The sequence below is a fragment of the Micromys minutus genome (genome assembly GCF_963924665.1).
Source record: "Micromys minutus genome assembly, chromosome: 10".
In the NCBI taxonomy this organism is placed as follows: Eukaryota; Metazoa; Chordata; class Mammalia; order Rodentia; family Muridae; genus Micromys; species Micromys minutus.
Window position 1 is genome coordinate 21,712,725 of NC_137979.1, and position 63,562 is coordinate 21,776,286.

Sequence of the window (63,562 nt, forward strand, 5' to 3'; positions counted from 1 at the left end):
TCTTCTTCCAATAAAGAGGGACATGAGATGGCAGACTCAAAATGGGGTGTGCTCTAAGCAAATTCTGAGATCTAGGAGGTCTTGTCATCTCAAAGCACTTTTAAAAGCATGCAGTAAGAGCCTAGACTTTGTGAGATACTAAATCATGATCATCATGAATTTGAGGCCACATACATCCTGCTAAAGTAAAAACTCCAAATACATGAGTCTTGAGAAGTGTATATTTTTTTTTAATGAGCTTTAGTTGTGTTGTCTGTATATAAGCATGTACACATGGGTGCAGTGCCTATCGAGACCAGACGCCATGGAGCTGGAGTTCTGAGTCTCCCAACGTTGCTGAAGACAGAGCTCAGGTCCTCTAGAAGAGCAGCATGCATTTTTAAAGGTTTATTTTTTAAAGAATATATATGTTTTGCCAACATATATAGACATATTTATACGTACATATATATATGCATACACACATATGTATATACTGTCCACCAAGGTCAGAAGAAGGCATTGGGTCACCTGCAACTGGGGTTACAGTTGTGCACTGCCATCTGTGGGCACTGTTAACTGAACACAGGTCCTCTGTCAGAGCAGCAAATGCTCTGAATTGCTGAGCCATCTTTTGACCCTCCTCTAAAAGTTTGTTTATGTGTGTGCGCTCACATAAAAGCCCTTACAAGAAGACAACTTTCAATAGTTCTCTCCACCTTTATGTGGAGATGTCAGGCTTGGCAACGAGTTCCTTTACCCAGTGAGCCATGTCACTCCCCCTATCCCCATCCTGTCCCCCTTCTCAACATGGTCAGGTCTGGAAAGGAGAAGAGCTAAATTCTGAATTTCTGGGACTACCTTAGATAAAATCCGCTCCCCCAAAAAAGTAGCTAGATTATGCCTGGCTTTTGGGGAGGCACTAACTACGCGGAGTAAAGTGTCGCCTGGTGACCCAGGGAAGGATGGAACCATGATCCGCTTGTGGACTTCAGTAGCTGCAGCTGCAAGTAGGGGGAAGGCAGCTCAACTTCCATCTTGGCGATTAGGATTAGGGAGATTAAACCAAGAGAAGAGCGATGTCCCAGAGACCAAGAGGTGAAAAACGGGTCTTTGCAGGGGAGATCTGGATCCCTGATGGGGGCCCAGGGGTGGTTCTTGCTGAACCTTTTTGTAGGGTTCAGAAAGAGAGGACAAAGGCTGGGAAACAGATGACTAAGTATGTAAGTGGCTTGGTCTCGAGACCCTTTGTCACTTGCTTTTTACCAGCTCCCAGGTCAGCCCTCTGGCTCCTGGCCCCCCCACTATTGCGGTGGGCACCTCCCCTCCTCACAGTGCTGCACAGTGACCTCTTCCAGGCCCTGCTGGGTGAGTAGTGCCAGTGTTCTGAGGGGCCACAGTGGAAAGGGCCGGCCTGGGATGTGGGGTCATCTGTTCCAGGTTCTAGGCTGGTTGGAAAGGCCCAGGGCACCTGGTCCAGGCTATCGGTCGTGGAGTCATCCCACTGCCCTCTCGGGAGCATCTATCCTAGCTAGAGAAGCTTCTCAACACACAGAAGCCATGGGTAGCAGGGGTGGACAGAGGGCCTGGGATTCGGGAGGGTGACTTAATTCTGTTCCTGTGACAGACATCCTGGACTATTATGAGGCTTGCATCTTAGAGAGTCAGGTAAGGTGATGGTGGTGGGTACCTGGCTTGCTCACTGGCAGGACTGGAGGGACAAGCACATTCTTGCTAATTTTAAACTGAGACTTAGGGGCCTTGGCAACAAAAGCTCTGGTACTGACTGAGGAGTCGGGGGCACTGACAGTGCTCTTGCTGTGGGCAGTCAGCCCTGTACCCTTTCTCCTCCCATTTCTTGGATTGCCCCAATTTCAGCATCAGAAAGTCCAGGTCGCAATTAATTACTTTTTTAGACTTCTTCCTATGACTCCTAGGGGAGAACTAGGTGCTCAAGATTCTCTACTGCCAGCCCCTCTCTCAGCCCCTTACCCCATGCTGTGGCCTTCCTCTAAGCACTCAACCAACCAGGGATGCTCTCATCCCAACTGAGAGCTTTTTCTCTCTAAGGAGTGAAATCCATCCTCCTTGTTGTTGCTGTCATCACCGAGGTCTCCATATTTGCCGTAGGGCCTCTTTGCTTGTGCTTCTATGGCCTTTCCCATTATCCGGGTTCCTGCCAGCAGTGAAGGAGTTAACACTGCCAAGGCACCCCCCCATTCTGGCTCCTAGCTCCCTCCCTCCCTCCCCCTGCTTCCTCTCTCCTCCTCTCTCCCCTTCCCTCCTCGGCTCCGCGGCTTCATCGGCCGCTGCCATCTCCAACCCCCCCCACCCCACTCCCCCGCCACGGCCCCTAGCCCCTGGCCGTTTGGCAAGACCCCCGCATACCCCGGGGCTTCCCGAAATCCAGTTCCCCTCCCCCACCCCAGCTCATGCCCCAGCCCCAGAACTCCGGGGCTGCCAGCCCCCTGTGCCCCTGCCCCTCCTGAGAATCGGGGTGTGCTCCTCAAGCCCCCTCCCCTCCACTGGGGAGCCCCTTTTAGGGTCACCCCTCCCTTTCACGCTCCCCTACCCTTCTCTTCTCCAACCTTCTCCTTCCCCTCTCACCCCTCCCCCCATCCTGGCCCCCCCTGCAAAAGTGGGGTGCGGAGGGGGGAGGGGTGAGAACCCACCAAGGGGAGGAACAAAACTCCAATGAAGTCAGAGCCCCCTACTCGCCGCCGCGGCCAGGCCCCCCAACATGGACTGTCTCTGTATAGTGACAACCAAGGTAAGCATGCTGGGGGGGGGAGCAGTGGGGAGGGGGAGTAGGTAATGAATTTGTGGAGAAGGGTTAGGTAGGCCTTATCTAGGGCTGCAGGCTCTGAAGTGAGAACATCTGAAGCAAGATGTATTAGAGGGGTCACAGTTTAGTTTTGGGGTTCACATCTGAGAAAACGATGGATTTGGCCACAGGTGCCTCCTGTAGTGATCATTTTGTACCTATAAAGAAATGGAGAATTTGGTGTTTGGGGTGTCTTGGTGGGCTTTGGTGTTCACCAGCAATGTTTTGAGGGCAATTTATTTAAGGAGAAGCCTGCCTGCCTCACATGGGAGTTCTGCTCATATATGTGGGAAGGTGGGCTATGTGAGTGTGTTGGGGGAGGGTTGTCTTCCTTTCTGGGCAAAAAAAACTCATTTTGAGATGCTGGCCAATTTCGGGGGGGATCTCTTGGCATAAGGGTAAAGGTTACTGGTTGTGTCTGTCTGTCTTGTCTGGCGGGTGCCAAACTAGTAGGTAAGGGTGGGCCTTCAGGTAATAGAACATCTTGTGCTAGGCATGTTTGGGATGCTCCTGATTTGAGGGAATTGTACATTTAGGGTTTAATTATGTGGAATAGAGTGACCCCGGGAGTTATCAGAGGCCTGAGGCCTGATACAGCCTTACCTGAGAGAATGGACCAGGTGGGATTAGGATTTGGGGTACTCCCATGAGAGCTTGAAGGTTGCAACAGCTGAGGTTGCCATTTCCTAAGAAGGATGAGAGGTTTGGGGTAGAAGGATTAAAAAGAATATAGTTGAGGAGGGGGACCATGTGGGTGGTACAAAATTTGGGGGTCGCCCAGGAAGGTTCCCAGTATTCCCATCTCTTACATTTTATTTAGCCCTGGTCAAGAGAACAGAGAAGCAGATGGGTAGGGGGCTGTTACTCTGACTCTTGGGAGGACACCTGGATCTAAGGGTCCTGAAGACTTGTAAGGTGAAGAGGCCACTGGGGTACAAAGGTGTAGGAAGAGGGCAGGGCTGGCGGAGCTGGGATCTCTGCAGGGTACAAGGGTGCCCCTGTGGTCAGAACCTGCAGAGTGGGAGATCTGGGCTGGAAGCCCAAGAAGCTTAGGTCGTTTGCTCCCAGACTCTGGGACTGGCAAGCTGATGCCTGGTGTGTGGAGGGAGGCTTGGGCGGGTGGCAGGCAGCTGGGGGTTGGGGGGTGGGACAGGAAGTGGGGGCCGGGGGAGGCGGGGTCCGGGTGAGTCACAGGCTGGGGAGGGGGTTATATTTAGTGGGAACTGCAGCTTCTTATGGGAGGAAGCTGAGGACACACATGTTCCTTGCCACAAACTCACACATGTGTATACACATGCATTGTGCACGTGTGAACATGATCAGAGACTGGGGACTGAAGACTTTAGGTCTGTATCCTTCACCCCCTCTATAGGGCTGCTTGTTTTTCGGCTTTCTTCCAGGTTGCTGCTTCTCTTATCCTCTGTAATTTTCAGTAGATTTTTGTGTTTCAGTTCTTCTAGCCCACTTTCAGTCGGTGTCTGCCTGTGCTCTTTGTTTCTTCTGTCCTTAGGCCTAATCCCTGGCCTTGGCGACCTAGCTGTCATCACCTTTGTTCAGATATATATATAGGAAGCCCATTGGAATATGTGGGTTCTCCTTCTAACACATGAACACATGAACTCCAGTAAGGGTGAGGGGCTTTGGCAGCACTGGTAACTATTCTGAGTGGATGCGTTTATTCATTTCTCTGCTCCAAATTCCTGTATGTTCGATGGAGCACATGATTGAACAACCATGAAGGTAGTACGCTTGCAGAGAGGATCATGCATTCAGGTCTTAATGAGGTTTGGAGACCCAGGTTTCCCACATTCATTGGCCAGAAAACTTGTCAGCTTCAGGATAGAGGGACTCCAACTCCCATAAGGCCTTGAGGTACAAGATCCTTCAATGATAAGAATGTGGTTGTCCATAGGACTGTTGGGAGTTGTGGTTCCCCTCTATCCAGGCCAGTGGAGGGTGGCCCAGGAGAAACCAGCAGGGGGCACATGGCTTCTGCCCTCCAAAAATACTGAGGAATGGGATTGGGAGTGCTCAGCCTTTGTAGTCACTGAGCTATCCTGGTCTGTTTGATAGCCCTCCCATTTTTCGTTGCCTATATTTATAAATTGCTGCAGTAATTTAAGGAACATTTTTGAATACTTAATATGTGCTCAGCTCTGTACTCTGTGGAAACTCTGCTTTATAGCTATCACTGAGTCTTATTCGGTACCTAAATCTCTGCCAGTATCTCTATCTCTGAGCAGCTTTCTCCCACTCCGCCCCCGTCCCTCCCCCTTCTCCCCGCGCTGCTGCCGCAGTTGCCATGGTAACCAACGACGACTGAAGTTGCGTGGCGGACTTGAGGGCAGGGCGAGGGTGGCGAAGGGCGGAGCAGAACAAATGGAGGTTGGGGGGGAAAGTAGAGAAAAAATAGGGGGTATTTGGCCAGGGCCCTGGAGGCGAAATGGTTAAGCCCTCTGGGTGGTCCTTATTGGGCAAAACTAATATGCTGGGGGTGGAGCAATGTGTCCAATGGTTTCATTCATTGGTCGGCAGGGGCGTGGCGGAAGGATAGTGTGGGCGAGGCCGGGGGAGCGAATGGGCGGGAAGCGGAGGTAGGCGTGGTTTCATAGAGCAAGTGGGCGGAGTCGGCTTACTCTATCCGAGGAGGCGGGGAACAATCCTCAGAAAGGGGAGGGACTAGGTTGCCAGACCAAAATGAGGGCGGGGCTGACCCAGGAGGGGCGGGGTGTTGTTCCTGTATGGAAAGGAGACCCGGTTCGTGTGTGGCCGTAGCCCCAGTAACTGCGGGATGAGGGGGTCTTTGGAAAGGAGAATCCGTGGGTTGGAGATATGACGTCTCAATTTTCCTAAGATGGAGGCCTGTTCAGATTTCATCAGAGTTACCCTCCTACCTCAGCTCTATGTTCCAGGGAGACAGTTGCTAGGCGACGGCAAAGTCCTTGATTGCTGCGTTGCCAGGCAACGGGGAAACGGAAAATGGAGGGAAAAAGGAAATGGGGGATGAAAGAGGGTCTTGATAGTCCACAGTGACTACTGGTGGAGAAGCAGGGCCTATTTCTAGACTAAAAAGAAAATTTGAGTTAAAGCCGGTTCTGCCTTGGTTCTTTCTGATGATCTATGCATTTTTATTTAGGTAGGAAACTAGGACATTAAGGGGGTTTTATCTTGGGGGGCTTACCTAACACAGGCCGATAAGGACCAGGAGGCCAAAAAGTGCAGGGTTGAGATTCCATAGAGACCGTTAACTCATTTTGTCTTGGGTGGGAATTTTATATTCTGTAGACAGCTGATTTGGGGAGAACCTTCATGAGAGGGGTGAACATTTGCTGAGAGGATCTCTGGGAGAGAGATTTGGGAAAGGATAGAAGACTGAGGTGATATGGGGGCGATTTAGGGTATTCTGAAAATTTTGTGGGTCATTGTAAATTGCACTCCAGATCATGTGAAGTTATTATTTTGAGACAGGGTCTCACTTCCTTTGATTAGGCTTGTCTAGAACTCACAGAGACCAGCCTGCCTTTGCCTCCCTGGTGCTAGTTAAAGACATTCAACACCATGTTTTGTGTGAAGCCTCATTTTACCCCTTTGGGTGTAGAGGGGAGCAAATCTTCCAGCAAAAAATGTAGCTCAGAATCACAGAATGTTGAAATGGGGTAGAGGGAGCAGCCAGAAAATAAGTAATTTCCAAATTAGAGGGGTAAAGAAAAAAATAGTAAATTCATGCCTGTAATTCCAGAATTTGGGAGGTGGAGGTGGGGAAGTAGAGGCAGGAGGATCAGGATTCTCAAAGTCACCCTCAGCTACATAATGAGTTTGGAGCCAGTCTATTTTACATTGAGACTCCAGCCTTCCTCAGAGAGAGAGAGAGAGACAGAGACAGAGACAGAGAGACTGGAGACAGAGAGAGACTGGAGCTGTCGAGATGTGGGTAAAGGCATTTACTATCTAGCCTGATAACTTTACTTGTATCTTTGTAACTCACGAAATAGAAGGAGAGAACCAACTCCCTAAAACTGTTCTCTGACCTCCCCATGCATACGACAGCACATACAGTTGTGTGCTCACACACACACAAACAAAGGTAATAAAAATGTGGTAAAAGAGAAAATGATTTTTAACATAGGGCAAGAGTTTGGGAATAATTTGAAGAAACTGCAATGGAATTCGGAAGGTTTGCTTTAAGGCAGATTAAATAATACTCAAAACTGGATTCTAGTGAAGTTTTGGGGGTTGGTATCTTAGAAGTATATGGTCCAGCAGATCATTCAATTTAGTGATTTGGGTGAGAAAACTCCAAACAAATTTGAAGAGGCTTTATTTGCATGTTTATGTTAGCCAAGGCCAATACATTATTAAGATCATTAGTAGCGGACTGGGGACAGATAAACCTTCTAAAGGAATGGTTTAAAGGGCATCTCGATTTGAGGACACATTGAAGATCTGTGGTTCCTTAAGCTCTTGAAGAAGCATTGCCTAGTTATGGGATGGGGCTGCATGGGCTGCAGAACTCTGCCAGAGATGCTTTGGAATCTTATGGGATGTTTGCAGTAAAAAGCCTTCAGGTGGGGGGTTGTAAGATCCCTAGTGATTCTCAGAAGTGATACAGAGAAATGTTGCTGCCTCCCCTGTAGATGGGGTACCCAATAGGGTTTTGCAATAGAAGCCCAGTGTTTTGGGGGTGGTGGAAAGTAGGTGAAATAGGGGTCCCTGAGAATCAGAGATAAGTTGCTAATTTTACAAGTGTCAGTATCTGTAGAGAGGTCGAAACAGGAGTATACCGGGGCAAATTGAAGACAGTAGAGAAATAGCTGGGATCGAAAGAAGCTGGTAGCCAAGAGGGTCTCCCCTCACCCTTCTTTCCCATCATGACGCTCTCTCGTACTGCGCAGGCGCCGCCCCCCCCTTTCCCTGGCCGCAGCCTCCTGTCGCCGCGGCCGCCGCAGCCCCCGCCCCCTCGGCCCCTCCCCCTCCCCAACCCAGCACCCTTGCTATCCCACCCATACCCTCCCCTTAGTCCCCCTCCCCTTCTCCATGTCGACTCGGAACAGATTCGCCTCCATGTGTCTCTGCGTGGTACGTGCCGCGGTACGGGATCCGGCCCGCTTCCCTCATCCCAGACCGCCCCCCCAACCCCCCAATCTCAGGATGCGAGCTTCAAGTGCTGTGGCTCTTCCCTCTGCTTTGCGTGGGGTCTCTGGGTTGCAACTTCTTGAAAACAGGCGCAGTGGGTTGTACCTCTTGCTATCCACTTTAACCCACACCCCTCTATTTTTGGGGTGCAAGTCCCAATTCCAGGTCATTCTGTGCAGCTGGGGCTTGGAAGATAGGGGGATGGAACAACAGGCCCATCATCTATGTCCAACTCTCAGGTCTTGTCCTTGTTTCAAGTCCTAATATATTGGGGGTGCATACTTGCCCCAGTAGCATAGAGTGCCAATCAGGGCCCTGCATTCCAGTGGGTTATAAATATGTCCTTTCTGTTTGCTTTCAGCTGCTTTGTAATCCAGGACTGAGAGGGTCGACCTCCCCAGCCCCATGTTTGCAATGTCAGAGTTATTCTCCTACCCTTCAGAGTTCGGGAGGACTGACCACAGGCCTTAACTCTTCCAGCTACATTTTGAGAACTCTGGTTCTTCATTCTGTGGTCCTCAGCTCCCACACATTGCCTCCCAGTTTCCAAAGCCTTTTCTTTAGAGTCAGACATTAAATCCTCCCCGCTATAAGGATGGAACAGGGAGATATAGGAACTCACCATGATAAACAACCCCCTTTGGTTCTTGTCTAGAATAAATGCTTGTCTCCCTTCATGTCTCCATTTTCTTTGGTGCGCCTGGCCGTTCCTTGGAACCTTCCTGTTGTTGAGTGGGGGTGACCATGAAGGGACATTGAACACGGGTTCTCCCAGTCTCCAAAACTTGGGAGGTGCAAGTTTTGCTCCTGCTTAATTTATCTTGCCAGGAATTCAGGGCAACTCCTATTAGCGTTTATTGTCTGGGTCATTACCCCTCAGCTTGTGGGGTGGTCAGGCTGTTGGCCCGCTCATTCCCTAGAGAAGGGTTATTATACCTGTATTCTCCTTACTTTCCTTCCTCTTTTTTTTTTTTTTTTGGTGGGGGAGGAGGGTTAAAATGGGGTCCTGGCTGGTCCTGAACTATGTAGCCGTGGTTGACCTTGAACATCTCAGTCCTCTGCTTCCCTTTCCAGAGTGCAGAGAAATTAATTTGTGCACATACTACCATGCCAGGTTTTCCTCTCTGTATTCTCCTTTCACAGTTTACTGACGTTCTCTAAATCTGTGACCCTCACTTGGTGAGCCCCATTTTCCTTCTTTAAGGCTCTTTAGACAGGTAGAGTGTTTTTCTTTGCTTATTTACTTACTGAGAGAGCATCTTGCTATGTAACCCTGCCTGGTCTGGAACTTTCTATAAGACCAGGCTGGCCTCGAATTTTCCGAGATCTGCTTGCCTCTGCCTCCCAAACACTGGGATTAAAGGCGTGCACGGTCTTACTCAGGGTGCTGTTAACTCTAGGCACCGCTGGGTCTGAGAGTCTTTCGTTGAGAGGACCATTTGCCTCCTCTAATTCTTTTACTCTATCCTTAATCTACAGTCAACCTGATTCCTCATCCTCAGAATTTTCAGAATCATAGCCAGCATCAGACATTGATGGTCCTTGATAAGCTTCTTCTTAGTCTTGCAGTGCAACCTTCCAAATGCTTTCTGCCCATGTGTACTAGCGGCTGCATTTTGTTTTCTCCTCTCCCCGAGGAGACCTGCATCTGGTACTCTCTCCCTTCTCTTGAGTCTGGAGTTTTGACAGTTCAGCTTCTGTGGGGGTCAACCCTGGAGGGGAGGGGCTTAGAATGGCTTAGTAGAGGCAGATGTGGAAGAAGGCCAGCTGATTTCCTGCCCTTCGCTGCTGCCTTTCTCTGACCCCCAGTTAATCTTATTTACTGATGTTACTATTAGGCTGGTGTAGGAGGTTCTTGTCCTGGCAGCTGGTTAATTGGGAGTCATGTTGTGAGTCCTTTACTTCCGAAAGTCAGGGGGAGACCAGAAATTCAGTTTGAGCATTGTGTTGTCTTCCTCCATCAGGGGGCCTGCCACTCATTTCTGCACCCCACTTTCCACCTGAGCCTTCCTGCCTCTGTCCCCCACTCCCTCCCCCATTCCATCCCTGTCTACTATATCCGGATTAGCTGGCTCCTGGGGCCCCTTTGCTGGGTAACTAGGAGGGAATGAGGCCACTGTTTAGCCTTGTCCTGCTTTAAAGGCTGCTGGTTACAAGTAATTTCTAGCCGAAGTACCTGACTTCGGTTCCTGTTTCAGGCATGGAAGGTGCTGGAGAGCCAGTTGCTTATCGGGGAGAGGCTGCAATGGGAAGGCAGGGGTGCTAAGGGTAGGATGGAGTATGGGAGTGGGAGATGATGGAACAAAGAACTTGGGGGTACATGAGGGTACAAGGGTCAGCTGCTAGAACTCTTTAAAAGGATGGAGTGGAAAATCAAGGCTTGCTTTGGAAAGGCATGAAGACAACGATGGGGGTGTGAGGTAGACTGCCTGAGCCGTAGGATATGAGTCGGAAGTTGGAGGATGGAGCCTGGACTTGGGTAGAGATGAGAGGTGCTGAGGCCTTGGCTGGAGAGGGGGCTGTCGGGAGGGTGGAGAGAGGGGAGCCAATGGGCTGGAGGAGAGGGAGGGGGAGGAGTTGGTCAGGCCCCAGGGCCATCCGCACTGCACTGCTCTGGGAAAAGGAGGCGGTCCTGGCGGGCGCCTGGAGCTAGAGGCTCTGGGCTGGCCCAGTGACGCTGCCTCGGTCCCCATCCCCAGAAATATCGCTACCAAGATGAAGACACGCCCCCTCTGGAACACAGCCCGGCCCACCTCCCCAACCAGGTAAACGCCCCCGAGCTGGTGCACGTGGCGGAGAGGAACTTGTCCCACCTCGAGGCCGTCCACGGGGTCGTGGGCCACGCCCACCTCTCCCCCCTCAAGGTAGGAGACCCTGGCGGCCCCCTCCCCAGTGCGGCCCTCGGAGCCTCGGAGCTGCAGCAATTTTCCAAGGGCCGGTAGGGCAAGAGCTATGGGGGAAAAGATTGGGGTGGTCTGGCATTGGGTCTTGGGCTCCTGGGGCGGGGGTGGGGGGGTTACTTCTGGATTGGGGGTGGGGATAGACACTGGAAACACTTTGGTCTCATAGAAGAGATATAGGCCAGGCAGGTGAGAATGGGCTTGGAACCTAAAGCTAGAATGTATGCCTTTGCGTATGTTTGGTGTATTGAGAGGATGGTTGGATCCCCCAAGAAGTGCCCCCAATGCCAGGGCGCTCTTCATTCCTGCACAACCCCAGTCCCTGCTTCAGATTTCTGTGTCCAGAGCTCTGTTCCAAGCTCCTGGTGCCCTCATTTGCCCCTGTCCCTTTCCCCACCTCCTCCCCCAACCTCCGCCTCTGGGCCTGGCTCTGCCTGTTCCCGAGTCTCCAGCTCTTTCCATCTGGCTGGACTGAGACTTCAAGTCTTGGTCCTTTCTGCCTCTTCCTGTGCCCCAGTCTTTGCTTCCCTCCTGTGCACCCCTCCCCTCGCTGGCTGGCTGGCTGGTTCTTGATGCTGTCTCTCTCTTCCTCCCACGCATGCATCTCCTTCCCCCTCTCGCTGATCCCCAGCTCAGCCCTCGGTGGCCTGATCAATCCTCCTGGTTTGAGCAGTCGGCCCTTCCTGTCCTCCAGCTGCCTATTCTTTTCCAGTTCCCCTGATTGTCTCTGTCTTTTTGCTGCCTCTGAGTCCAGCCTCCATCCACACCTTCACCCATCATCATCCCATCATCATCATCATTGTACATGCCCATCTGTTTGTTCCCCTTCCCTTCTTCCTTTGTGCTTTCGGTATGCTTTCCCCCCTCTAGTATGGAGGGGCCTTTTATTTCCCAGCTCACTCTCTCTCAGTCCCTTCTTTCAGGGACACAAGCTGTGAGACTGAGGAGGATACTGAGGGATGCTCTAGGAAGGGAGACCCCAGTTACTGACATTTCGCTGAAAAGATGGGGATGGGGCTTGTGAGCCAAGGCAGGGCAGTGGCTAAGGGAGGAGCTGGAGGAAGGTGGGAAGGGCCAGGGGCGGTGGCATTGGGACTGCTCTACAATCTTCTTGGGGAATATCTGTGTGCAACCCCCTGGCCTCAGGAAGTTAAAGAAGATTCCAGATGTCTTTTGCAGGATGGGGTCATTCTGTCTTGGGGGGGGGCGTGAGGTTCTTGAGGGGTAGTCATACTACAGTGCTGGGGAGTGGTGGTGACAGCTCAGGAAGGGAGTGGCTGGAAGAGTTCCAGGGGAGACCTCAGGTTAGGGCTTCAGCCAAGGGACAGGAGATGCCCAGAGAGCCACAGAAAATGGGGAGTGGGTTGAAAATGGAGAACTGATTGGGGGATAGACCCTAAAGGGGTTGAGGATGAGGTAAAGGAGAATAACGAGGCTCTGTCTGTCCTTTAAAGAGGTGGCAGGTGAGGATAGGAGGTGGTAGAGGAAGGAGCTGAAGGCTGGGGACAAGGATCTAGGGAGGGTGTGGGGTGAGAGTGGAGACAGAGAATAGTTAGGGAGGGACTGGTTGGGTGTGGAGAGGTTGTAGTACAAGGGAGGTCTGAGGCTGTGTGTCACGGAGGATGAAATTGTGGGTGACTTCAGCAGCCAGTGACTATTGGCTAGACAACAGCGTTTGCTCGGGGGAGAAAATGACAGTTGATTCATGGGTGTGGAATCTATTACAGGGTCTGAGATGGCTGGGAGTTTCTGGGCTTGAGAAACAGCAGTAAGAGAGAAGAGGGACCTTTATAGGCTAGGGAGAACTTAGGAAGGGGACTGGGAATCCTCATCCTTGGTCGGTTTCAAGAATTTCTCTAAGGAGGAAATAGATTGGGGACCCCCGGAAGGAATCTCTTGGCAGCCTCACCTCATTGCCATAGAGACGTGGTTTCGGTTGCCCTGGCAATTGGGGAAGCCCCTAGGACAGTTCTAAAGCTGGCCCCGCCCTGCAGTTTAGCTAGAGACCCGGCTGCGTTTAGGCCACTGACGTCAGGGACCAGGGCACGCCTCGCTTTAACCCTTTCCTTAGTGAAGTGGTGGCAGGGAGGAGGGGAGGCAGTAGAAGAACAGGCAAGGTTCTGGATGCTTTTTACAATTCCTCCTTCCTGATGCTTTTTGCACTTCATAGGGTGAGGGGCTCTAAGCAGAGAGGAAGGCAGGTTATTCAGGATGCACTGCGCCCACGAATAGAATCCTCCTGGCCTCTTGGGCTGGCTAGCGGTAGGCGGGTCTAGAGCCTGAGAGATGGGACTCATCAAGTCCTTTGCTTTAGGGAGTCTGTCGTACCCTAGGCCACGCCCCCACCCGTTGTCCTGACTACCAGGCCTCCTGGAGGTGGGTCTCCCCAGGTCTTGGTTGGTCTTAGATACTGTTGCTAGGCAACCTGGTCCCTGGAGGAAGGGGTGGATTGGATGGCGGGTGGGTGAGAGAGAGAGGGAGGGACCAGAAGCTGGGGAAACCCCGGATTCTCATGGCGCAAGATTTAGAGCAAATGTATGCCAAGGTGAGGGACAAATTTGGGGAAGGGTTATCAAGATCTGGATGATTGTGAATGAATAGAGACAGGAAAAGGGCCGCAAAGGGGAGAGCGGGACTAGTGGACCTGAATCCTGGGGTGTAATGCGTAGCACGTAATGCATGTAACACCCTGTAGTGTTACATCCGGTGAGAAGCATCCCCCCCCCCCAGCATTCCCCCCCTTTCCCACTCTTTACCATCTGCTGTTCCCCTTTCCGTCTGGCTGTCTCTCTCTTCCTTTTTCTCATACACCTCCTTAAACATACAGGGGCCTGGGGTGGGCAAAGTTGTGTGTGTGTGTGTGTGTGTGTGTGTGTGTACTCAGGTGTGCATGTTTGTGTAATGCAGACTGAGTTTGGGTCCTTGAGTTGCTCTGCAGGTGGTAGAGTGGGTTTGACTACATAGCTAAAAGGGGATCCAGCTTGGTAGGACCCACCTTTGGTTATGGACTCTCTCTGGAGCCCAGGCTAAGGCAGCTTTTGTCTTGTCTCCTCTCACAGGCCAATTCTCCCCCTGTGATTGTCAACACGGACACCCTAGAAGCCCCAGGATATGTGAGTTGTTTAGATTTTGGGACTAGGGTCTGAGAGAGAGATGGAGGGAGTGAATCCGTATCTGGGGAGGGATGGGTATGTTCTCTGGCCAGAATGTTTGTCTTACTGTTTTTATGTTTCTGCCCTGTGCTGGAGTTGCAGGTGAACGGAACAGAGGGGGAGATGGAGTATGAGGAGATCACATTGGAAAGGGTGAGTGCCAGCCCCCCCTCCCATCCCCAGCCAGGTCCCTTGGCCCAGGCTGGTGTTTCTTTTTCAGTTCCCGTGTTTCCTAGGTGTCCAGACTTAGTACTGTCCCTGTGTGTTCTAGCTGCACCTTTTCAACCCTGTTCTCTTCCCATTTATTTCCCTTGACGGAATTGGGCAGTAAGGGTAACTCTTTTTCTCCCAGGGTAACTCAGGTCTGGGCTTCAGCATCGCAGGTGGCACTGACAACCCGCACATTGGTGACGACCCATCCATTTTTATCACCAAGATCATTCCTGGTGGGGCTGCAGCCCAGGATGGCCGCCTCAGGTGAGGAGAGAAGACAGGGTTGAGAAAGCCAGCACCCTGGAAAGGGAAGCTCCTGACTCAGGCCCACATTGTTGTTCCCAGGGTCAACGACAGCATCCTGTTTGTAAATGAAGTGGATGTTCGGGAGGTGACCCATTCAGCTGCAGTGGAGGCCCTCAAAGAGGCAGGTTCCATCGTCCGACTCTATGTCATGCGCCGGAAACCCCCAGCTGAAAAGGTCATGGAGATCAAACTCATCAAAGGGCCTAAAGGTAGTCCTAGTAACCCATTTAGCTCCCACTCTTCCTGCTTCTCCCTCCCTCCGGGGCTCACTCCCCAGGCCCGTGACAGCCACTTCTCACCCTACCACCCAGGACTTGGCTTCAGCATTGCAGGGGGCGTTGGGAACCAGCACATCCCCGGAGATAATAGCATCTATGTAACAAAGATCATCGAAGGAGGTGCTGCCCACAAGGATGGAAGGTTGCAGATTGGAGACAAGATCCTGGCGGTGAGGACCTCAGACTCAAGTCTCCCCCGCAGGCCTGGGATCCTCGCTGCATGACCATGTCTGCCCTGGTTCATTTCTGGCTCTGTCTGAGCTTTGCTTCCCTTAACCCTAGGTCAACAGTGTGGGGCTAGAGGATGTCATGCATGAAGATGCCGTGGCAGCCCTGAAGAACACATATGATGTTGTGTACCTAAAGGTGGCCAAGCCCAGCAATGCCTACCTGAGTGACAGCTATGCTCCCCCAGACATCACAACCTGTGAGAGTCCCCCCCACCCTCAAAGCTTCTCCTGACCCACCCTCATAATTCCCAAGATATGCAGTCCCATGACAGCCCCTGTGGCCTGTTTCTATGGGATGACCCTTGTGGTTGGGGAGAAGGATCATTGATGTTCTCCCGACCTTGGGACACAGGCCCACTTGGTTTTATGGTTTTGATCAAATCCTCAAGTAACAGATAATTCTTACATTCTTTAAAAGTGTAATAATAGAACTGGTTGTAGTGGTACACACCTTTAACTCTAGCACTTGGGAGGCAGGCAGATCTCTTGAGTTTGAGACTAGACTGATCTATAGAACAAATTCCAGGACAGCCAGGGCTACATAGGGAAACCTTGTCTCTATACCTTTCCTCCCCAACCTCGACAATTGTAGGAAAAGAACCGGACATAATGGGACGTACCTGCTTTTTCAGCACTTGGAAGGTAGAGGCAGGAAGAGCGGGAGTTCAGGGCTATCCTGGGCTACATATCAAGTTTGAGGCCAGCCTGGGCTACTTGAGACTATGAAAAAATAGGGGAAAAGAGGAAAGGACAAAGGCTTCACACTTATAAGAATTTATAACATGGCTATAAAGACACTGTGAAAAAAGGGGTGTGGAGGCCCGCTGTCCTCTGGAATAGAGGACACCCCTCTATTATTAGAACACCCCAGTAGGTCCCCACACATGGCAGCGCATTAAGAGGAAAACACTGTCACAGAATAAGGTTTGTTTGAGAAAACCAAAGATGGCTTAATATTTGAGAACCTCTCAACGTGATTCAACATATTAAGAAGTGAGAAGGGCGGGTTGTGGCAGCACACCTCTGTAATCCCAGCATTCTGGAACCAGAGGCAGGAAGATTGGATGTTCCAGGCTAGCCTGGGCTACACAGTGAGAGGAGAACCTGTCAAAGAAAGAAGATGAAGTGTAGATGTGGAAGGCAGTTGATATTCAACATCTGTTTTCAGACGAAACCCTTCAGTGAGCCCAGGAGTAAGGGTTTCATGGCATTAGCCGCCAGCAACAGACCTCTCCCATGACTAACTCCAGCAGTGTGTCTGTTACTCCAGGAGATAGGCAAGGAAGCCTCTTCCCGTGGTTTCTCCCTCTGGCCTTACAGCACTTTCTCCATGTTGGTGCTGCTGTCTCCTACCAGCCGAAAATTATTCCTGGAACTTCCAATAATCAGAAAAAAATTACTCAGCCAGGCGGTGGTGGTGCACACCTTGAATCCCGCACTTGGGAGGCAGAGGACAGTGGATCCCCATCTACAGAGTGACCCAGGATAGCCAGGGACATACAGAGAAAAATAAAAACAGACAGACAAACAAAAATTACGTTTTTCTTGCAATGGTGATAGGGATGGACCCCAGGGCCTCATGCATGCTGAAAAATACTTGCCAGTGAGTTCCACCCACAGGCCTTACATCCCTGAATAATTTCTACCCTTAATCTTCTTCTCCTTTTCCTCTCCTTAGTAGAGTGAATATAGATTAATTAGGGAAAGTGAGAAAGAATTCCTCAGATGGCTCCATTTCCTCCCGGCCTCTTTTTTTTTTTTTTTTTTTGGGATAGGGCTTTCCTGTGTAGCCCCAGCTGTTCCCTGTGTAATGTAGGCCAGGCTGGCTTTGAACTTTCGCGAGTTCACTTGTTTCTGCCTCCTGAGTGCTGGGATTACAGGTGTGTGTCATCACACTTGGTTTTGGAAGATTTATTTATAGGTATCTTTTTGTTGTTTCGATGCTGGGTTTCTCTGTATAGCCCTGACTCTCCCCAATTTACTATGTAGATCAGGCTGGCTTCAAACTGAGCTTCCCAAGTGCTGGGATGAAAGATGTGTACCGTCATGCCTGGCCCCATTATACCAATTCTCTTTTTAAAATTAGAAAAAGAAAAGGGCTCATTTATTTGTTTGTGTGTACTTGTGTGGGTGTGAACGTGCCATTGTGTGCGTGCAGGTCAAAAACATCCGGTGAAGGTCTGTTCTCTCCTTCCATGGTGAGGGTTCTGGGGTTCAACCCAAGGTCATCAAAGTTGGTAGCAAGCACCTTAGCCTGCTCAGCTGTCTCACGCCGAGACTTGTCCTGTTTTGTTTTTCTCAAGACAAGGTCTCAAGAGATGGCTCTGGCTGTCCTGGAACTATGTAGACCAGGCTGGGCCTCAAACTCACAGAGATTCATCTGCCTCGGTCCCTCCCCCCTTCTGGTGCTGGGATCAAAAGTGTGCTGGGATTTCAGGCTGTGCTGCCTTACCCAGCCAACCTTCTTCCCTTTCTTCTTCTGTAAGGCTTTTCCCCCCCTCTTTATCTTGTTTTAAATGTGGTCCTTGTTTTGATACCACACCTGTCCGTTCGTGAACCACGTGTGTGGTCTGTGCCCGTGGAAGTCAGAAGTGTGTTGAGGGCTCAGGTCTCCTGGAACTGGAGTTAGAGGTGGTTGTGATGAGCCCTCTGGGTGCTAGCAACGGAACCGGGGTCTTCTGAGAGACCAGCAAGTGCTCTTAACTGCTGAGCCGTCTTCCCACCTGGTTTCTCTGTTTTCAAACGTAACATTTACTTTTTCTTTTTGTTTTAGTTGACTCTAAAGAAGTGGGATTCTCAACCAGGGTAATTTTGCTAGGGTGCATTAGTCAGGATGTTTTGGTTGTTACGGTTAGAATAGGGGTCAGGAAAAGGATACCTTTGTCATTGGACAGAGAGACACATTTGACAGGAAATATAATAAGTTGATGAGAAAAGTGGTGAAAAAACATTTTTGAGACAGAGTCTCATTGTGTAGCTGTGGCTGGCCTGGAACTTGTTATACAGACCAGTCTTTGTAGCAGACCAGGCTGGCCTGGAACTCAGAGCGATCCACCTGCCTCCGCTTCCTCAGTGCTGGATCATGTCCACTAAAAAAGACATGCCCGAAGTCAGGGTTTCTGCATAGCCCTGGCTGGCCTGGAACTAACTGAGATCCACTTGCTTTTGCCTTCCAAGCGCTGGGATCAAAGGTATGCACCACCATGACCACCCAGCAAAAGTGATGAAATTTTACTGAAGCAATGTTTCTAGGTGGAAAGATTTAAAGCTACTTCTTGTACACTTATTTAATTTGTGTGTGTGTGTGTATGTTCATATGTGTGTGTGATCACAGGCTCACATGTCATAGTAAGTATATAGAGATTGGAGGGCCGTTTGTGGGAGTCTGTTTTCTCCTCCCACCATGTGGGTACTGGGGATCGAACTCAAATTGTCAGGTGTGGCTGGCAGGAATCTTTATCCACTGAGCCTATGTGGAAAAATCTTAATATGTAAAAGATCTCAACCTTCCTCACATTATACATCTTATGGAATACTAATCAGAATTTCAGAATTTATGTTGCATTTTAAAGTTCAATTGGAAAAATGTGTGGGAGAATAGCTAAGACATTCTTTTGGGAAAGAAAGAGCTTATTTCCTTTATCAAATATGAACCATGCTTACACCATATTCAGTTTTTTATTGGATATATCTTATTTACATTTCTAATGTTATCCCCTTTCCAGGTTTCCCCTCCATAAACCCCCTATCTCATCCTCCCTCCCCGTTTCTAAGAGGGGGCTCCACCCCTCCAACCTTTCCAACCTCATATTCAAATTTAAAGGTATTACTTGGTTTTATTTTTGCTTTTTAAGACAGTCTCATTATGTAGCCAAGACTGCTCTTGAACTGATAATTCTCCTGCCTCATTCTCCTAGGGCTGGGATTATAGGTGTGTCTCATCATATCCAGCTTTCTGGTGCTATTTTGTTGTTTGTTTGTTTGTTTGGTTGGTTTTTTTTTGAGACAGGATTTCTCTGTATAGAGTACTGGCTGTCCTGGCACTTGCTCTGTAGACCAGGCTGGCCTTGAACTCAGAGATCTTCCTGCCTCTGCCTCCAGAGTACTGGGACTAAACGTGTGCACATCACCACCCAGCCTCTGGTGCTATTTCTGAACTTACCAAAATTTCCTCGGGAAAATCAATGGTTTCCAGTCTTGGGCAAGACACATAAGACAAGAGACAGGAGGGGGACTATACTTGTAGTCATAGGGTTTGGGAGGCCAATGTAGGGGGATTGAGATTTTAAGGGAAGCCTGGGCTACATAGAACCTGCCTCAAAAAATGGCTGGGGTATGGTGAGTGGGTAGAGAATTCAAGACTACACAGTGAGTTTGAGGCTAGCCTAGGCTATATAAGGCCCTGTTTTATTTATTTTTTTAACAGGGCTAGGGAGAAGGGAGAGGGCCTAGGTGGTAAAGTGCTCACTATACAGACATGAACACCAGAGCCCCTCACACTCAGATAAAAAGCTGGGTGCTGTGGAGCACATCAGTCTTCCTGACTTTGAGGGGTGTGCAGAGACATGGATTCCCGGAGCAATCCGGCCAGTTAGCCTGTCTGTCAATTCTAAATCCAGCTAGAGACCATGTCTGAAAAAGAAAGATGGTGCACACATTTCATCCCAACACTGGGGAGGCAGATGTCAGTGGATCTCTGAGTTCAAGGATAGCCTGGTCTACGTAGTGAGTTCCAGGACAACCAGAGGTGGGTAGCGAGATCCTGTATATAAACAAACAAATGAATAAACAAACAAATAAAAATTAAGATGGAGAATGATTTTGGGACGACCCTTGAAGTCAACCTTTGGCCTCCATTCTTGTGCATGCACACCCTCCCAACCTCCCACATTCACACACACACACACACACACACACACACACGTACATACACACACACATACATATATACACACACACATCACCATCATCATCACCACCACCACCACCCAACAACAAACCCAGAAGAAAGAAATACATAAATGTATAAGTATTCATATTGTCATACTAGAGGGCTCCAAGGACGGGTCCCAGGATTATTAGAGTCATGTTAAAGAGGTTTTTTTCCTGACCTTACATAATTTATTTTATATGCAAACACATGATGTCATAATAATACATTTTTAAAAAGTTGGGCATCGGTTATGGCGGTGGATGTTTGCAGACCTAGGTACTCAAAATTTGTAGTGGGGGCATCCATTGAGCTCAGCCAAGGCATAAGGAACATATGAGATGCTCGAAACTAGAACCAAAACCAAACTTGATCAAATGGACTCTGGCTGGGGATCCATCATGCAGTGAATATATAGGTTGAGCAAGATCTGGGGTCCCATCTTCACGACAGAATTCTCCCTTGTTGCCTTTGGAGGGTGCCCATGGAAATGAGAATAAGGGAATCAGCCATCCGCCCCCTCTCCTCTGTGTATGCTTATCACAGAGGAAGCTCAAGGTTGCCGGGCAGCAGCCCTGGTGCTGGTGCGTGTGTGGGTCTGTATTTTTTTCTTACTGTTTTTGTTTTGAGGTAGGGTCTCATTACGTAGCCCAAGCTAGCTTCAAAGTCACCACGTAACCCCTGCTGGCCTTCAGTTTGCAACTGTCCTCCTCAGTGGGGTAGTAGTAGGTTCAAACACAACACTCAGCAGGTAGGAGAGTCCTTTGTAAAAATTAATGATTGTACAACATTAACACTTTGCAGTCCCTGTGAACACCAGCCCGATTGCCTGTAAGGACTTAGGTGGAATGGTGATGGAGCACTTTGTAATGGCAGATCAGACTGATGACATCAGAACCTGACAATTCTAGAAAGACAGGCAGTCAGCCACACTTCCCCATTTCTTTTGAGACAAGGTCTTACTACATAGCCCCAGCTGGTCTGGAACTCACTGTGCCTCTCCTGCCACAGTGGATCTAAAGTGTGGGTACCACACCCAGCAGACTCCACTGCATTCTGTGGGAGGCATAGGACTCCATCCTGGGTAAACATTTTCATACTGTATTTGAGCCTGCTAAGCCTCTAGGACAAGCCTGGGAAAACAAAAAAAGGAGCAGGGATGGGCACAGGTTGAGCAAGACCGCAGGGAAACATGTGGACTACTGTCCCTCTTAGAATGTGGGAAAACACCTTAGACAAATGACCCAGTGAAAAGAAAACAACCACCCAACCAACAAACAAAAAACCCGAACGACTGGGCAGAGGGAGAGGAAGACTGTGCATTGAGGGACCCGAGAGATACTTTAACCAAGAGACAGTCTAAAAAGCATGATGCTAATAGTCCCCGTCATCCATTCCTGGGGATGACTAAAGATATATGACCTTCAGATCTTTGCCCTTTGATGTCATCTGTAAACTTCTGACCCCTGCTGCTGCAGGTCGCCCACATACCTTTTTGGCCGAATAACTCTTCTTCAACAGCCTTGCTCTGGGCTCCCTCTGGAGAGGGTGGGTTGGTGGGTACCACTGTCAAAGCCTTTTCACCTCATCCTCTGTCTCCCCTCAGCGTATTCTCAGCACCTGGACAATGAGATCAGTCATAGCAGTTACTTGGGCACCGACTACCCCACAGCCATGACCCCCACTTCCCCTCGGCGCTACTCCCCCGTGGCCAAGGACCTGCTGGGGGAAGAAGACATTCCCCGGGAACCAAGGCGGATCGTGATCCATCGGGGGTCCACGGGCCTGGGCTTCAACATCGTGGGCGGAGAGGACGGTGAAGGCATCTTCATCTCCTTCATCCTTGCTGGGGGTCCAGCCGACCTCAGTGGGGAGCTGCGGAAGGGGGACCAGATCCTGTCGGTGAGAGAGGCCTGTGCAAGGGTTTGCACTGTCCCCCAAAGAGAGTTAGTTCTATGCTCTTGGGGAGGGGTGGGCTCAAGCCTGGTCCGGCTGGACCACTCCCTAACCCACTCAGTCCCAAGAATTATCGTCTTCCCACCCCAGGTGATAGCAGCTTCTCCCCTTTCTAGGTCAATGGTGTTGACCTCCGAAATGCCAGTCATGAACAGGCTGCCATTGCTCTGAAGAACGCGGGTCAGACGGTCACGATCATCGCTCAGTACAAACCAGAAGGTACCACACCTAAGCTCTCCTGTCTTGGCTAAGGTGGTCCTCATCGTCGTCTCTTTAGCTGATGGATGGTCTCAGCAGGAGTAGGGCGAGGGTTGGTGGGGTGTGGCATTAGGATGGGGCAGACTTTCAGAACCTCCTTGTCTCTCCTCAGAGTATAGTCGATTCGAGGCCAAGATCCATGATCTTCGGGAACAGCTTATGAATAGTAGCCTGGGCTCAGGGACTGCATCCCTGCGGAGCAACCCCAAGAGGGGCTTCTACATCAGGTAAGAAGCTTCTTGGGGATGACACTGAAGGCCTCCATGTATTCTTCTCCCCCTGAACTTCTCCCTCTGAACTTGTGCCCATCCCCCACACAGCTCCTCCCCTAAATCCTCCCCTTCCACTCTCCCACCCAGACATGGCACTTAGCCAGGGGTTCACAGACTTGGCTGCACACACTGGTCTTCTAGAGTGTATCATCCGGTTGTACATAGTGCCTGCCCCAAGTGTCCGAATCGGCTCTGGTCACCCAAGCACTTTCCCAATGGCTCTCACGGTAGGACCTAAGGCTAGTGTGTGACACAGCTGGTGTCTCTAGCTTCTTCCCTCTGTCCCTTCCTCTCTCCCTCCCTCCCTCATTGCCTAGGCTGAGTTTGAACCTCTGTACTTTAATAATCTTCCTGCTGTAGATGACAGGCACTGTCACCATGCCCAGCTTTGGGATATTTTGAGTCTTCCTCCAGCTTGGCAGCCCCGTGGGAAGCCTCAGTGGAAGGACTGCAGCTCTTCTTTGCCCGCCTCCTGTCTTTCCTACTTCTTTCCCTCCCCAACCCCCGCCCCACCCCGTGCTAGGGATTGAATCCAGGGCTTCATGCATGGTAGGCAGGCACTGAAACTACTGTTGAAAATCCACCTCAGCTCACTCCTGACTGTTCAGCAGCATTTGTTCCCTTCTCGGGGCCTCCTTTCTCACGAGTCCTCTTCCTGTCTCCTCACAATGCATCGCGGTCTTGTCCCTCTCCATCTGCTTTCTTTGTCCAAGTGGCTGGTCTCATCTGCCCTCTGCTCTACCCGTGTCCCTTAGAGCTGTGTGGCCTGGCGTGAGGCCCTCTTGGAAGTTCCGACTAATTCTGGCTGTTGCTTCTCATCTCTGTTGGGCTGTCCACGGGCCTGTCGCAGCCAACATGTCTTAGACTCGGCTTGCTGTGTTTCTCCTGGATGCTTCTGTTACTTCTTGGGGGCTCACACCTAAGCGCTCCCTCCCTGCTGGAGGCTAGTAGGTGCCTGGGGTCACTCAGTTCTCATTGCTGGATGATACTACACGATCCTGGGGGCTTTTCTCCTCAGCCCCATTGCTTTTCTCTGCACCTTTGCTCTTTCAGAAACTTCCCAGAGCTTCTTGTCCTTAGACAGGTTGGAGATTGCTTTAGGTGTGCTGCCAGCAGTTCAGGCCTTGCAGCCGATCACTTGTCCAGGATTTGGTTGACTCGTGGTGCCTGGTGCATCCTTCCTGGGGGTCCTCAGCCAGGCCCTGACCCATCGTCACTTGTGCTACAGGGCCCTGTTTGATTACGACAAGACCAAGGACTGCGGTTTCTTGAGCCAGGCCCTGAGCTTCCGCTTTGGGGATGTGCTTCACGTAATCGACGCTAGCGATGAAGAGTGGTGGCAAGCGCGGCGGGTCCACTCTGACAGTGAGACCGACGACATTGGCTTCATTCCCAGCAAACGGCGGTGAGGCTCCTAGGGCCCCCGCAGCTCTCCTGATACAGACGCTCAAGTCCACCTGGTCCCCCAGGGTGGGCATTCAGTAGGGGACTCTGAATCTGCTAGGCCCTGCTGGGGACTGTGGCTCCCATCAGCCTCCGGGAGAGAACTTCTCCATGAGGGACGTAGGGCCCGAGGTGCTGCTGGAAGATGGGGTTCCCACCTGGTCCAGAGGGTGGGGACCTCACTGAGCATTTCCCTACTATTTCCTGCTCTTCCTCCATGTATCCCATAGGGTCGAGCGACGAGAGTGGTCAAGGTTAAAGGCCAAGGTAGGTGAAAGGTGACAAACTTGGTGGAGAAGTGGTAGGGGTGGCTTCTGAGCGTAGTCCCGAGCCTACCACAAGATTCGCTTTTTCTTCTAGGACTGGGGCTCCAGCTCTGGATCGCAGGGTAGGTAGGGTTAATTGGAAAGCTGTGGGATGAGTAGGACATGGAGGTCCTCTTGACATTCATGGGGGAAGCAGGCAAGATGCTCTGCAGGTCACCTGCCTTGGAGAGCCCTTTTCAGATGCCCTGTCTCCTCCCAGGTCGAGAAGACTCGGTTCTGAGCTATGAGACAGTGACCCAGATGGAAGGTGAGTCCTGGCCCCAGCCTCAGCCCTCCTTCCCGCCTGCTTTACTTGCTGCCTGAGCCAAACCCTTTCTCCCCAGTGCACTATGCTCGCCCCATCATCATCCTTGGGCCCACCAAAGACCGTGCCAACGATGATCTTCTCTCCGAGTTCCCCGACAAGTTTGGATCCTGTGTCCCTCGTGAGTCTGGAGACCTTGGATCTCTACGGAGTTGGATGTAGGGGACCCAAGGAGTCTCACTTTGTCAGGGCTGTGACATTTGGAGTAAAGCGGGACACAGATCACCTTAGAGGAGGGGGTTCTGCCCACCCACCTTTATGTCTGCAGCAGACAAGGCTGGCCAGAGCCTGGCAGGCCCCAGGTTCTGTCCCACCTCATTTCAGTCTCCCTGGGTGCTCTGGAGGGCTGGCAGATATGGGCTGGTATTAAGGGTGGTGGTTAGATCTTTGTGGGGCTGGATGACTTCTTGGCAGATACGACACGTCCTAAGCGGGAATATGAGATAGACGGCCGGGATTACCACTTTGTCTCCTCCCGGGAGAAAATGGAGAAGGACATTCAGGCGCACAAGTTCATTGAGGCTGGCCAGTACAACAGCCACCTCTACGGGACCAGCGTCCAGTCTGTGCGAGAGGTAGCCGAGCAGGTAAGAGCTGGTGAGCACGTCCTCCTCTTCCTCCTGCCTGCTCCCTACCCCAGGGCCTCCTCCAGCTCTCTCTAACTCTCTTTCTCTCTGTCTCTTTCCCTGCTGGGTCTGCACTCCGCTCCTCCACCTCCTTCTCTTGGGCAACTCTGACCGCCTGCTCTTCTGTGGCCCGCTCCCCTTGCTTCCTGACCCCACACTCCCCTCTGCCATCTGCCCCGTCTCTCCTGCTTCCCCCTCCTTGCCCCACTTCTCCTCTCTTCCTTGGCCTTTGCCTTTGGTGGCTTTGCCTTCCTCAACTTGTTCCTTTCTTTCTTCCTGATCCCCCCAACCCCCGCTCCTTCCCTTCTTTATAAATGGGGGGTGGTCCCCACTACCCTCTCTCCCATCCTTCCCTTTTCCCCTTTCCCACAATGCTCCCCACATTGCCTGTCCTCCCTCTGTGGCTCTTTTCTCCCATCTGCCTCCCCTCCCTCCCATCTGTCTCTCCCGTTCCTTCCATCTGTCTGTCCTCTGTCTGTCCTTCCCTCCTCCCTCTATCCTAATTCCGTTACCCTTTCCCTTCACTGTCTTTCCCTGCCTGCCCAACTCTGTCCTCTGCATCTCACCCCCACTGCCCCTCACCCCTCTTGCCTTTGCTCTGCTTTCTCCTGTCTCCTACACGGTTTCCTCCATCCTACCCTCCTGTGCTTGGCCCTCCATCTTTTTGTACCCCCTCCTCTCTATTGGTCACTCCGTCCATTCCTCTTTCTCTTCTCTTTCCTACATGTCCTTTGGCATCTGTCACTTCCCCTTTGGCCAACCTCCTGCCCCCACCTTTCTATATTCTCCGTCTCTTCCTGGTACCTCTGTCTGTCCTTTCCTGCTACCCGCTGGTCCCCCTCCGCCTACCCTGCCTGCCCCCAGGGGAAGCACTGCATCCTCGATGTCTCAGCCAATGCCGTGCGGCGGCTGCAGGCGGCCCACCTGCACCCCATCGCCATCTTCATCCGTCCCCGCTCCCTGGAGAATGTGCTGTGAGTATGGTCCTGGGGGCTCCCCAACTGCTCCCTCCACCTGTGACCCTGGGCTCTCAAGGTCCCCCCACCTTGATCTGTCCTCTCAGAACCCTGGACAACAACTCCCACAGTGTTCAAAGTGCTGCACTGAGAGTTGAGAGTCAGGGCTGGAACAATGGCAGCCCTTTCCCTCTTCCTTGGGTTAGGCAGGCCTACAGTTCTCAGTAGCCCCTTGGGGCATACACAGGCTGGGGCAAACCTCAGAAGTAGTTGGGAGTTCCAGCTAAAGGCCGGAAGGATGAGTTCCAGAGGTCCTGGATGGGGTGGGTTGCCGTGAGCTCATCTGTAGCCCCAGAGGGTATCAGAAATTATATTGTTTGCTGTGAGCTCCTGCTACAAAAGAAGCTGCAACTTAGCCAGCCAGGAAGGAGGTAACACTGTAGAGGTAAAACTCCTCATGTCGGTGTCTCTCTCCCTCCTGACAGAGAGATCAATAAGCGGATCACAGAGGAGCAAGCCCGGAAAGCCTTCGACAGAGCCACGAAGCTGGAGCAGGAGTTCACAGAGTGTTTCTCAGGTGAGAGGCCAGTCGGCTCCGTGAGCCACGAGTACAGGGTGCCCTGAGATTTGATGGAGCTGCCGTACTGGGTGTGGTCAGTGTGGGAAGAGGTGTCCTGTCAGCGGGCTCAGGCCCATGGTTCCTGGCTGAAGGAGTAGGAGGTGCTCCTTGATTTGGGCTCTTTGGTCTCGTCTTTGAAACCTTGGCCTCACTCAATGCTCCCCCCCCCCACTTGCAGCCATTGTAGAGGGCGACAGCTTTGAAGAGATCTATCACAAAGTGAAACGTGTCATCGAAGACCTCTCAGGCCCCTACATCTGGGTCCCAGCCCGAGAGAGACTCTGATTCCTGCCCTGGCTTGGCCTGGACTCACCCTGCCTCCACCACCTGGGCCCTTGGTCTGGACTGAATAGCCCAAGCCCTTCATACCCCAGCCTCCCTTCCCACCCTTCTTATTTATTTCCTTTCTAACTGGATCGAGCCCATTGGAGGGGGGAAACTCCTCTGCATGTATCCCTGCACCCCAGATCAGGGCCCCTGGACCCCAGGAACCTGGGGTCTGGGGGAGGGGAGCTGGGCTCCTGGTTCCGAGCCCTTGCTCCTTAGGACCCCTACCCCCGCCTGCCCCCATGCACACACAGACCCACTGGGGGCCTCTGCCCTCCCCATTTTCTCCCACACACATTCCAGAAGTCAGGGCCCCTCTCAAGGAGTACCCGCTGTAGGGATGCAGGGCCACAGGCTTCCGCGCTCTCCTGAGGCAGGGGCTGGGGTCACCCCTGCCCCATCATAACTCCCCACGACGTTTGAGTTCTCATTTATTTTCTCCATTTTTTTCTTCTCAAAGGTGGTTTTTTGGGGGGCGAAGTTGGGGAGCTCTCCTGAGGGTCTCCCATCCTTCATACACCCCCCACCTTTTTTCTTTGCCGGTTTGCATGAGTGGCGGGTCTAACTGTGGCTTTTTTTTTTTTTTCTGGGATTTTATTTTATTTTATTTCATTTTATTTTTTTGGGAAAAGGGGAGGGACGGGGTCTAGGGAGTGGGAAATATGGGAGGGGGTGGGGGGCAAGGGGTCAGGGGTTGGGTGTCCGGGAGCCAGGGGAGGACAGAAATGCTGCCGCCTTCTGCAATTTATTTATTTTTTCTTTTGAGAGAGTGAAAGGAAGAGACAGACACTTGAAACCCCGTGTGTGGCCTGGTTCTTTGGGGTGAGGGAGGGGTTAAGATGGGTGACTTTGAGAACTTCAGGTCCTTCCTTTCCTCACAGAGATTAGGGTGCCTAGAAGGGTCCTGGGAAGGAATGACCAGACCAAGGCAGTCGGAGACAGTGGAGGGGCCTGGTGGAGCTGGAGCTGTTACAGTTCCTGCAGGCTCAGTCTTGCCCTGACCCCCTAGCTGGCCGCATCCCCATTGACAGCACATTTATTTCTAAAGAGAAATACAGAAGCTGCTTGGCTTACAGTGGGTTGGAAAGAACCTATGCATAAAACTTTACAGAACGCACACATTTAACATACCTAACTGGCTGATCATTAGTGCTCAGCCATCTTAAAGGGCTCAGAGCATAGGCCTGTGGTTGGGCAAAGCCTGTTGTGCTGTGTTACAAAGTACTGGACAGCCCATGTGACGGTCAGGAGGGAGGCTGAAGCTTGCTACTGCTGCCCAGCATCAAGAGCCACTCAGTACATTACTAGCCCATAAAAAGATTTTAAAAATCCAATTATGGAGACATATGCCCGTAATCCCAGCATTTGGGAAGCTGAAGCCGGAGAACTGGGAGTTCAGGGTTAGCCCAGGCTATCTAGCCTGGGGTTCAGAATGGAGCTACTTTAAAAGGTCAAACAAAATGCAACAACAACAAAAAGTAGCTTCTACCAAATGTATCTTTCTCGGTATTGTTTTAAGGCTGGAAAAACTCTAGGTCCACCCATTAAAGATGGGACTGCATAGGGGAGGCATTCTTAATTATATTTATGGGGGTATGGACAGAAATTTTTTATTTGTTTTATTTTTTTCCAGGCATCGTTTCTCTATGAAACCCTAGCTGTCCTGGAACTCACTCTGTAGAGCAGGCTGGCCTTGAGCTCAAAGATCTGCCTCTGCCTCCCAAGTGCTGGGACTTAAGGTGTGAGCCATCATTGCTCGGTGTGGACAGAGTCTTTCCAAGAGTTTGCTGGATGAGGGATGCCATATGAATAGTTACTGTTGGATTTACCTGTGTGCCACTTTGCAGGATTTGAGGGGTCTTGGCAAATACCGTGGCTAAGAAAACAAAAATGTGACCCGAGAGAGAAAAGCTGGAGAGACAAGAGATGAGCATTTAATTTCAGAACTTGGCAGATAAGCTACTTGCTGGCACCAGCTACGATGGTATCCCACATCTGTCTGATTGTCAGGGACCCCACCCCCCACACACAACAAGCTAGAAGGCTGAAGAGGGGGCCCTAAGAGTTCTTAAATCCTCAACAATTGCAAAAGGGCAGTTTCTGTAGCCATCCCTGAGCAAAGATGAGAGATGATTTCAAAGGTCTAACCTAAGAGAAGTGACTCTGAGGAGGACATGCCATCCAGCACACAAAGGGGAGGTCACTGGACTGCTGGCTGTCACATAAGCCTGTGACTCTCTGGACCACCCAGTGCAATTATCCACATGACATCCTGACCCACAAGGATCACCCTTGCAAGTCTGGGGGTGTAGGACCCAGGGGTCTGAATACTGGGAAAGCTCCCCATGGTTCTGACATCTTGTTGCTTTTGGGGGGTGGGGCGGTGGCTTTCAGATAGTTGTCTTAGCTTGGTTCTGTGTAGGACGAGGCAGGATGATGCTCTCTGTCAGGAGCCAAAAAGGAATCAAGGAGCTGAGCGTTAATGCACCTGTCTTAATGAGTCTGGGTCCAAGGAGTTGAGGAGCCTTTACCTAGAAGGGACACATCTCCCAGCTTTGTTTCTTTGTTACCAACTTTCCCAGGCTGGCCTTGAACTCATCATCTACTGCAGCACCCTGAGTGCTGGGATTAATGCGCGCCACCACACCAGGCTCCAAGTCTGCATCATTATTACGGCTTTTAATTAAAAAAAAAATTAAATTCACGTGTGTGAGTGTGTGTGTCTATGCAAGTGTATGCCACATGCTGTGGGTGCCCCAGGAGACCCTGGAGTGGGATTACAGATGTGTGAGCCACTCAGTGTGGGTGCTGGGACCCAAACTTGGCTCCCCTAGATGGGTGCTTTTAACCTCCGACCCATCTCTTCAGCCCCTATTGTTTCGTTGTTGCTTCCTTCTCTCTGTTTGGTTGCTTCTTAGATTTCATGTGCTTGTGTGTTTGTGTGTGCATGGGCACTCATGCACAGGCACGTGTAAACTAGCATGCATGTGTACGTACATCGAGGTACATGAGTGGGGGTGAAAGGCCAACTTGGAGGAGAAATTTTTCTGTTTCCACCACGTGGGTTCCAAGGATCACACTCAGGTTTCCAGCTCGGTGGCTAGTGTCAGTGTGGTGGCAAGCCAACCCATTGACAATTGTTTTACTGTTTTCTGGTGGGAGGAGGAAGGTCTCAGACTCCCAGCCTGGTCTCGAACTTGTTCTGTCGGCAAGGCTGACCTTTAACTCCCGATCCTTCTGCCTCCACCTCCTGGTGTTGGGACACAGGCGTCCACCATGGTCCCCGCCTTCCGTTAGTTGTAAGTGACGTAAACGATCTGTGTACCTGACATTCAAGTGGTTAAAAATGTTGCCTCCTCATCTGAGGGAGCGTGGTTAACAGTGTGAAGGGTGTTATTTCAAGGCTACAGAGAATGTTTCCCTCACCAAACCAGGGGCCATGGGCTGGGCAGATCCCTACCACTGAACTGTGTTCTCAGTTCCTTTGGTCCCTTGAGGCAGATTGGGGATTTATTTTATTTTATTTTATTTTATTTTTTTAAAGATTTATTTATTTATCATATATAAGTACATTGTAGCTGTCTTCAGATACAGCAGGAGACCAAATTGGCCTCAGACTCAGAGATCCACCTCCCCTTTGCTGGCTTAAAGGCTTGCATCTCTGTTCTTGGCATTAGATTGAAAATGTTTTAATCTAAAAATTCTAAAAATATTATTTTAGGTATGTGAGTACACTGTCGCTGTCCTCAGACACACCAGAAGAGGGCATCGGATCCATTGCAGATGGTTGTGAGCCATGTGTGGTTGCTGGGAACTGAACTCAGGACCTGTAGAAGAGCAGTCCGTGCTCTTAACTGCTGAGCCATCTCTGCAGTCCCTAATTTAAGATTTTAATGTGTGGGGCTGGAGAGATGGCTCAGAGGTTAAGAGCACTTGTTGGTCTTGCAGAGGACCCAGGTTCAATTCCCAGCACCCATGTGGTGCTCCACAACCGTCTGTAATCCTAGACGCAGGAGACCGACAGACATGTACACAGTACACATATATGTATGCAGGCAAAGTTCATAGGCACAGTAAAATAAACTTAAAATGTTTATGTATATGAGTGTTTTGCCTGCATGTGCGTCTGGGTACCATGTGTGTGCCATGTTCCCACAGAGGCCAGGAGAGGGTGCCCATGAGTACCATGGTCAAACCCAAGTCCTCTGTAAGAGCAGCTGGTGTTAACCACTGAGCCACCTCCTCAGCCCCATAAGGCAGCAAAGAGACCCAGACTCTTAAAATGACTTGGATTCAAACCCTGGCTTCTCTTTCCTCACCCTCTTTCTGTTTTTCACTAATCCTCATTGGATCTTCTTTTGGTACCAGTGTGTGTTTTATGTCCCCAGTTTCAGGGAACCTGAGTCTATCAGTGGAGATGGAAAAAAAAAAAAAAAAAACCAGAATGAAAACAGATTCGATAATTAGAATCGCTGAGTGCTATTACGAAAATCAAGTGGCTGTTGGACATCTGTCCAGGGCTAGTTTAGGCATGTGGCCTCCCTCGGAGCAATACTGTATTGAAACAAACAAAGACAGGTGGTGGGAGTGTGCCCAAAAGAACAGCAACAAGTAGGGTTTAGGTGTGAAGCCCGGAAGACAGAATGGAGGGAACCACGCAGGATCCGGCTCATAGGCCTTCACAGGCATTCCAGCCCAAGTGCCACCACAAAAGGGGCTGACGAGATGGCTCAGTGAGAAAAGGTGTGTGCTGTCAAGCCTGATGACATGAGTTCAAATCCTCATTATGAGACCCACATGGTGGAACGTGCATGCTCACCCACACAATAAATAATGAAATGTTGGGGGGGGGGAACCAACACAACAAACAAACAGAAAGAGAGAAGCTGTTAGAGCTGCAGGATTCTATTTTGGCAAGAGGGCTCTCGGTGCCAGGAGAGAACGTACAGTAGGGGGCGATAGAGAACCTAGAGGTAGTTAGTTGCCTGCATTGGTAAGAGAGTGTCTTTGACCCTTTGGGCAAGAAGCCTAAGCCCTCAGCCAGTTTTCCTACCTGTAAAGCAGCAGCAGCGATAACGGCCTACCTAGCTGTGTCCTCAAGAGGAATAAACGACACAGTGCTTGTAAAGCCCTTCGCCCTGGAGGTGACGCTCAGTAGGAAGTGGTCACATGGTACGTGATCAGCTCTGAGTCTCTTCACTTATTGGATAAACCGGAATGTTACATAAAACCCAAAGCATTCGGTATTTTAAAACCTTTCCTTAAACCGTCACCCTCTGAAAAGAAAGAGAGAGAAAGATTTGGGCCACGGAACTCCAATTGCTCTAAGCCTGCAAACCTGGGGTGTACCTGGGGGGGGAGAAGAGTGACGTTGGGTGATGGAGGGAGACCCTGCTGGACTTGGGTAAATTATGCTTTTCCTGTCTCCAAAGGAGGGACCTGTCAACTGTAGAGCTGGGAGACTAAGACCCCTGGGGAGGTGTCAGCTCCAATGGGCCTATCTCCTTCCCCTGGCTGTCCCTTGCTTCCCTCAGCAGCCTCAACCAGCATTCATCATCCAAGCTCTCCCGCTTCAGCTCAGCCCTGGCTCTACCTGACTGTTCCCTGCTATGGGGCTCACAGGAATTCAATGCTGGGTCACCTCATCTTGAGATCTTCTGGAAGCCAAGGGTACTGAGGGGCTTGACACGTAGTCACTATGGTCTAAGTCTGGGGCAAGGGCAAGATAGTGTTATCATATACAAGACCTTGGAAGTGCACAAGACTTGGAAGGCAGCTCAGGATAGAGGTCTCTTTTGTGAAACAGGAGGGGCTGAGTGAGGGCATTGTGTTTCCAGGGCCTCAACTTTGCTCTCTGTAGTATTCAGAGCCCCGATGTGTTACGTGGATCTCCCACGCCCTTTCTTGATGTGAGAATTCTACCCCGAGGAGGTTTGAATGAGAATGGCCTTTCAAAGGTAGATTTGAATGCTGCGTCCCTAGTTGGTAGAACAATTGAGAGAAGTTTTAGGAGGTGTGCCCTTGTTAGGTGTGTCCCCCTGGGATAGGCTCTGAGGCCTAAAAATCCCTCCTAATCTTGCTTTCTCTGTCTCATCTCTTGTTTGTGGATCAGATATGAGCTCCCTCCCAGCACCGCATCTGCCTGCGGCTGCTCCTCCTTTCCACCACATTGGTCATGGGCTCAATCCTCTGAAACTGGAAGCAAGCCTCTAATTAAACACTTTATTTATTTATTTCAGTATGTTGCCTTGGTCGTTGTGTCTCTTCACTGCAAGAGAAAAGTAACCAGGACACAATCTGACTCTTGTGAGGCTGCTGGCGAGAAGAAACCAGCCCTCAGCACACAGCCCTCTGCATGGGCTCTCGTGGAACTAAGTACAACCAACTCATCTTTAACTTCGACAAACCCTTGAGTCGGGTGATTCATCCAGCTCTTCAGATAAGCCCAGAGTGGTCCGATAATAGGCTTCTGGCTTTTCCTGCACCCCCTTCTGGGGGCCTCCAGGTCTCCACACTCCTTGCTCACCCTTAGCATCTGCACGCTCACCTTGGTCCACTTCTCAGCTCTGGAGCTGTCCAGGACTCTCCCAACCTGAAAAACACTCCCCTCTTTCTAGTTTCCCCAAAGGAGACTCATTTCTCTTTCTTCCTGGTCTCCTGCAGCTCCCAGCTGGCAACTCTGAACTATTCTCTGCGCTCCTCTGGTTTAGGGATTCCAGCCATGTTTGCTGTTGTTGTGGCTGGGAAGACAAAGGAGGGAAGGTTTGCCCTGGCTTAGGGTTTCAGACGGCTCCATCCGTGGTTGGCTGACCTGGTCATGTTGGGTGTTGGGCCTGTGGTGAGGTTGAACATCATGGCACTGTAGGGGGTGTGGTAGGAGCTCCCACAGTGAAGCAGCTAGAGAGCAGAGATAGAGATAGACAGAGACAGAGAGACAAAGAGATAGAGAGACAGAGACTGAGAGAGAGAGAGACACACACACACACACAGAGTTCAATATGAGATATACCAAGGTAAACTCCAGACTGATCTCATTGCCTCTGGGCCACTTAACCCTCCAACCAAACTGTTTCCACACCAAGGCCAGGCCACTGTATCCCTTAGAGATCTGGCCTCACCCCTGTCTTCCTTGTACCTTCCTCTTTCCTTTGTTGAAATCCTGGGGATTGGGCCCAAGGCTTTGGGCATGCCCGAGAAGCTCTCTACCATCAAGCCACCGGGTGACATCTCCAGTCCAACTTGCCCCTGGAGTATAGTCACACCGTCTCTAAATGAGTTGACCATGCAGACCTATCAGTAAGACACCTCTGAGCATGTGCCTTCCTGATGTGTGGTTCCTTGTCCTTTGAAGGTCCCAGGGCTTCTTGCCTCCTGGGACTTACATTGTATGTGGTTCTTTTCCACAATGAGGAGAGCTGACTCGGGAGACCAGAGGACGGTGTGGAAAAGACGGGCTGCTTCCCTGAGACCCGCAGTCATGTCGGGAGATGTTCGAGCATCCTCATGGACAGGTCTGTGTGGCGCGGAACAGAGGACTCCAAGCAGCATCCAGCAGTAATTTGTCTGTCTATGAGGGAGTTACTTGGGCAGTTGATTTTCAAGCCTTAGTCCAGTCTTTAAACAAACACAGCACTGACATTTTTGGGTTGTGGGGTATTGTTTGGTTTGGTTGGTTTGGTTTTTCCAGACATGGTTTCTCTATGTAACAGCTTGGGCTCTCCTGGAACTCCCTCTGTAAACCAGGCTGGCCTTGAACTCACAAAGATCCGCCTGCCTCCGCCTGCCCAGTGCTGGGATTAAAGGAGTTTGTCACCCAGCCTGGCCATCGCTTGTGAATTTTGATCTGAATACTCTTGACTGCATCGATTAGGCAGGGAGAGCAATGGCCTCAGTGCAGGGCTAAGACTCCCTCCCTGAGACTCAGCTGCTATGTTCAAGTCTGGCTCTGAGCTCTGTTAGGCTTTGGCAGATGTAGGGATGGTTTGCACCATTTTCTAAGGTCACTTGTCCGTGTTTTATGTTTGAGTTGCTGTTGGTCGTCCCTGTCATTCTTACCAGAATTTGGGAATGTGGACCACAGAAGACTCCTCGCCCTTGAAGCCCTTCCACTCCTGGATTTCTGCCACCGCCAGAGGCAGACAGTTCCTGGCGAGCTAAGCGATTTGTACTTTAACCTTCATAAGGAGATGGTCTGTGTTTGTTGTTTAAGTTGCTAATTTGTGGGGTACTTATTTCGCAATTAGTGACTGATACATGTATCCAATGGGACCAACCTACTATATATATATATATATATATATATATATATATATATGTGTGTGTGTGTGTGTGTGTGTGTGTGTGTGTATAATATATATTATAAAATGTATCTCTCTAAATATAAATCTGTTGAAAAGGGATGAAGAACTACACACACACATCCACACATTCACAGTCCACACTTAAGTGTGTGTTAACACTAGTCCAATACTGCTCTCTTATCCAAGAGCTTAGGGTCTGGCTTTAGGGTATAAACCAGATTTTAAAATGTCTTCTTCCAGGACAATGTGCAAATGAAAATATGCAAAAATCCTGAGTTCACAGCACTTTTCAGTTTTACAAGGTCTCACCAGCACTGTGAGAACGGCTGGGTCCTCCCTCACCCCTAGGCCCCGCCCTGCTCCCTGCTGGTTCCTACCTCTATGAGTGTAACTGCTATTCAGACTGGATCCCTGTCTGTTTGTTTGCCAGAATAAACTAGATCGTAAGTGGCAAAATCAGAGAGTGTTAAATTAATGGCCCAATTTTCACCCAAATCGCTGGCTGCAAGCCCAGCGCATGTAAACAGGAGGGTTTTTAGGACACAGACAAGCAAGGACACAGAGCGGTTGGGTTTATGTAAGCGGTGCCTTCCCGAACAGCTCACGGGCTCTAGACATCCACAGAATCCAGCTTACACTCTGGAGCCTCGCAGGAGGCCCACTATGTTTTCAGTGTTGCTCTTGTCACAGGTTAGAGGCTGAGTTCTGACAGGCCTCTCTGAAGCTCTCAGGACTGTGAGGGACCATGTTTAAGCCTCTCTCGGGACTTGGGGACTTGGTGTGTGGAACAGCTAAGGACCCTGTGCTGAGCTAGGTGTTGGAGGTAGCACACAGGGCACTGAGTTGGGCTGCCCGTGTTTTAGTCTGCACCCTTCTGTGCAGCCTGGCTTTGACAAGCTCTTGTCTTCCAGGGCCTCAGCTTTCTTGCCTGCAGAATGGGCTATTCTCTGGGGATGAGAAAGGTTGAAGCCCTGGGGCACACGGTAGAATCAGTGATTTTCTTGCCCCATCCCAGGGGAGAACTGCTCCTCCTGTTAACTCCATGCTGCTGGAGGACTACCATAGAGAGAGCAGGTTGGGTTAGGGCTGAGGAGCCTGGAGCTGAGACCCTAGGCATCTACAGCTTGCATTTACAATGCCGAGGTCACAGGGCAGGATTGGGCAAGAGCGGGGAATCAGCTGGTGCCTCTGATCCTGGTCAGTGATGTTTGGAGATACAGACAATTCTGGGAAATTCAGGACTGAAAGGGGGAGGGCTCTGCCGGGAACAGCAAACTGTACTCTAGCCTTTTGAGGCCTGTCTCAACCACGAAAAGGTAAAAAGTATTGAACGTGCATGCATGTGAATGCGTGTGTGTGCATGTGTATGCGTGTGGATGTGTGTAGACTCCCCTTTCCTGAGAAATAGAATAGAGATCGGTCACCCACGCCTTCCTTCCTCCCCAATACCTTCCCAGTTCCAAGTCTATTCTTACCTCTGTTTATGGTTCAAAGTCCTGGCATTGGCAATACCAGGTTCAGCGCTCAGGCACACAGGGGCCCTGGATGGACCCTGTCCCCTCCTCTCCCATTGCCCAGGGCTGTCCACCTGGTTCTTCAGGCTTCAACCCTGTCCTTAGCCTGGGCTCTTCGTGGTGCTGAGGGGCCTTCAGTAAGTATGGCAGGAGGAGAAGGGATGGGTGGCTGCCAAGAGAGTGGCTGGAGGGGTCCTGCCTGTGCAGTTCACATGCGCACCATGTACAAATGGAAAGGATTTTTCTTAGTCAGGATGTAGCCTTTGTTAGCCTGGAACTCACTGTAGACGAGGCTGGCCTCAAACTCGCAGAGACCCACCAGCCTCTGCTTCCTGAATATGAGGATTAAAAGCATGTCTCACTGTGCCTAGCTAGAGGATAGATTTTTAGATGTCAGGCTTGGGAGCAGATGAGGGTGGGGGAGAAGGAAGGCATGCTCACCTAGTCAGATGTAAAAGGGAATTCGGCTTCTTCCAGCTCCGAGTCTGTTAGCCCCAGCCTCAGCTCTAAACTTGGCTGTCCTAGGTCTTCAGCTCTAAACTTGGCTGTCGTAGGTCCTGCCCCAGTGCTATCATGACAAAAGATTATCAAGATTTCCAGCACCTGGACAATGAGAATGACCATCATCAACTCCGGAGAGGTGAGAGGTACTCCCTCCCAGAGAGGCGAGGAGTGCTTCCCTCTGGAGGAGAGCATCAGTGCCTCTGTGCCTCTGACTCAGCTCCTGTTTCCCTGTGAAGATCCCCACTTCTGTCCCATGCACTTAGAAAACAGTGGCTGAGTCACTCTTGCTGGGAAGTTAGGTACAGGGTATAGCGTTGGAGTCCTCAGTGACAGGTGTCCAAGCTTCCAACATCACTTCTCAAGACCCCAGGCAGTAGGTGGATCCAAGGTACGGGGCTTACTGAAGGTCGGGGACATGAGTTTATTGTCAGTCCCTTCTGAAGTTAGGCCCCATTCCCTCTTCAGTTTCCACAGTGTGTATGTGGGGGTGGGGGTAAGTTGGGGGTGGAGGGTGACCAGGATCAGTTTGGCCTAAGGGACTTGGAGAGGTGGCTGAGGGTCTCAGCTCTGATGAAAGATGAAGAATCTGCTCTCCCTACTTCTTTGTCCTCTGAGCAGGGACTGATGGCTACTTGTAAAAACAAACACAGAGCTCTTGAGGTATCTCAGGTGGGCAGTGTGCTTTTCCGACAGAAGGAGCACAGGGAGGAAACAGGGGGAAGGACCACATGCCAACCGACAGGACTGAGTGTCATTTTCTCCCTTGGTGGGAGAGGCTCACCTTTTCTCCCTGCATGCAACGCACAGGATTCATGGAAAGAGGAGGAAACCTACCCTTTCCCACACTTTGGTGGAGCAGTGACTTCCCCAGGCGCGGTTCATCGTATGTAATGACAAAAGTACACCACAGGGTGGCAGCAGAGGTCCAGGGCCTCAGCAGTGCTAGGGCAGGTCAAAGCTTTGCACTTCTGATAAAGCGCTTTCTTCCCTATCTTTCTTTAGGTCCTGCAAGGTTGCCCACGGCCCACATTACTTAACCTGTACGGTTCCTCTTATTCTACTGGAGAGCTTAGTCTGAGCTCTTCCTAGTAACTCAGGATTTAGATTGGCCCCGGGTCGTGAACTCCTGACACTCTCTCTTGCAGGGCCGCCTCCCACTCCAGGGCTCTTGCAGCGCCTCTGCTCCGGATTCCGCCTCCTCCTGCTCTCCTTAAGCCTCAGCATCCTGTTGCTGGTGGTTGTCTGTGTGATCACATCCCAAAGTGGGTGGCCCGGGTCGGGCAGAGAAAGGGGACAACTTGGGATGTGTGTGCGGGAGCGGTGGGTGTGGTGGTTGGTGGACAGAGACAACTTATTTTTTCCTACCCACATCCTCTCGTGCCTAGATTCCCAACTCCGGGAAGATCTGCTGGCTCTAAGGCAGAATTTCAGCAACTTCACTGTGAGCACTGAGGACCAGGTCAAGGCCCTGAGCACCCAGGGTGAGGGGGGCTGGGTCTGGGGCCTGGGTCTGGGTGAGGGGTGGCTGGGTTGTCAGGACTTTGAACATGTTTATCTTCTAGGAGGTAGTGTGGGAAGAAAGATGAAGTTAGTGGAGATGCAGCTGGAGAAACAGCAGCAGGATCTGAGTGAAGGTGAGGGTGTGGGGGGGTGAGGGGGAGAGGGAGGGGGAGAGGTGAGAGGGAAAGAGGGGGAGGGGGAGAGGTAAGAAAGGAGAGGGAGGGAGAGAGGTAAGAGGGAGAGGAAAGGGGAGAGGTGGGGGGGAGAGGAAGAAAGAGGAAGGGAGGGGGAGAGGTGAGAGGGAAAGGGAGAGGTGAAGGGGAGAGGGGGGAGGGAGTGAGGGAGGGAGAGAGGTCAGAGGGAGAGGAAAGGGGAGAGGTGGTGGGGGAGAGGGAGGGAGGGGGAGAAATGAGGGGAGAGGTAGAAATGAGAGGCAAGGGGGAAGAGGTTAGGGGGAGAAAGAGGGAAGGAAGAGAAGTGAGGGTGAGAGGAGGAGAGAGGTCAGGGAAGAGGGGTCTGACACCGGGCCAAATCTCTCAGCCTAGATCAAAGTTTTGGCCAGGGGCCCTGTGATGATTGGTTGTTCCTCAGTGTTCACACCACACTCACCTAATTTCCTCCTTTGCCCCCCCTCCGTCCCCTCCTGTCCTCTCCCCCCTCTCCCCCAGATCACTCCAGATTGCTACTGCATGTGAAGCAGTTAGTGTCTGACGTGCAAAGCTTGAACTGCCAGATGGCCACACTTCGGGGCAATGGTGAGGGGGTGGGGATACTAGTCCCACATTCTTGAGCACCCCCTCTCTGGTAGCAGTTCAGTCCTTCACCCCCCACCCCCCACCTCAGGCTCTGAAAGGGCCTGCTGCCCCATCAACTGGGTGGAGTATGAAGGCAGCTGCTACTGGTTCTCCAGCTCTGTGAGGACTTGGATGGAGGCTGACAAGTACTGTCAGCTGGAGAACGCCCACCTGGTGGTGGTGACCTCCTGGAATGAGCAGGTGAGGCTGCGCTCTCGCTCTCTTGGTTCTTCTGGGATGTTAGATGGCGAGAAGTCACCAACTGTGCTTCTTTCCTCAGAAATTTGTCCAGCACCACATGGGCCCCTTAAACACTTGGATCGGCCTAACTGACCAGAGCGGGCCCTGGAAATGGGTGGATGGGACAGACTATGAGACAGGCTTCAAGTGAGTGTGTGTCTGCAGCTCCTGCCATCCTGGGCTGGGGTCTCTGACCTGTGTTCCAAGGCTGCTGAGAGTATGATTTCCTGGGGCTCACAGCTGTCCTCTGTCTCTAGGAACTGGGCTCCAGAGCAGCCCGATGACTGGTATGGGCACGGGCTGGGAGGGGGCGAGGACTGTGCCCACTTCACCTCGGATGGCCGCTGGAACGATGACGTCTGCAGGAGGCCCTACCGCTGGGTCTGCGAGACAGAGTTGGGCAAGACCAATTAGGAGCCTCCCTTCTCCTGATTTATTTCCCCGGAAAACCCTGAGCTGTGAGGTTTAGAGTTGGGAGATCCCACCTAAGGGTCTCCCCATCTTTGGGAACTTCCATCTTGGATTTTAAGGGACGGATAACGAATGGTGTTTGAGGAATGTGGCGAGGTGCCTGGTGGTGGTGGTGGTGGTGGTGGTGGTGGTGGGGTTACTGGAACCCATGATGCTTTGTGCAGCACGCAGCTTACCTCTGTCAACTTGTTTTCTAGAGTAAAAAGAACAGAGTTAAATGTGCATGAGCTGTCTGGTCATTGGGGATTGGGAACGAGGTGTGGGCTGGCTCATGTTAGGAAGGCCTCGGGTGAGCAGCATTGCTCTGAAGAATGAACTTTGGTTAGCACAGTCTGCTAGCAGCCTGGCTTCGCTGCGGGCAGGCAGGGTGGCATGAGTTACTTCTGTCCTAAAGAAATGGAAAATGGGACGATTTCGACCTCTGTCTTCTGGGGGCAGGACTGTCAGGGAACTGCAGCCCCCTAGTGCTGGGATCGAAACACACTGGTCTGCCCCATTCATCACAACAAACAGAAACTGCTTTGTAGACTGAATAAATGCAGTGAATACCCAGCTCAGGATCACAGACACGTGCAAGAAATTATACATATAATATATATTTATGTAAACATATGTATATATACACATGTATACATAAATGATATGATAGACGTATATATTTTTTTATAAATACAATGCAGGAAAATAATATTTTTTTCCTCTATAGAAAAGCTTGGCAAATCTGACATCTAAAATTAGATACAAGCACCAGAATTGGACGAAATAGTTGCATCATTTATAACAAGTAATTAATATCAGGACTGTGAAGAACTATGAAGTCACCAGAGGAAAACTCAACGTGGAAATGTGAAAAGGCACTGTCAGAAACATTTGCCACTTCGGACCAAGGGAATTTTGTCCCCCTGTCCTCAGGCAGCAAGCGGTTTCCCTTTCTTGCCTTCCTGCCGTGGCTGCCTGTGAGCCTGTGCTAGGGACGCTGCCCGCGCGGACCTCTTGACCAGGAGATTCAGTATATGATGCAAATCACTTACTTTGAAGTAAGCAGTTGTTATATGTGGGTCATTTTAAAGACATTTTAAAGAGCTAGAGAGACGGCTAATCAGTTAAGAAAGTGTATTGCTCTTCCAGAGGTCCTACGTTGGATTCCTGGCACACACATCAGGCAGCCCCCAACAGCTTGGCAGCCCTCAATAGGTTGTAACTCCAGATCCAGGAGGTCTGACACCTCTGGTCTCTGAAGGCATGACACACTCACACAGATACACCCACACTCACAGATTAAAAATAAGATAAACCTTTGGGGGGGGGAAACCGATTTAAAGAATGTATGCGGAAGGTGCAAACTGAAAGATAATCATAGAGCGTGAGCCATAGAAAAAGAAAGAAGAGAAAAAAGAAAACCCCTAGATAGTCACTGACAGGGTCTCCACGGTGGCATCGTGCAGATGCTTCATGGTTTATCACGGGATGATCTCATCCGATAAGCTCATCACAAGCTCTAAGTGCACCTGCAGGTGTGTGCCCGTGTGTGTTATGCATGGAGACGCTATGTGGACGCCGAGTGTCTTTCTCCATCACTCTCTACCTCATTTTTGAGGCTTTTCAGGTTGGGCCCCTCACTGAATCTGGCTAGACTGCCTGGCCAACGAGTCCCAGGGATCCCCCCAAGTCTCTGCCTCCCCATTGCAAGGGATCGTTGTCAGATAATGTACCTAGGTTACTATTCCTATTTCTCCATGGTGCTGGAGGTCACACTCTGCTTCTAACCCATCCGTGGCAAGCATTTTACTGACTCAGCCGTCTCTCACCTCATCTACTGACCACTGGAAGCCACTCTACACGAGTGATATAGGTTGTTGTTGTCTCTTGATAGTGTGGCTGACTGTGTGCTGCCCACTCTTTGTCACCGTCTGTCGACAGAAATACAAAAACAGACGGGGACACGGATCATATGGCATACTGCTTGCCCAGGAAAAGATCTAAATTTAAAATCCAAAGTCTGGATTGGTCACATGCATGCAGTGTCCCCACCATCATGATGTAGAGAAAAAAAAGAAGAAGAAGAAGAAGAAGTTGAACCTTTTAAAGTCAGGCGTATTTCTGTAGCAAATGGTAACAGCCTGTGTATACATTCTGCTCCACAAAGCACTGTCATCAGAAAACCCGACCGAAAGCTCTAACCCATCCCAGACACTGCCTCAACTCCGTTTATTATCTGAATTATCTGTGCTTTGGGATGTAAAGTTGACTTTACACGGAGCTTATTACCCCCTTTTTAAAAATTTTTTTTAATGGTTGGGGGTCATCACAACTTTATTAAAGGGTCACAGCATTATTTTATTTGTTTATTTAATGTATGTGAGTACCCAGTAGCTGTCTTCAGACACACCAGAAGAGGGCATCGGATCGTCATTACAGATGGTTGTGAGCCACCATGTGGTTGCTGGGATTTGAATTCAGGACCTTGGGGAAAGCAGTCAGTGCTCTTAACCGCTGAGCCATCTCTCTCCAGCCCTTACCCTTTCTTTTTAGGATTTATTTGTTTATTACATATTTTTATAAGGGAGTTTTTATCTGCATGTATGTCTGCACTACATATATGCAATGCCTGTGGAAGCTAGAAGAGGGAGCCATATCCCTTGGCACCAGAGTTACAGACATTTGGGAGCCACCAAGTGGATACTGGGGATTAAATCTGAGTCCTCTGGAAAAGCAGAAACTTTTGTCTCTTACTTTGATAATGGTAATAATTGAATTCTCCTCCTCCCTATTACAAGGCCCCATTATGTGGCCAAGGCTGGCCTTGAACTCACAATCCTCTTGTCTCAGCCTCCTGAGAGCTGAGGTCACAGGTGTGAACCACACTTGACCAGTAACTTATTTGTGATAAATCATCTTTCTCAATTCCCAACCCTGGGATGATACTTCCCAGGCATTCTAGTTTGAAGGTTACAATTCTTCCCGACTGGATTAAAAACAAACAAACAAACAAACAAACAAAACCAAAACAAAACCAAAAAGACAGTGGAACTGGTATAGAGGAGCTCCGGCCCTTTCCTGTAAAGAACCCAGAGTTGTGGGTTTTACACTAAAAAAATTCTTCAGAACAGCCACTGGCTGCATCTCTTGCGTGGTGGAAGACATCCCATGGACACTGTCTTAGTGCCCCCGAGTGACCATCAATCCGACTGTTTAGTGTATTTGTGTCAGCTCGTTCCCCAAAAGTCTTTCTGCTGAATAAAATTCCTTCAATACACCTATACTTTGAACACACTTCATTCTATATTCGGAATTCTCAATTATATATGAGTGCTGCCATTTTTGACAGGAACATAATAAGAGGTATAAATAACACCTTTCCGTAGCATAGCACCAACCGAGGAGAGAGTCAATTCCAAGATACCAAAATATTTCATAGCTGAAGGCAGGTGCACGTCACCTTTTCCTTACAGCACAGTGAGAACAGTGGGGGCTTTACAATTTCTTTTCCAAATTGGTGGTCTGGGACAACCTTTGAGGGTCCAGTCATCTCAGAAGTGTCTCATGCCATGAGAAGCTCTTGATAACTTCTGAGTTAGTCAAACGAGGAATCCCAGGGAGGCAGCAGAAGGTCTCCTGGTTCCCTAGAAGGTCTTCTTGGCTCACACTAGGGTTTGCCAGTTTACTCACACCAGCTGACCACAGACACCCTTACATTGGCAGCTTTGTGGAGGAAGGCTGGGGAACTGAGAGAGGCAAGGCTCATGACGGAACAGAGATGCTGCTGTTTGGGGGAACAACATGAATGGGCCCTAACTCCTACCCCAACCCCATTGCAGCCCAGTCCGACCCAAGTGCTGAAGAAAGACGGAGAGAAAGAAAAAGCAAACACGTGTAGCAGGCACATGTCAACATGGCACTGAAGCAGAGCATCAAACATAAAAGCAAGCAAATAAACAAACAGCCACCGGTACATTCTCCTCAGAAGTAATACCATCTGCTCAGGTAACAGTTGCTCTGAGCGCTTCATAGCTTTCTTCATACCCCCCTTTCCCACTGCCAGTCAGCTTTGCTGCGCTCCGTATGGTTTGTCAGCAGAAGAAAGAAAGGCACCAACCAACCAACCAACCAACCAAACCAATCAACCAACAAACCAAACCAGCTAACCAACCAACCAGCCAACCAACCAACCAACCAACCAACCAACCAACCAACCAACCAAACCAGCTAACCAACCAACCAACCAACCAACCAAACCAGCTAACCAACCAACCAACCAAACCAGCTAACCAACCAACCAGCCAACCAAACCAACCAACCAACCAAACCAGCTAACCAACCAACCAACCAAATCAGCTAACCAACCAGCCAGCCAACCAACCAACCAACCAACCAAACCAGCTAACCAACCAACCAACCAAATCAGCTAACCAACCAGCCAACCAACCAGCCAACCAACCAACCAAACCAGCTAACCAACCAACCAGCCAACCAGCCAACCAACCAACCAACCAACCAGCCAACCAACCAACTAGCCAACCAACCAACCAACCAACCAACCAAGCAACCAACCAACCAAACCAGCTAACCAACCAACCAGCCAAACAACCAGCCAGCCAACCAACCAACCAACCAACCAAACCAGCTAACCAACCAACCAGCCAACCAACCAACCAACCAACCAACCAGCCAACCAACCAACCAACCAATCAACCAACAAACCAAACCAGATAACCAACCAACCAGCCAAACAACTAGCCAGCCAGCCAACCAATCAACCAACCAACCAACCAAACCAGCTAACCAACCAACCAGCCAACCAACCAACCAAACCAGCTAACCAACCAACCAACCAACCAACCAAACCAGCTAACCAACCAACCAACCAACCAACCAACCAAACCAGCTAACCAACCAACCAAACCAGCTAACCAACCAACCAGCCAACCAACCAACCCAACCAACCAACCAACCAACCAAACAAACAAATAACCACTACCACTCATACCAGTAGATTCCAGAGAAACAAACCTATGTGTGGATGTTATAACTAACTTTTTCATCTTTTGAACTATAAGACAGACACCTCCAATTAACAGTGATTCACCATGCTAGACATTTTGGCAGAAGGTCCGGATTCTGGTATGAACCTGGCTCTTTGATCAACATTTCCCCTGAGGCTCCTTTGACTGGACACAACCATTTTAGTGAGTTTGCCTCTAAGCCAGACCAGTTAGGTTTCCTGGTATAAGCATTCAGCCATTGGACTTACAGATTCTAATGTTGCTAAAACAAAATCCAAACGCAAGCGAGCTCATAGAATTTAACAGGGGAGAAATCCTTTGATTTCCAGACCTGAAAATTCTGGCTCCGCAGGCAACAGAGTATGGAGAACATGCACAGGTTAGCAGCAGCACCTCTTGGGGGCTGTCGTCTACCAGGCATTTGTAAAGTCCACTGGGTGTTCCAATACTGAGTCTGCCAAGCTGTTTCCAGGTGAAAGGCTGCATGAGGTCATCAAGTTCCATGTGCTTGAGTCCAGATGCTGCCTTTGTTTTGCCATAAAATCAGTTGCCTGCTGGGAGCATGGTATCCGAACTCTGACATTAGGGCTGGAGAGACGGCTCAGAGATATGATAAACCCAGGGAAGGAAAACAACATAGAAGCCAAGATCTGAGACACAGCTGAGCAGACACCACTTGACCAGAGTTCAGTTTCCAACAACCATGCCAAGTGGCTCATAACTGCCTATCACTACAGTTCCAGAGGGGGGATCTGACACATCCATCCTCCATAGGCACCTGCATATGCTTGAACAACTCCCTCACCCCCCATATACACTCACACATACACTCACACATACTCACACTGACACATATACTCACACACACACGAATTCATACACATATACTCATACACACTCACACACATGCAGACAGACACAGGTGGACACTCACACATTTACTCACATATACACATTTACACACACACACACACACACACACACACACACACACACACACACACTTAAAAAGAAATTAAAATTTTTTCTCTGACTGCAAACAGAACCTCTGGAAGTTCATCTGTGGTGCAGCTGCCAGAGCACGGCAGGCAAACCAATGATTGTAGTGACTAAGGAACTGACCTTGGATGGATATTGCATCCTTCAGAAAATCCAATGCATTAACCTGCTGCCAGAGGGGTGACTGGCTGTTCTTCTTTATCAGGCCTGTCTGTCTTATTGAATGACTCAAAATAGGCATTGGTCAAGGGGCCAGAAGTGTTGTCAAGGGCAGCTTACTGAGAACATGAAAAGAAGCACTTGATTTTGTTCAGACCAGGGGAAGTGTCATGGTCAGAGACGGCTTTCGCTGTGGTTATGCCAGAGTGTCTGAAGGTGGCCCAGGGAGGACAGAAGATGTAGGTAGAGCTCCACACTGAGCGAATTTACTGTAGATGTCAAGAAAGCCAACCAACCAACCAGATGTATGTGTTTGATGCCAGGTTAGTCACTCTCAGCCGAGTAAGCAGGGTGCTGTGAGCTACATAGCTCTTCCTGCCTACTCTGAGAGCTTGTGATTGGAGACCTTGGGACAGGCCTTTCTGGGATGCAGAATGCTACCTTATTCAAAGGCTCGACAGGACAAACACCAGCATTAGAAGAGTCAGTGAGAGAAGAGCCACCTGCAGTTAGGAGTGAAGGACTACTGGTTACTGAATGTAAAAGTCACAGTGTGTGCAGTGTGTGCACAAGATATATGCCTCTGTGGTGTTCAGAACCTGCAGTGACAAGCCATGGGGGGTGGGTAAGGAGGCGGTTCGGTTCCCTACAGCTCAGTAACTGGTGTTGGTTCAAACTTCTGAAGCTTGGCTCTGGTTTATTCTATGCATATTTAAGCACAGCACAATTTGGTGAACATGATTTTGGTGATAATTATAACTCAATCCCATGTGTACAACAAAGCAGACATAAACCTTCTTGAACAACAATAAGAACTCAAGTACAGATCAAATATGACTACAACAAAACTCTTTGTAAAGCCCAGAAAGATAGTGTCTATAGATGATTGAGTAAAACAAACTTACAATAAGGGTCGGGTGCTGGGAATGTCTCTGGCCACAGAGAGGGAGCAGAGGTTGTCAGGCTGGTAAGCATGACCTCTCTGAGCCTTCTAGGAGGTAGCAGGCTTTGCATTCCTTCTCTTGAAGGAACAACCCTGTATGTTTAACATTCTAGGTTCCCCTAATACAGTGGTTCTCAACCTGTGGGTCTCAACACCTTTGAGGGGGTCGAATATTAAAGATCCTGCATATTAGATATTTACATTACAATTCATAACAGAAGCAAAATGACAGGTATGAAGTAGCAGTGAAATAATTTTATGGTTGGGGTCACCTCACCATGAGGAGCTGTATTAAAGGGCCACAGCATGAGGAAGGTTGCCTGTGAGTCCCGAGACCCCAGTGCCTCTTACAACTATCCAACAATAGGTTCACAGAGGCTGGCCTGTGTGCTGTCTATGGTCCCAGATGTCAGGCTTTGTCCAGGGTGGAAGGTTTCATCGCCAAAGGGAACTGTTCTGTCCCCAGTGGTCTTCAAGGCCTGCATTCCCGGCTCTTGGGAAGGAAAACAACTCACACACCTGAAAGCCAAAGCAGATTCTTTGAGACTCAACGTGCAGAGCTCTTTGATCTCACAAGCAGAGAGCAGTTTTTCTTGGATACTGTTTAGAAACGTAATAAAATGTCAGTGTCCTTCAGCTAAAGGTCGCTTCCCAGTTGAACAATAAAGCTTGTTGTTCAAGGGAGGCACTAAATCCTTAAGCAAACAAATCGCTTGGGTACCCTGCCTAATTGTATTTTTATTGCAAACATTTAATGACTTGGAAAAACAGAGCGTCATACTCTCACTGGTGAAATAAAAACAGATTTGTTTCAGGAACAAGTGAACTCTTTGTTAGCAGCACTTTCTGGGTTTGGAAAGTATAAGAAATATAGAAACATGAATTGTGGTGGGCTCAGGGGTTAAGAGTGCTTGCTGCTCTTGCAGAGACCCAGGTTCAGTTCCCAGCACCCACATAGCAGCTCACAGCCCCTGTAACTCAAGTTCAAGGTCATTTGATGCCCTCTTCTGAACTCATATATACATTCATATACTACAGACAGACATACACACACGGACATACACACAGACACACACACAGACATACACACAGACACACACACAGACACACACACAGACACACACACAGACACACACACAGACACACACACAGACACACATTCAGACACAGACACAGACATACACACAGACAGACACTCAGACACACACACAGACAGACACTCAGACTTACACACAGACACACACACAGACACACACACAGACATACATACAGACACACATTCAGACACAGACACAGACATACATACAGACACACATTCAGACACAGACACAGACATACATACAGACAGACACTCAGACAGACACTCAGACATAGACACACACACACAGGTGGCATACAGTGTAGTCCCAGTACTTGGGAAGGAAGTAGAAGATAGAGTACAGACTCATACCCAGTCACATGTTCAAGGACAGCCTAGACTATACAAGACCCTTCGTAAACAAAATACTCAAAGATACCATGGTTCCCAAAGTGGACTCTGATTTTTGTTGTTGTTGCTTATGGCTGCACCTGTGTTTTTCTTTGTAGTTAAGGCTGTGTAGTTCAGGCTGAAGTTGAGTATGTGACCCTCCTGTCTCTGCCTCCCAAGAACTGGGGTTACAGGTAGGTGCCACCATCTGTAAAATCTGGCCTCAAATCTTATTTTAAGGCAATTTAGCAGTATGTGTAAGGGAAAAGTCATTGTCTCACGTAAACCAAGATGTTGGATTTTTTTGATTTATTTTATTTTATGTGTACAAGTGTTTTTGTCTGAATGTATGTGTGTGCGTCACAAGCGTGCCCGGTGCCCTGGGAGGTAATGGAACTGAACCTGGGTCAGCGTAAGGTCAAGCACTACTTACCATAGGGACTTCTCTCTTGACCTTACCAAAACATTTAAAAGGACTGGACATTTTTGTTTGTTTGTTTGCTTTGTAAGTTTTTGAGATAGTGTCTTACTGCGCAGCTCTGGATTGTTTGGAACTCACTCTGTAGACCAGGCTGGCCTCAGATTCGCAGAGATCTACCTTCCTCTGTCTCCCAAGTGCTAGGATTAAAGGCATGTAACACCATGCCTGACTAAAGACTGGACGTTTAAACAGTGGTAAAGAGTACCAGGACAACAAAGATTAGGACCTGCCGATAGAATAAAAACCAACAGGGTGCACGAAGGGTCCTTGGCTGAGGAAACAGAGGCCCTACCTGTCACCTGGTGCTGGAGAGAAGTCCCCACATGGGGGAAGAAGCAGTAGGCAGGCAGGTTGGTTGCCAGACAGCTGGCAGTCATACTGGTAAGCCTGGGAAGAAGTAATAGGACATCCAGACATCCAGGGTGGTAGGTTCACAGCCGGGTAAGAAAATGGCATGCTCTAGAGAGAACCTGCCTTCTGTCTGGCCACTGAGAGATCTCTGGCCTTAGACTAGAGGGAAGCATGATTCCATTTCAAGAGAATGCAAAAATGGGGAGACAGAGGGATCAAATAAATGAGTCTCGCTGCAGAAACCCTGTGCCACAACGGTTGTTGGGCCTTACCGAAACTCTGAAGGACAGCATGGTAGCATCCATTCAAAAGAAAAGAGGAATCTCATTTGCTGAAGGTCTGTTGTTTATGGTTGTATACAAGCTGTTCCCTTAGCTACAGAGGGAACACAGGCTCAACCACAAACAACACATATACCTGGTGTTTCATGTACACCGTTTTAACCCTTACTGTGACCTTACTGGGTAAACCAGATGACTGTGATTTTATGGACGAACAAACTGAACCTTAAAGAGATGTACTTGAACATGACTGTTCCTCTGCACCGTGGCAGGGACCACATGGAAGTATTTCTTTCCCTCTGCTCTGATGATAGCATCTGAGAGGGGAAGTGAAGCATGCTTTTCTGTTGCCCACAGGATTGGACTCACCAGCTTGGACAACTGTACAATTGTACAATTGAGTTTGCATTTCTTTTTGATATCAAAGGTATCGATTTAGTGATTATTAACTCAGATTAGTAGGAAGCTCATTGCCCTAGTTCTTGAAGGACTGTAGAGATTTACATAGTTTAAAAAGGCCAGACTTGCTTCCAGATTGGGGGGGGACAGAGAGGGAGAGAGAGGGGGAGGGAGGGAGGGAGAGAGAGAGGAGGGAAGGGGGGAAGGAGGGAGGGAGGGAGGGAGGGAGAGAGGGAGAGAGAGAGACAGAGAGGGAGAGAGGGGGGGAGGGAGGGAGAGAGAGGGGGGAAGGGAGGGAGGAAGGGAGAGAGAGAGAGAGGGAGAGAAAGAGAGATCTGGATGATCAGATAAGGCTGACAGCAGCTCCATTTTCCACAAACAGACCCAACTTGGCATGCGGCTGCTCCTGGCTTGCTGTTCTGTTGTCTCTGAAGTTTCTCAAGCTTAGTGGAAAAAAGAATGGATATCTATCCCTTATTCCCTGTTTAGCTCTGTTTCTCCTAAGCCTGGACTGTGGAAATGTCAACACTTAAAAGATCTCTCTCTCCTACCTATCTTTCTTTTAAATCAACATAAAAATTGTACAGGTTCATGGGGGTACTGTGTAAATCCTGATACATGTACACATCGTAACCTTTAAATGTTTTGAACACTGATGGCTTGCTCAGAGTGGCCAGCCATGTCCTGTCATATATCCCCCTGGGCTCCCGAGGCAGAACTCATGTCCCTGATCACCTGTGGTTCTCCAGTGCATTTTCTAAATGTCTACTTGGGCACTAGGCACATTTTTCCTGGCTGTTCATGAGCAGTCTGGACTTTAGCACTACCCAGGAGCCTATAGACTGAATGTGCCCCGAACATCCTATACAGATGATCTTCCTTCAACACGATGGGATCTGGTGGTGCTATCTTCGGGATAGAATTAGATTTAGATGGAGTCAGGAGTGTCTGGTCCCCATGATGGAAATAGGGCCTTTGAGAAACTGTAAGTGTTGTAAGACCCCGAGGAGTCTTAGCTCAGGAGCATGACCCACAGAACACAATTAGACGATAGACCGCTGTAATAACAAGAGGGTTTTATTCCATGTGCATGGGGTTACTCATCCTCGCAGGGAGAGTCAGCCACAAACTCAAAAAGCATATATCTTTTATACTTTTTTGTGAGGGTGGTAAACTACTTTTTTACCATTGGTCAGCAGTATAATTTTCAGAAAGACGAGAGGAATGGGGGAGGGGAGGAAAGGGAGGAGAAACTTTGGCAATAAGGTTGCTGACAATTTGTAGTTTTCCTTGGAATTCAGTACAGGGTGGGGTAGGGGAACTGTTCCTAAAGCAGTCATTTTTGTTTTGTCTTAACTCAGCTGGGTCAGTATAGCTTGACCTGTCCACTAAAACCTTGTTTTTACATTTTTAGGACCTTGTTTATATATTTCAAAACCTTGAGGGGTTTTGTCCTTGTTTTGTTTCTCAGAATTGGGTGATTAGAGCATGAGCTAACCAAGACATTCGTCAGGACCCTATCTAGGGATTTCTAGAGGGCCAGGTGGCTATTAGTCAGTATATTCTGTGTTTTTGGTTTTTTTATTTGTTTGTTTGTTTTTGTTTCTTCTGAGAATTATTCTGAGCCATTGTTTTTATTTATCAGGCACAGGAGGGATCTCATAGCCTGGGGATGACTGGAAAATCTCTGAGTCTGACTTTAACCATTTCTGTGTCTTTAGGGTCTCACATTCTAAGAATGGGGTGTTTTGGAAAAGTCTCAGAACCCCTAAAAACTTTTGTTTTATACATCATAAGAACAAATACATACAGTCTTTCTGACCACTGTTTGATGTGATGCGGCTACCTGTAAGAAATGGCCTTTTGCAAACCAGAAAGAGCACCCTCATCAGATAGTGAACCTCCGTTGGACTTCTTACTTTGACTATAGGCCTTCCCATCTTTTAGAATTATAAGAAAGAAACGCCTGGCGTTGAAACCATCATTTTATGGCTGAGACAAGTGTTGCCCTTTCAGTCCTGATGGTTTTCCCTTGAACCACTTAACTTTGGAGAATTTCTTAAAAAAACAAACAAACAAAATATATGCATATGCATGCGTGTCTGTGTGTATGTTCAGTCAGTGTAGATATCTCCCCAAGCCAGAAAAGGATTCGATAGGGCTGGACTCACAGGAGTTGTAAGCTCTCACCAGAAACTCCCACATGGATATTGGGAGTCTGGTCCTCTCTAAGAGCAGCAAGTACTTCTACCTGCTGGTCTTCCCTCCAGTCCTGGGCATGTTCTAATGACAATACATCTCCAGAAGATGGGGCTGGTCATGATGGCACACGCCTATCATTCTAGCCCTGGCGGCTGAGGCAGGATTGAGGAGTTCTAGACCAACTTGGGGCCGTATGGGGATACCTTGCTCAAACAAACAAATAAACAAAAGGAAACAAAACAAAAAGAAGAGGAATTAGGTTTTTCTTTTCCTTTTTTCCCCCTCTCAAAACAGCCACCTGCCTCTGGCTCCCTAGTGCTGGGATTAAAGGCATGCACTACCATGGGTAGGATTTTTATCTCTTTGTTGAAGTTACTGGCTTGTTTAGAGACGCAGCCATCAGCTCTGTACATTGGCCTATGAGGGAGGGCGTCTCAGACCAGCTTCTGTCAGAATAAGGACCTTTTGCTAAGTCACTTTGTTGACTTCACTTAGGGAAGTTATTAAATGTCAGTTTGGCCACACTCCTCTCTCGCGCGTGCACGAGTACACACACACACACACACACACACACACACAACTTCCTGAAACCCAGCACCAAGTTTTATCTTTAAAAGCTAAGAACAAAGCTATTGCTGGCAGGAGTTACAGGCGGCGTGGTGGGTGAGATAGCCCCCCACCTCCACCCCCTAGGGCGATGGGACGGTGGAATCCCGTGGAAGGGACCATTGTGTTTTAGGGGTCAGCGGGCTCCTGCAGCCTCCCAAGACCCCATCTGCCAGGCGGCTGCAGACGCGGACAAACTTTCACCAACCTTTGGCTTTGCTAGCAGGCGAGGAGTTGGACTGAATTTTGGTGCCGGGATCCTCAACTCCTTTCGCAGCAACAGACCCTTCCTCCCCGCAAGGACTTGAGTGCAGTCTCGGCAGGTGGTTCTCTGATCCGCTCTTAGGCCAATCAGAGCACCACAGTGAGGTCCAGTCTCTGTCAAAAACAGGCAAGAAGCTTAAACTTCTGTTAGGTGAAGAGACGTTTGCAGCTGACTTAAGTTTTGAGGACCCAGAGGCAGTTGGTTAAGCGAACTGGCTGAGGAGATGCTCTTGGGGTGGGACACTGGAAGGAACTATCGCAGGAGACTCTACTTCACGCTCAGGGCTTGGCAGTGATGCCCCGAGGGTGTGGATAGACCCTACCTCAGATTAGTACTCTTGTTAACCTCCAACCCTGCAGTTCCCACTTAAAGCGAGAAGGGATACAAACTGTTAGAGACAGGTGACTGTGTTTAATAAAACCCCAAATGGCTACCGGGCACTGAACTTAGAACACAGGCGTCCTGGCTTCGGATCTGGTTCAGCAGATCTGGGTCGGAACCAGAAAAGTGGTATCTGAGGCCAAGCCTCCATGATCTCATTGCAAGCAGTTTTCTGCTCAAAGAGTGACCAGTAAAGAAGTGGGGGAAAGTGGCCAGCTTATCCGTAGAAGTTTAATTGCGGATTTTTAGAAGAAGCTGTAAGAACCAATTGTTTAATGTTTTATTTTAGTACTTAGGAAAGGGGCACAAATAGTACTGTAAAATAATTGTTCAGGGCTCCTGAAACTGGAGCTGTACCGCACGGTGGCACACGGTGGCGCTGCTACCTTGAGTGTAGGCAAATGTGTGTGTGTGTGTGTGTGTGTGTGTGTGTGTGTGTGTGTGTGTGTGTGTGTAGGGGGCGGGGAGGGAGGGAGAGAGAGGGGGAGGGTAAAGCCAGGGAGCACCTCAGATACAGCTGCAAGTTGTGGAAGACAGTAACTCCTCTTGCAGGCAAGTCATTGGAGCCGACAAATCCCAGTGTCTTATCTATGACTTGGAGAGCCATAGTAAGTTTCTATTTTGAGATGGTATCTGCTGTTAAAAACTGAGCTACTCTGAGGCCTGAACTCAGGAGACAGCCACAGGTCCAGGATCTTCATTTTGGCTTGTCACAGCTCCTGGGTACGGGAAGGCTCAGAGAGGCCGCTGTAGAGATGCTGAATGGCAATCTGAAGAGCGCCTGAGGTAGGAGGCTGACTCAGCAGGGACCTTCCTAAAGAGAGAAGGTGCTGCCCTTGGGGAACTAGTCACCTTCGAAGTAGACCAGAGTTTACTAGATCTCAGCCTGGGGCAGCCGGTAGAGATTTTAGGAACCACCTATCTGACACTCACTGTTGTTGAGCCAGAGAACTTCCGGGTTTCCCCCACACCCAGCAGAGTGATTAGAACTCAAGAGGACTTGAATTTCTGCCATGTCCTCCGCCCACGCCAATCTCAGTGCTCTGGAAACCTCTCACACTGAACAGACTTGGGAAGTCATTACCCCAAATGAGACATTAGTCACTTTACAGGGCTAGGCTGTGGGAGTCTTGTGAGGGTGAGAGAATTTGCCCAACTCATAGAATGGAGTCTGCAGAGGATCCCGATTCACAAAGAGAAATCAGCCACTGTGAACAGAGGCCCAGGGGATGTGGGAAACTCAGACTCAACAGCAGCATAAACCACAGGAAAGACAAGAGTTCACAAGTAAGCTGACCACGCCCTGACCCTGTGCATAGAGTCTTCAGATTCTGAGGACTCAGAAAGAAACAGCTGTTCTACCTCTGCCCAACTTCTCCGCGGGAGTCTCTTTGCCCCCACATGTCTGGCAGAACTTTTACTGTATTTTCCGTTTTAACATTTCATTTATCACCCCTCACTTCATGCACTGTGTTCAGTTTTGTTATACAGTTTTTCCATTGGGGCAGGATGCTGTCTTTTTCTTAGTTTCTTCTCCATCTTTTAGCCTTGTATTTTCCTCTGCCTCTTTTGGTAGCATCTTGACTTTGCCTTATTGGCTGCTCTTAGTTTATTAAATTAATTTATGTTATTCTATGTGTGAGTATTTTGCCTGCCCATATGTCTGTGCACCACATGCATAGCTTGTGCCCATGGAGATATTGGAACTGGAGTTACAAATGGTTGTGAGCCACCATGTGGGTGCTGGGAATGGAACCTGGGTCCTCTGTAAGAGCAGTTGGTGCTCTTAACCACTGAACCATCTCTCCAGCTCTACTTTTTGTTTGTTTGTTTTTTTTTCTGATTTTGCTTAACTTTCTTTTTTTTTATTTTAAAAAACAAAGATAAATGTACAAATTTTCAGCATTTTTGCATAAAAGTATATGAATACATTTTTAAGGTTGTAATTAAGTATTTGTGGGTACATATACATACACATATGTATATATGTAACAATAATATAGGAAAAGAGGCTATTAATTTGAGGGGATAGGAGAGAAACTAGGAGGGGCTGTAGGAAGGAAAGGGGGATGCGATACAGTTCTATTTTAATTAAAATGTATTTTTTTTTGTTGTTGAACTTCACACAGTCTGTGAGTTGTTTCTGGGGTGTTCAGAGCTTTCTGGGGTTAGTATCCCATTATCAGTGACTGTATATTATGTCTGTTCTTTTGTGACTGGGTTATCTCACTCAGGATGATATTCTCTAGATGCATCCATTTTCTTAAGAATTTTGTTAAGTCATTGTTTCTGATAGCTGAGTAGTACTCCATTGTGTAAATGTACCACAGTTTTTGTATCCATTCATCTACTGAAGGACATCTGGGTTCTTTCCAGCTCCTGGCTATTATAAATAGGGCTGCTATGAACATTGTGGTGCATGTGTCTTTGTTGTATGTTGGAACGTCTCTGAGGTAAATGCCCAGAATAACTGGGTCTTCAGGTAGTACTATGTCCATTTTTCTGAGGAACCGCCAGACTGATTTCCAGAGTGGTTGTATCAGTTTACAACCCCACCAACAGTGGAGAAGTGTTCCTCTTTCTCCACATCCTTGCTAGCATCTGTTGTCATCTGAGTTTTGGATCTTGTCCAATCTGACTGGTGTGAGGTGGAATCTCAGGGTTGTTTTGATTTACATTTCCCTGATGGCTAAGGATGTTGAGCACTTCCTTAGATGTTTCTCAGCCATTCGATATCCAGCTCTACTTTTTGAAAACAACTCCTACATTTTCAAATTTCGATTTCCCTTCTTACATTTGTCTGATTTTCTAAAAGACTTTTTGCTCTTTCTTTTTTTTTCTAATGTCTTACTTTCCTCTCTTCCTCTGCTCCCTGCTTTTCTTTATTTAACCTTGCATTGCCTTTTCTCTCAGACTTTCCTGTCTCTTTCCTCACTGCTCCCACGCTTACCTCTCCCTCCCCCTCCCCCCTCCCCCTCTCTCGTTGGAGACATGTTTTTTTCTGTGCAGCCCTGGCTGTCCTGGAACTCTCTTTGTAGGCCGGAGTGATTTTTCAACTTTGGTCATTTTCTGCCCTATAACCATTGTGATTTCTTAGTGAGCGGTATTTGGCATTACTTGATGATTTTTCTGATTTGTTGCTGCTACAGAAGTTTGTTCCCTTTTTGTTGAATGGGCTCAGCGATAAATCTGGGGGTTGTGCTCAATAAAAAGGATCCTCCCTGACTGGCCCTGCCCATCGCAGGCTGCAGCAGACAGGAGAGTGGTCCCTGCACTTCTCCTGGGCAGCACAGTGGAGCTGGCCCTAAGAGGATGAGAGCTGCAGCAGTGGTGAGCAAGCCGGAGCAGTGCTGGAGAACCAGCCCTGGTGCTGTGGGGACAGGAGAGCTGGCAGCCTACCCCCCAGGCCCAGAACCTGGGCTTTAAGTTGGCTCACCCTAATATTTACCCCATTTAAGATCTGCTGGAGCCAGTGAAGGGGTTTGTCCTGCAGATCCAAAGCTGCAGGATCTCCATGACACAGGGCAACAACAGGATGTCTGAGAGGAGTCCAGTATTGATAGTGTAGCAGAAGCCAGAGGCCTCAAACCAGACCAGTGACTCATTGCAATGAATGTTTGTAAGTAAAGACGTGTGGACAGAAGGGTGTACTGTAGCATACACTGTGACACCCTACAGCTTCTGCAGTGTGATTGTGTGTGTGGTGGGGGGTTGCAAGGAGGGACGGCGGTTATGAAGGGACAGGGAGATGAATGGGATTGGGGTGCAAGATGCGAAATTCACAAAGGCTCAAAAGTATTAAAAGCTAGTGTGTTTGTTTTAAAAGTGACATAAAGATTTAATGATCAAGTCGAGTTTGTTTTCTTTAGTTAGAAGAAGCGAGTACAGAGTTTGCCCAAATCACGTGAAAAATTTCACCTGCAGTTCGGAAGTAAGATAGAAGTCTGTACACCAGGCAGAGTGGATACAGACATGTATTAGGGAAGTTATTAATAAATAAAGATCTGACACTCCAGATCAGAGGCTGAACAGATCAAAATACTTTGGGCTAAAGTCCTAATATTACAAATTGCTTACTTATTGATTTGTAATTATAGTAGGTATTAGTTTGTTTTGTGAATTACCCCGCTAAGGCCATGTGGCTCCTCAGATGCTGTCTAGTGAGGGTTTGTAGTTATCTTAAAATTACCACGGAAAGAGGCTCATAATCTCTCAATGTTGGATCCATGGAAATTTGAGTTGATTTCTTGACATGACAGATTATTAGAGGCCTAGAAATAAGATCATACAGTTTTTTGTTTATTCATTTGTTTTATATAGTTTTACATTTCAAAATGGGTGTGATGTTGTGTGTTGAGTTATATTATTTCTCTGGGAGAGATTATAAAATACAAGATATTCTAGTTGCCATCTAAGGGGCACACTACTTTGGGAGAAAGGTTTTGTCTTTCTGTTTTTAAAAGTGTGATTTGGCTGTTAATGGTTGTGAGTCATGTTTTTATCGGGCTGTGTGCCTTCCAGAGTTATATGGATCAGATTTGATAGAGGGAGACCACCTGAAAAACTAAATTCAAGAGGTTCAAACAAAAATATTTCTTGGTAGTATAAAGTTTTCTGTTGAGTTTTCTATGTTACAGAACGTACAGCTATGGTGAAGTTTGTCATCAGAATGCCAAACTGGCCTGATTCCAGTCATCAGAGACTCCAACAATCGTCAGTGTGTCTTTCCTTCTTGAGGCCTGTCCGATTTCCTCATTCCCCTCCCCGCTTCTAGATTCTAAACGCCCATATATTCAGCTTGAAGAAGCTATGAAGACTCGTTGCTCCAATTCCCTGGACTTTGGGGGGTGAAGGTGGTTATTCTAAGGCTGTTTTTATGAGGAATTTAGAAATGGTCATAATTTAACAGGGAGGAATTAACCAATTAAATTTGTACAGTCATAATCTTCTTTTAGTAACTAAACTAAAGTCATATCTTACACTGGTAGAAATCTTTCTAATTGATACAAAGTTGAAGTTTTAATCTTTACAATGGTATAGAATTTATTTGACACAGATTTAAGGTTTTTAGTGGTATAATTTCTTATTGATTTAAAATTGAGATTAGTGTTGTTACTTTCATATAGGTATTGTACCTATACAATACATTTGGAAATGCAAGGCTTAGACCCAGTTTTGTTTTTTTTTTTGTTTTTGTTTTTTTTGAAAATGTTAGCATTTAATTAACCTCTGAAGTAGCTTTAAGCCACAAGAACACAAGCACCTCCAACACCCTTTATCTTCTCTTCAGCTCTTCTGCTGAAGAATTTGGCCTTCACAATGACAGGTTGCTTAGGGAGTTTTCCCTTCCCAAGAACTTTGTAGTAGCCTGATCGAACAACATCAATGATGGGAGCAGCTCCAGTCTTGCTTTTGCTGCATTGGCCCGTGTCTGCTCGCTGACCAAAGTCCATAATTTATCCAGGTTGACAGTTGGGCAGAAGCTCTGGTTCCTCTTCAGGTGGTAATGCCTCATACCAACTTTCCCGAGGTAACCTGGGTGATATTTGTCAAAGTTGATCCTGTGGTGATGCATGCCTCCAGCATTGCCTCGGCCTCCTGGATGCTTGTGGTGTTTACCGATGCGACCGTGGCCGTGGCTCACGTGGCCCCGGAGTTTCCGTAGACCCAGTTTTCTAACTGTTATTATACACTGTTTTTAGTTGATTAAACAATACAAGTTAGGGGACAGATAGCAATCTCATGGTTCTGAGTCAATTAAAAGGGTGTTTTTGAGATATTTCAATTAAAAATGGTCAAGAGTATTCAAGGCTTAACAGTTCAGAAATACTTTTTGTAGTTAGATGGTTTTCAAAACCATCAGAAGTTCATAAATTATGACATGTTATTTATCTTTTGTTGAGACATATCTGCTTCTTACAGTTCCCCTTTGGTGGATTTAATGAAGGAATTGAGCATCACTACCTCCGGGTAAGGTATACTTTGTGGCTAGGCAGCCACTGGGGAGAAACTGCCTATTTCGTCTACAGACCAATACTGTCCAGAAAGAGACACATTATACAGAATAGTCAACTGATAATCTTTGCCGAGTCAAAATTATCAACCCTTCAGGATTTCTGCATTTCAACGTCTGTCAGTGATTCTGGGACAGAAGGCTGAAGACTTGCTCTCACATGGTGCCAACAGGGGACTGCTAGTGGACATTTGTCTCTACAATCTGTCTCAGCTCTGGAAACCGTGTTGGATTCCTATGTTTTTAGATATTTGGCCATTCTCAGATTTCTGATGGAGTTAAAGACTAATTTAGTTTTATAGTTTACCCAAGCTAATTAACTTTGAGAAAACATAGTCATTTAGAATATTTTCAAGTGGTAATAGTTGTACATAGCTTACATTTGAAGATAAGGTGTGTGTGTTTGTGTGTGTTTTTTAAGTAAACAGAAAGAGTGAAGTGTAGGTTTATGCTAAGGTAATACATGATTGGACAGTGGGGAGGTAGGCAGGGAAAGAGGCTGGAGGAGTGGAAGAGGAGGCAGTAGGTGGAGATTGATGGAGGAGGAGATGGAGGCAGATGTGTATGTTCTTATTTCTAAGAGTCTAATTTTTCTTTTCTGGATGGGCAGTTTGTATCTTTGTCTGCTGGTTATAAACTTATTGTGTAGAGGACTTGAAGATTGAGAATTTAACACATAAACCTATTTGATAAGTTAATGGTTGTGAGTCATGTTTTTATTGGGCTGTGGGGCACAAGTGTATAAGCTATGGCTGAGATAGGTGGGCGAAATAAACTGCCTGGGAAGTGAACTGAGTGGAGGGGGTGGCTTGTGGGTCCTGTGATAGCGTCTGGGGGCTGGCTCCACACTAGGGCAGCTCCCGCAGAGTGAGACTGCGGTGCCAATAACAACAGAACTTTACTTTTTAATATTCACAACAGTTAAGTAAAAAATAAATAAATAAATCGGGGCTGAAGAGATGGCTTAGCAGTTAGGAGCACTGGCTGAGTTCAATTCCCATCAGCCACATGGTGTCTCACCACCATCTGTAATGGAACCTAATGCCCTCTCTGGTGTGTCTGAAGACAGCAACAGTGTATTCATATACATAAAATATTTAAAAATATCTAAAAAAAGATGTCCATAATGTAGATGAGATACCCAAACCAATAGAAATGTAAACCAGAACACAGAAGTACAAGGAACATGGCAAAACCAGACAGCATCACACAACATGCTTACTTAAACAACCATGACTCATCAGTTTCAGAACCCAAGCACACTGAACAGTTAAGATGTGATATGGAGATTCCAGAAGTTTTCTTGTGGAAATTGTCAATGACTTCTGAGAGGCTACAGCAAGTAGGTAAGTTCAATCTAGGACCTAGAGAGGAAAGTCAGCAAGAGAGACAAGAAATGTCAGCATAAAGGATGAGAAAACAATATAGAAAAAAATTATATAGATAAAACAAAACGAGACAAGACAAAACACAAAACCCAGAAACATGGAGGAAAATTCAGAAGAAAAATTATAGGGACATAGGAGGTCAACTGAGTCTAGGGGGAAATCTCCCAATTAAGATTAGAGACCTCTTAGTGGTTGAGGTGGGGTCTTATTGCTGAGGACACAGGACTCAGATGATTCGAGCTGGCTCTGACATGAAAGTCTCTTTCCTATGGTCCTGGTTCTAGAAATTACTGTGTGAACTGCTAAGAAAGGGAAGCAAGAGTCCTTCCTACCCTGCAGTAGCCAATTAATCTCTTCTCAAATCCACCCGGCAGCAGCGGCGGCCCTGGCATGTGCGGATTCCTTGCTACCTGCCCCAATGTTCGTTCTAGAATGAAAGATGAACGTGTGTGTATGCAAACACACACACACACACACACACACACACACATTTCCTAACCTCCATGTGGCTAACACACTCTCCCCTCTGATATTCCCGACTCATCACTTGCTAAAACCCATATTCCATGTTGGCTTCCCCAGACCCAGACCTGCAGCCCTCCTGGGTCACAATCCCCGATTCATACATGATGGGTGTGCTTTCTCCTTCCACACCTCTCAGGCCTGGTCCTTACTCCCCATCATGGTGGCTCTCTCCTTCCTCCTCTCTAGGCCCCTTGCCCAGGAATCCTAAAAGTTCCGCCTCTGTCTCTCTGTCCAGCCAGTGGCCACCAGCAACTTTATTTACCAATCAAAACCAATTGGGGGCAGGGTCCTCAGCATCTTACCTGCAGATGTGCAGAGTCCCCTGTAATTTTGGGGACCCAATAAACATGATACAAGCATTAGACCAAATTCATAGCATTACTCAGCTGCAAAACTCAGGACCCACAACAGTTGGTGCACAGTGAGGTATGTATAAAGTGTCCTTTGCATGTAGGTGGAGGTTGTCACCCACGAAACAGAGGGAAACCATGCCTCATACTGGAAACCTTCCCGGGGCTAGCAAGGTCACAGAGCTGAGAAGAGAATGTATTACTACCAGTGTTATTTCATTTTTCAGTGTCATTTCTATTTTTAATATGGGTTCTTAAACACTTTATGCTCCCTTCTAGCTCACCACCCATGGGGGAAGTGGACCTGTTTAGAAAACCAGCAGATCAGTTCACAGGTCAGCATCGGCAGCTTGTTCTACTCGAAAACACTTCACGGATACACCATCAGTTCAGTTCAGTAGTGTTGGGAGAACAAACACAGATCAGCAGTGGTGGCATGACTAAGCAGATCTAGCCAGACGAATCAGCATGAGTCAGCAGGGACACCAACCAAGAGGAATTCTTTGCTGGGCTTCTCTCAAGGAAGTGAATGAAGACCAGCAAGAAGCTAGCTCTGCAAGCCCCATCACTCTCCATTGGGTCCTTTTTACACTCCCTCCAGACATCACGTGCCCTCCCAGGGTCTTGCCTCAGCATGTGAGTCTGTCTTAACAAAACCCCATGTGAGTCTGTATTGGCTGACATCACTCTGCTGATCGGCTGGGTCTGGGGCAGGGGAGTGGCAAGAAGCTGCCAGCACACCACCAGAAGCTTCTTTGGTGGGGTTTCTCTCAATGGAGCCATGACAAATGCAGCTCAACACCGGTGTAAAGTGAACCAACATATGTTGTGTCTTTAGTGAAGACTCCTTTATCACATGTCCTTTCACGTGCCTGCTTTAGCAAAAACATCCTTTCCCCTGCGTCTGCTTCTGCGAAATGCTCCTTCACATGTCTGCCCCAGCCAAACACCATCCGACACAACTGACTTTCCAAAGAAATCCTAAGTTTCCACTTCATACCACTTTGCTAGACTAGCATTAACTCCTTACATCATCCTAAATCTTATCCTGCAGCTATTATCCTTGTCAAAGATGCCTCTCTTTACAGCAAACGCAGACCACCACAGAGGACCACTCCGGACACCAATGCAGAGACCAATAGATTGGAGGAGACCCAGCCCTCAGAATACATCTACATCACAGCTCCTGCACCCACAGCTCAGGGAGCGTTGTGGAAAAGGGGCGAAGGGTTGTAAGACCCAGAATGCAGGAAGTGAAACAGTCTTTCGTAGGCGTAGCTGCATAAGCAAGGCCAGAGCAAACGATGATCTCAATGGGCATGTTAACATGGAAGGGGGAAATTTTCATGGGGTCCTACCCCTAGACAAACTACAGGAGACTAACGGGTGCTGG

General features: G+C 48.8%; 2 protein-coding genes and 1 pseudogene across 9 annotated transcripts; 2 read left to right on the top strand and 1 right to left on the bottom strand.

Annotated features, from left to right (window-relative positions):
• Nucleotides 1-1,058: 1,058 nt before the first annotated feature.
• DLG4 (discs large MAGUK scaffold protein 4) lies at nt 1,059-27,550 on the top strand (the record flags this gene model as incomplete). Of its 6 annotated transcripts, none has more annotated exons than XM_080923162.1 (22): nt 1,059-1,077; nt 1,249-1,347; nt 1,607-1,647; nt 10,636-10,800; nt 13,896-13,949; nt 14,091-14,141; nt 14,341-14,465; nt 14,547-14,716; nt 14,819-14,955; nt 15,068-15,212; nt 21,552-21,847; nt 22,018-22,120; nt 22,272-22,386; nt 23,660-23,836; nt 24,105-24,141; nt 24,235-24,262; nt 24,400-24,447; nt 24,524-24,625; nt 24,919-25,091; nt 25,995-26,104; nt 26,572-26,663; nt 26,884-27,550. In XM_080923162.1, the coding sequence occupies 22 exons, from the start codon at nt 1,059-1,061 to the stop codon at nt 26,988-26,990; spliced, it is 2,394 nt and encodes a 797-aa protein (XP_080779288.1). In that variant the 3' UTR covers nt 26,991-27,550. The 6 variants fall into 6 exon arrangements, with proteins under 6 accessions (XP_080779288.1, XP_080779290.1, XP_080779289.1 ...); XM_080923164.1 differs by having other exon boundaries at nt 10,636-10,701; XM_080923163.1 differs by lacking the exons at nt 1,059-1,077; nt 1,249-1,347; nt 1,607-1,647 and adding an exon at nt 2,664-2,749.
• Nucleotides 27,551-37,419: 9,869 nt separating this feature from the next.
• Nucleotides 37,420-40,298, top strand: LOC308426696 (asialoglycoprotein receptor 1; the record flags this gene model as incomplete). Of its 2 annotated transcripts, XM_080924586.1 has the most annotated exons (8): nt 37,420-37,486; nt 38,496-38,612; nt 38,736-38,831; nt 38,913-38,984; nt 39,519-39,605; nt 39,694-39,845; nt 39,925-40,031; nt 40,142-40,298. In XM_080924586.1, the coding sequence occupies 8 exons, from the start codon at nt 37,420-37,422 to the stop codon at nt 40,296-40,298; spliced, it is 855 nt and encodes a 284-aa protein (XP_080780712.1). The 2 variants fall into 2 exon arrangements, with proteins under 2 accessions (XP_080780712.1, XP_080780713.1); XM_080924587.1 differs by lacking the exon at nt 39,519-39,605.
• An 18,786-nt stretch (nt 40,299-59,084) lies between these two features.
• Nucleotides 59,085-61,686, bottom strand: LOC308425152 (large ribosomal subunit protein uL15-like; annotated as a pseudogene). Its single transcript has 2 exons — nt 61,627-61,686; nt 59,085-59,585 (listed from the first exon to the last, which is right to left on the bottom strand). The product of its transcript is annotated as a large ribosomal subunit protein uL15-like (transcript).
• Between the last annotated feature and the right edge of the window lie 1,876 nt (nt 61,687-63,562).